This window comes from Tachysurus vachellii, chromosome 19 (genome assembly GCF_030014155.1).
Source record: "Tachysurus vachellii isolate PV-2020 chromosome 19, HZAU_Pvac_v1, whole genome shotgun sequence".
In the NCBI taxonomy this organism is placed as follows: Eukaryota; Metazoa; Chordata; class Actinopteri; order Siluriformes; family Bagridae; genus Tachysurus; species Tachysurus vachellii.
In genome coordinates, this window is record NC_083478.1 from 1,850,001 (window position 1) to 1,902,500 (window position 52,500).

The 52,500-nt window shown below is 41.5% G+C and overlaps 2 protein-coding genes across 4 annotated transcripts; one reads left to right on the forward strand and one right to left on the reverse strand.

Moving 5' to 3' along the window:
- The first annotated feature begins 13,696 nt into the window (after nucleotides 1-13,696).
- kcnk15 (potassium channel, subfamily K, member 15) lies at nucleotides 13,697-20,919 on the forward strand. Of its 3 annotated transcripts, none has more exons than XM_060894039.1 (4): nucleotides 13,697-13,758; nucleotides 13,936-14,146; nucleotides 15,572-15,863; nucleotides 16,445-20,919. In XM_060894039.1, the coding sequence occupies exons 2-4, from the start codon at nucleotides 14,126-14,128 to the stop codon at nucleotides 17,338-17,340; spliced, it is 1,209 nt and encodes a 402-aa protein (XP_060750022.1). In that variant the 5' UTR covers nucleotides 13,697-13,758; nucleotides 13,936-14,125; the 3' UTR covers nucleotides 17,341-20,919. The 3 variants fall into 3 exon arrangements, with proteins under 3 accessions (XP_060750022.1, XP_060750023.1, XP_060750024.1); XM_060894040.1 differs by having other exon boundaries at nucleotides 15,578-15,863; XM_060894041.1 differs by lacking the exon at nucleotides 13,697-13,758 and having other exon boundaries at nucleotides 14,012-14,146; nucleotides 14,470-15,863.
- Nucleotides 20,920-27,280: 6,361 nt separating this feature from the next.
- On the reverse strand, nucleotides 27,281-37,188 carry LOC132862308 (TLD domain-containing protein 2-like). Its single transcript, XM_060894270.1, has 6 exons — nucleotides 37,125-37,188; nucleotides 30,031-30,258; nucleotides 29,695-29,847; nucleotides 28,667-28,762; nucleotides 28,332-28,405; nucleotides 27,281-28,225 (listed from the first exon to the last, which is right to left on the reverse strand). The coding sequence occupies exons 2-6, from the start codon at nucleotides 30,256-30,258 to the stop codon at nucleotides 28,090-28,092; spliced, it is 687 nt and encodes a 228-aa protein (XP_060750253.1). The 5' UTR covers nucleotides 37,125-37,188; the 3' UTR covers nucleotides 27,281-28,089.
- Nucleotides 37,189-52,500: the final 15,312 nt, after the last annotated feature.

The following is a 52,500-nucleotide window of genomic DNA, read 5'->3' on the forward strand; positions in this document are numbered from 1 at the left end:
ATTCAATTTTTCAGTTATCCATCCATCCATCCATCCATCCATCCATCCATCCATCCATCCATCCACAGTTGATCCATCCATACTAGTCAGTAAATGTGTTAATCATTTTATTTAGTTAATCCATCCATCCATCCATCCATCCATCCATCCATCCATCCATCCAGTTAATTTTTTACGGTCTGTCTTACTGTTCTTTTCTCTAACCTGTCTTGTGTGTGTATGTGTGTGTGTAAGAGAGAGAGATAGAGAGAAAGAGAGTGTTTAATATTGGTTCCAAATTACAGACAGTAGAACGAATGCAGAGCTGCTGTTCTGCTACAGAAACGTTTTCTTCAGTCGAGGAGACGTAACGAATCAGAATCCACTCGAGGAGGAACGACTGAGGCAGGAGAGATTAAACAAAGACGTATAAATACATTTACAGTCTGTGTCATTGCTCTGCTCTAAATGTCAGCCGGCATTTGACCGAATTGGGCGCCGGACTGTTTCTGACCCTACCATTAAACGCCAACGAGAGTGCGTGAGGCCATTTCCATGACAACGAATGAACCAATCCAGTGAGAGTTGTATCATATGTCATTTGCTGAAGTGTCGGATCGCATCCTCGTCTCTCTCTCCTGCAGGGACGACACACACACTAACAGGACTGTTGTACAATTATGAATTAATTCACTTCACCCTCATATCTCTCCAGGTTCAGTCAGACCGTAATTAATTAGCTAGCTGTATTAGTTTTGGACCTGAGCTACGAGGCTAGTGTTGCTTAATAGCTAGCACTTTAGTTTTAGTATTGAGTTATATCTCCATTTTTACTTAATTAGTCCTCCTTCTAGCTAAAGATTTAAAAATCATTCTGTCTGCTTTCTCATTGGACATTATCCTATGAACTTATTTCCATTTAATTGGACGGTTTTGGTACAAAGGAATCTCCATTTCTTCTGCGCACACACACACACACACACACATGTCACCCTCATTGGATAAAAATAGCAGTGTGCATGAAGGGGAGTGTGAAGTTAAATGGCCCCCAGTATAGAGTTACTATTTTTGGATCCGGTTACTGTGGTAACTGCACAGGAATTGGTTTTTAACTCCACTGCAGCTGGGCATCTTCCAGCTCGTTTTCTCCTCAGAGCGACGGCAAGTTAACGAACGATCGCAGTCAAGATCATCATGTTCCTACAGGTCTGTGCTTTCAGGGAATAGGTTGAGGTTTGACCCTGCATACAAATTGCAGTTTAACACAGTGTGTGTGTGTGTGTGTGTGTGTGTGTTTGTGCGTGTGTGTGAATGTGATTTGATATTTATTGGTTCGAAATCTGTAGATGTTAAAAGCATAATATTCACTCCAGAGTTGTCAGATCATCGACAAGCGATCTCTCCTTAAGTTTCTGCCTTCTTTTGTTGCCATGGCGACAACCAGCATCGCTAGCGGTGATGTCATTATTGTTCTGTCTGTTGCTGTTTAAGTATCTCTCACCAGATAAGGAGAAATCCTTCACATTCTTAAAACACAATCCTGATTTCCGACTCATTTTTTTTAGACATCTAATAAAATTTTCCCAGATTGACTTTATTTTTCTTAGACTGATAGTATTTTCTTCATCAAATTATTACATTAATTTTTTCAAGAGGGGGGCACGGTGGCTTAGTGGTTAGCACGTTGGCCTCACACCTCCAGGGTTTGGTGTTCGATTCCCGCCTCCACCTTATGTGTGTGGAGTTTGCATGTTCTCCCCGTGCCTCGGGGTTTCCTCCGGGTACTCCGGTTTCCTCCCCCGGTCCAAAGACATGCATGGTAGGTTGATTGGCATCTCTGGAAAATTGTCCGTAGTGTGTGATTGCGTGAGTGAATGAGAGTGTGTGTGTGTGCCCTGTGATGGGTTGGAACTCCGTCCAGGGTGTATCCTGCCTTGATGCCCGATGACCCCGTGACCCGAGGTAGTTCGGATAAGCGGTAGAAAATGAATGAATGAATGAATGAACTGCAAAAAAAAAAGTTTTTTTCTGGAATGACTTGAGCAATTAACATTTTACCAGCTGAACTGATTTTTGTCCAGAACAAATGGAGTTTTATCCAAAACTATCTTTGTTCTAACATCTGTATATTATAATATATAATAAATGTAACCAGCGTATAGTGTATAGTCTGAGATGTGATGTCTTATATGATTGGTCACAAAAATAATTCCTACACGATCTAATCTGTATCATCTTATTAACTTACTATCATTATTAAATATTGTATACAACACATTTCTTCTCCCTCTTCACCTTTCAGATATTTTCTCCTCTGATAAAGAAACTCTTCATCCTATTAAAAGTCCTCCTCACGACTCCTAACACTTTCTGACCTTATGAGCTCTTTTAAGGGTTCAGATGCTTTGTGAAGATCTTTTATCTTTACTAGATCTCTTTAATTTTATAGGGACACGTCCACATTTCTAAGAATCTTCTTAGAATTACGTCTCTAGGAGAAACTCTTTACACTGAGAATTTTCATGAATACAATCCCTGAACTCTCCTTCAGTCTTACCCTGGATCAAGCATGTCCTACAGCTCTGTCTGCATAATCTTAGACAGAACATTTATCTCAGTCTGAAAACACAATCCTGATGTTTTGCCATTGCTAAAGAAGACCAAAGAAGCTTCCTAAAAAGAAACACAACATCTGAACATTCTGAGGGTTTAAATATAGTTTCAGCTGCTGATTTATTTGTTGCATGATACAGACTGGCCTTTAATTCAATGCTGGAGTTGAAATAGAATTAGTACTGATACAGATTCTCCATACTGTACAGCTACAGATATGAACAGAGGGATAGATGGATAGCACATTAACGATCCAGAGTTTGCAGTCAACGATCCAGTATGATGTGATTGTGAATCTTTCTTGTGAAATACAGCGTAATTCAATACATCAGTACATGGAAGAGCTTGGCCACACCTCACACCTTCCTCCTTCACTGATGCTAACAGGTACACAAGCTATACCTCCTTCCTACAACAATGATACGTTTACATTTCATTTACATTTCCAGCATTTAGCAGACACCCTTATCAAGAGTGGCTTACATTTTTATCTTATGATACAGACAGGTACACAAGCCACGCCTCCTGTCTCCAACACTGATACAGACAGGTACACAAGCCACGCCTCCTGTCTCCAACACTGATACAGACAGGTACACAAGCCACGCCTCCTGTCTCCAACACCGATACAGACAGGTACACAAGCCACGCCTCCTGTCTCCAACACTGATACAGACAGGTACACAAGCCACGCCTCCTGTCTCTAACACAGATACAGACAGGTACACAAGCCACGCCTCCTGTCTCTAACACCGATACAGACAGGTACACAAGCCACGCCTCCTGTCTCTAACACAGATACAGACAGGTACACAAGCCACGCCTCCTGTCTCTAACACAGATACAGACAGGTACACAAGCCACGCCTCCTGTCTCCAACACTGATACAGACAGGTACACAAGCCACGCCTCCTGTCTCCAACACTGATACAGACAGGTACACAAGCCACGCCTCCTGTCTCCAACACCGATACAGACAGGTACACAAGCCACGCCTCCTGTCTCCAACACCGATACAGACAGGTACACAAGCCACGCCTCCTGTCTCCAACACCGATACAGACAGGTACACAAGCCACGCCTCCTGTCTCCAACACCGATACAGACAGGTACACAAGCCACGCCTCCTGTCTCCAACACCGATACAGACAGGTACACAAGCCACGCCTCCTGTCTCCAACACTGATATAGACAGGTACACAAGCCACGCCTCCTGTCTCTAACACCGATACAGACAGGTACACAAGCCACGCCTCCTGTCTCCAACACCGATACAGACAGGTACACAAGCCACGCCTCCTGTCTCCAACACCGATACAGACAGGTACACAAGCCACGCCTCCTGTCTCCAACACTGATACAGACAGGTACACAAGCCACGCCTCCTGTCTCTAACACAGATACAGACAGGTACACAAGCCACGCCTCCTGTCTCCAACACTGATACAGACAGGTACACAAGCCACACCTCCTGTCTCTAACACTGATACAGACAGGTACACAAGCCACGCCTCCTGTCTCCAACACCGATACAGACAGGTACACAAGCCACGCCTCCTGTCTCCAACACCGATACAGACAGGTACACAAGCCACGCCTCCTGTCTCTAACACAGATACAGACAGGTACACAAGCCATGCCTCCTGTCTCTAACACAGATACAGACAGGTACACAAGCCACGCCTCCTGTCTCTAACACAGATACAGACAGGTACACAAGCCACGCCTCCTGTCTCCAACACTGATACAGACAGGTACACAAGCCACGCCTCCTGTCTCCAACACTGATACAGACAGGTACACAAACCACGCCTCCTGTCTCCAACACCGATACAGACAGGTACACAAGCCACGCCTCCTGTCTCCAACACTGATACAGACAGGTACACAAGCCACGCCTCCTGTCTCCAACACCGATACAGACAGGTACACAAGCCACGCCTCCTGTCTCCAACACCGATACAGACAGGTACACAAGCCACGCCTCCTGTCTCCAACACCGATACAGACAGGTACACAAGCCACGCCTCCTGTCTCCAACACTGATATAGACAGGTACACAAGCCACGCCTCCTGTCTCTAACACCGATACAGACAGGTACACAAGCCACGCCTCCTGTCTCCAACACCGATACAGACAGGTACACAAGCCACGCCTCCTGTCTCTAACACTGATACAGACAGGTACACAAGCCACGCCTCCTGTCTCCAACACTGATACAGACAGGTACACAAGCCACGCCTCCTGTCTCCAACACCGATACAGACAGGTACACAAGCCACGCCTCCTGTCTCTAACACTGATACAGACAGGTACACAAGCCACGCCTCCTGTCTCCAACACTGATACAGACAGGTACACAAGCCACGCCTCCTGTCTCCATCACTGATACAGACAGGTACACAAGCCACGCCTCCTGTCTCCAACACCGATACAGACAGGTACACAAGCCACGCCTCCTGTCTCTAACACTGATACTGACAGGTACACATGCTACGCCTCCTGTCTCTAACACCGATACAAACAGGTACACATGCTACGCCTCCTGTCTCCAACACCGATACAGACAGGTACACAAGCCACGCCTCCTGTCTCCAACACTGATACAGACAGGTACACATGCTACGCCTCCTGTCTCCAACACTGATACAGACAGGTACACATGCTACGCCAGGTACATTTACGTTTCAGCCCTTATTCAGAGCGACCTGCACACCTTAATTTCCAAGGCATACAGATACACAAGCCACACCCACTTCATCAAGGCAGACAGGTTCACAAGCCACACCTCTTTCACTGATACAGACAGGTACACAAGCCACGCCTCCTTTCTCCAACACTGATACAGACAGGTACATGCCTCCTTTACTGATGCCAAGTAGACAAGCAATGCCTTCTTACCTGGGACTTCTTAACTTAACTGCCTACTTAAATGAAACATACAGGGATACTAGACACACCTCATTCACAGGGATTGACAGGCACATAGCCACACCTCCTTTGCTTGCTCTGACACATTTGGAAACCACGTCTCCTTTATTATTTTTCCAACTTCTTATGAATATCTTGATGTAGTGTCTTTGCTCTCAATCCTAGCAGCTAACTCATTTATATAACTACATATTCAAAAATACTTAACAAAATGTTTTCCAGGAAATTTAATTTCTAGAATGTTTATTCTGTAATAAAAACAAAAACCAAAACAATGACGTCTAAAATTTAAGAGTTTTTAGTAGTGGAAGGAGCAGAACTGTCGAATGTTCAAGATGATGAATGAGTGTGAGTGTGTGTGAGTGTGTCTGTGTGTGTGGACACTTTTAGCACTGATGTAGTCTGACAGCTGATCACACACACACACAGACACACACACACACACACACACACACACACACACACAGACACACACACACACACACACACACACACAGACACACACACACAGACACACACACACACAGACACACACACACACACACAGACACACACACAAAAATTAAATTCAGGAATCAAATGTACACAGTGTTCCCCTCATCACAAACTCAGTCGACCGGCCAGAACATCCTTTCTGTCTCAAAATTAATATTAATTTCTGCATAAATAAATGTGATTACATCGGGTAATGTGATGTAAGATGCTAATGATGTACTGTAGGACTAAATGATGTAATGGACAAAGACAATCTTTAGAATTTTAGAATTTTCATTAAAAATGTTCAGACTAGAAATTTTGGGTTCTTTTTTTCTTCTAAAGAAATAAAAAAATAAACACACCCTGAAATAAGAAAAAATTAATCTGTCAATAGAAGCAGAAGAAAAGTAAAAATTCATTCAAATCTGTTTTTCTTCACACTAATACTAAATACTAAAAATTGCACAAACTAACTGTAAAACTGTAAAATAAACAAACAAACAAATAAATAAATAAGTTGATAAATGTAACAAATGGAACTGTATCATCAGTCTATCAGTAAAGTGGCGTATAAATACAAAGGGTTCTCAATATTTACATATAAACCTGCAGTAGACTTTATACCACCTCGTTTCCATGGCAACACACACACAGACACGGTATTTGTAGCGAGGAACAAAGAGAGAGAGAGAGAGAGAGAGAGAGAGAGAGAGAGAGAGAGAGAGAGAGAGAGAGAGAGAGAGAGAGAAAAAGAGAGACAGAAAGACAGAGAGAGAAAGAGACAGAGACAGAGCGACAGAGAGAGAGAAAAACAGAGAGAAAGAGAGAGAGAGAGAGAGAGAGAGAGAGACAGAGACAGAGCAACAGAGAGAGAGAGAGAGAGAGAGAGAGAGAGAGAGAGAGAAAGCGACAGAGAAAGACAGACAGAGAGAGAGAGAGAGAGAGAGAGAGAGAGAGAGACAGAGAGACAGAGAGAGAGAGACAGAGCGACAGAGAGAGAGAGAGAGAGAGAGATAGAGAGACAGAGAGAGAGAGACAGAGCGACAGAGAGAGAGAGAGAGAGACAGATAAAGACAGAGAGAGAGAGATAGAGAGAGAGACAGAGACAGAGAGACAGAGACAGAGCAACAGAGAGAGAGAGAGAGAGAGAGAGAGAGCGACACAGAGACACGGAGAGAGAGAGAGAGAGAGAGAGAGAGAGAGAGAGAGAGAGAGAGAGAGCGACACATAGAGACACTGAGAGAGAGAGAGAGAGAGAGAGAGAGAGAGCGAGCGACACATAGAGACACTGAGACAGAGAGAGAGAGAGAGAGAGAGAGAGAATTACTTTTTCACTTTGCTCATGTTGTCTGAGCTTTGATAACAGTGGACTTTAATTCAGTCTGATTTCGGATTTTGTCTGGACGTTTTTTTTCTTTTCTTTTCCTGAAAGTCCTCCTTTAAAGAATCTTATCCTTATTGAAAAGGCTGTGCTCTGTTTGCCCTAATGTGTTTAGCACCCAGCGCTAGGCATAAGTCACTGCTAGATTAAAGTCTGTGTGGTGGGAGGGACGAGAACACCGAGCTCCTTCTCTTCTCTCGGCCGTGAGCTTTAATATGGATGGTGAAGACTGATCTGAAATAAAACAAACAAAACACAGTTAAAGGAATTTGATTATATATTTATATAAACTTTTAGATCTTCTCCTACGCCTAAATGTAATGAAGAACAAACGAGATGCTTCAGGAGTTAGCATGTGACCATGTATGTGTAGAGGTATAGATATAATAAGAAGTGTTTCATGTCCATGTTCATGTCATGGTTAATGTGCCACAGCAGTCGTTACCTAAAGCTTGTTGAGTAACTGGGAGAGTTACATCATGGTGCAGAGCTCGATGCTACTGCAACTCAGACATCATAAGCATTGGGGAAGTTCAGCGCAAAGAGCCGGATTCACTATGACTAATATACTGAACTCTGAATTCTCTCCAGCACTTCCTCTTTTACTTCCCTTCTTCTAGGGCTCCTAGTTCCCACATCACACCTCAGCCTTACATCATCTCTCTCTCTGTGTCTCTGTCTCTCTCTGTGTCTCTCTCAGTGTCTTTCTCAGTCTCTCTGTGTCTCTGTGTATCTGTCTCTCTCATTGTCTCTCTCAATGTCTCTGTGCATATGTCTGTCAGTGTCTTTCTGTGTCTCTCTGGGTATGTCTCTCAGTGTCTCCTTGTGTTTCTGTCTCTCTCAGTCTCTCTCAGTGTCTCTGTGCATATGTCTCTCAGTGTCCTTCACAGTCTCTGTGTCTCTCTGTGTATCTGTCTCCCAGTGTCTCTGTGTATCTGTCTATATCATTGTCTCTCTCAGTGTCTCTGTGCATATGTCTCTCAGTGTCTTTCTGTGTGTCCCTGTGTTTCTGTCTCTCTCAGTCTCTTTCAGTCTCTCTCAGTGTCTCTGTGCATATGTCTCTCAGTGTCCTTCACAGTCTCTCTCTGTGTCTCTCCCTGTATCTGTCTCTCTGTGTCTCTGTCTCCAAGTGTCTCTCAGTGTCTCTGCGTATCTGTCTCCCAGTGTCTCTGTGTATCTGTCTCCCAGTGTCTCTCTTGGTCTCTCTGTGTTTCTCTCTCTCTCTCTCTCTCTCTCTCTTTCAGTAATTCTCTAATGAATCTGTCACTAAACACTTCCACAATGCTGCGTCTCCTCATTTCTTCCGTTCTTTAGGATTTCATGCCTCTGAAATGAGATTTCTGCTTTCATGTCTCGTCTGCTGAGCGTTTATAGACCTCTCTGGAGCTCAGAAGAGTCTGTGATCACTACACAACATAATGTTTGCTCTGACTCTTATTCACACGTCCTTTACTCTGATCTGAAAGCTCTGATCTTCTAAAGCAAATGTTCAGAGAACCGTTTTCTTCTGTAGCACAAAATGTAGTCAATTTACTTCTTAAGTCCCAATCGGTTTACTGTACTGTACTGTAGGTCTCAGTGCATTTAGAACTCTAATTAATCGTTTAAGGAAAAAATCTCAAAACTCAGACACACTCTCACACACTCAGACACACTCTCACACACTCCTAAACACTCTCACACACTCCTAAACACTCTCACACACTCCTAAACACTCTCACACACTCAGACACACTCTCACACACTCCTAAATACTCTCACACACTCAGACACACTCTCACACACTCCTAAATACTCTCACACACTCAGACACACTCTCACACACTCAGACACACTCTCACACACTCCTAAACACTCTCACACACTCCTAAACACTCTCACACACTCCTAAACACTCTCACACACTCCTAAACACTCTCACACACTCAGACACACTCTCACACACTCCTAAACACTCTCACACACTCAGACACACTCTCACACACTTCTAAACACTCTCACACACTCAGACACACTCTCACACACTCCTAAACACTCTCACACACTCCTAAACACTCTCACACACTCCTAAATACTCTCACACACTTGGACACACTCCCAAACACTCTCACACACTCAGACACACTCCTAAACACTCTCACACACTCAGACACACTCCTAGACACTCTCACACACTTGTACACACTCCTAAACACTCTCACACACTCAGACACACTCCTAAACACTCTCACACACTCAGACACACTCCTAAACACTCTCACACACTCGGACACACTCCTAAACACTCTCACACACTCAGACACACTCTCACACACTCCTAAACACTCTCACACACTCCTAAACACTCTCACACACTCCTAAACACTCTCACACACTCCTAAACACTCTCACACACTCAGACACACTCTCACACACTCCTAAACACTCTCACACACTCCTAAACACTCTCACACACTCCCAAACACTCTCACACACTCAGACACACTCCTAAACACTCTCACACACTCAGACACACTCCTAAACACTCTCACATATTCCTAAACACTCTCACACACTTGGACACACTCCCAAACACTCTCACACACTCCTAAACACTCTCACACACTTGGACACACTCCCAAACACTCTCACACACTCAGACACACTCCTAAACACTCTCACACACTCAGACACACTCCTAAACACTCTCACATATTCCTAAACACTCTCACACACTCCTAAACACTCTCACACTCTTGGACACACTCCCAAACACTCTCACACACTCAGACACACTCCCAAACACTCTCACACACTCAGACACACTCCTAAACACTCTCACACACTCAGACACACTCCTAAACACTCCCACACATTCAGACACACTCCTAAACACTCCCACACATTCAGACACACTCCTAAACACTCTCACACACTCAGATACACTCCAAAACTCCCACACACTCAGACACACTCCCAAACTCTCCCACACACTCAGACACACTCCCAAACACTCACACACATTCAGACACACTCCCAAACACTCCAACACACTCAGACACACTCCTAAACACTCTCACACATTCAGACACACTCCCAAATATTCTCACACACTCAGATACACTCCAAAACTCCCACACACTCAGACACACTCCCAAACACTCACACACATTCAGACACACTCCCAAACACTCCAACACACTCAGACACACTCCTAAACACTCTCACACACTCAGACACACTCCCAAACTCTCCCACACATTCAGACACACTCCCAAACTCTCCCACACACTCAGACACACTCCCAAACACTCACACACATTCAGACACACTCCTAAACACACACACACACATTCAGACACACTCCCAAACTCTCCCACACACTCAGACACACTCCCAAACACTCACACACATTCAGACACACTCCTAAACACACACACACACACACACACACATTCAGACACACTCCCAAATATTCTCACACACTCAGATACACTCCCAAACACTCTCACACACTCAGACACACTCCTAAACACTCTCACACACTCAGACACACTCCCAAACTCTCTCACACATTCAGACACACTCCCAATTATTCTCACACACTCAGACACACTCCCAAATATTCTCACACACATACACACTCCCAAACACTCCAACACACTCAGACACTCTCCCACACACTCAGACACACTCCCAATTATTCTCACACACTCAGACACACTCCCAAATATTCTCACACACATACACACTCCCAAACACTCAGACACACCCACAAACACTCCCACACACTCAGACACACCCCAAACACTCCCACACCCTCAGACACACTGTGATTACTAATTTGTGGGCGTTTTTTTTAGAAGAGGCTCAGTCACTGTGTGCTGGGTTTGATGGCTGTGTGCAGGTGGATGTCTTTTTGATGGATTGTTTGTGAGCTTTAATGACACTTTGATCTGCCTTGCTGTCTCCTTCTGAACACTGCTGGGAAATCGCATTTTCGCTGCTTTATTGCTCCATCTCTCTCTCAAGAGAAACTAAGCGACACAAATTGATGGATCGGCTCATTAGGTAGCGTTGTTTCTCTGTTAATGGCAGCGATTCATTTAGTAAGCTCAGAGCAGGACGCAATACAGACACAGGACCTGATATTATGATAAATAAGGAATAAACCACTTTATCCCAAGCTCTTAGCCTAAAATAATCAATGAAGAGATGGTCTGCTGAATCGGAGTTAACTGTTTTATTCCTCTTATACCACAGCACTTCACACCTCATACGCATTTACCTCGTTCAGTTATACTGTACACTCTCCGGCCACTTTATTAGGTACACCTGTCCAACTGCTCGTTAACGCAAATGTCTAATCAGCCAATCACATGGCAGCAACTCAATGCATTTAGGCATGTAGACATGGTCAAGACGATCTGCTGCAGTTCAAACCGGGCGTCAGAATGGGGAAGAAAGGTGATTTAAGTGACATTGAATGTGGCATGGTTGTTGGGGCTGGTCTGAGTATTTCAGAAGCTGCTGATCTACTGGGATTTTCACACACAACCATCTCTAGGGTTTACAGAGAATGGTCCGAAAAATAGAAAAAATCCAGTGAGGGCAGTTCTGTGGGCACAAATGCCTTGTTGATGCCAGAGGTCAGAGGAGAATGGCCAGACTGGTTCGAGCTGATAGAAAGGCAACAGTAACTCAAATAACCACTTGTTACAACCGAGGTATGCAGAAGAGCATCTCTGAACGCACAACACGTCGAACCTTGAGGTGGATGGGCTACAGCAGCAGAAGACCACACCGGTACTAGTAAGGTGTACCTAATAAAGTGGCCGGTGAGTGTATATAAGTTACATTTAACATCATGGAGCATCTGTAAAAACAAGTTTGTTTTTGTTCTCACTTATGCTATAGCAGCTATACAAAATATTTCCCTCACCAGACTCTGTTTTATTTTTTTCTCTATTGAAGTTAATGAGAGAAAAATATGCAGCTTGAGGCAGTGGGTCGATGCTCTGATCCAGAGCGACTTATAACAGACACATGACATTTTTATCAAAGAGTACATTGATACTGGTTCACTGGGTCATGAAGTAAGCATAATATCAGTCTAGAAAATGTTGGGAAAGAATATAGCAACAAGGAAGAGGAAGGTCAGGGTTTCCCGCAGCACTTTGCAGTTCGGGCGGCCCGCCTAAGCTGGGAAACCCTACCGCCTTAACTAGGTCGTCCAAAAAAAAAATAATTCCGCTGCACAAAAGGCCTCTCAGAGAATAGCGGGGACGCGCTTCACACCGCGAGCGGGCGAAATACGTGAGAGAAATACTGGTGATTTTGTTGTTTGAGTTCTTCATCTGCTAGCCAGGTTGCACGTGCCTGTTTTTAATAATTGTTAAACGTAGTACAGAGTCTGTAGTCTATCTCACAAAGAAGGCCCCCCCCCCCCCCCACACACACACACACACCAGAAACAGGTTGGTTGGAGTGTTTGTGAAAGTAAAAAGTGAAAGTGACGTGACATACGGCTAAGTACGATGACCCATACTCAGAATTTGTTCTCTGCGTTTAACCCATCCAAAGTGCACACACACACACCAGTGAACACCCACACACTGTGAACACACACCCGGAACACTGGGCACCCATTTATGCTGCGGCTCCCGGGGAGCAGTTGGGGTGGGTTCGGTGCCTTGCTCAAGGGTACCTCAGTCGTGGTATTGCCGGCCCGAGACTCGAACGCACAACCTTAGGGTTAGGAGTCAAACTCTCTAACCATTAGGCCATGACTTCCCAACTGCAAAATGAATGCATTGTTTGTAGCTCCATTGAATTCTGAGACTTTGAATCCAGCCTCTGCACCATTATATCTACACTCATTAATGTGATATGTAGATGTCCTGGCTGGAAAATGGCTAACGAGAAAAAAGGTTTGGTTTTCAGGTGTTTCAGGTAGAAACCTGAGCTGTCATGTCTGAGATCACTGAAAACCTATTAAAGGCCATTGGAGCTGTGGTATAAAAGTAATAGCGTCCTTCTGTGACATCAGAGCAACGCACATGACCCCTAACTTCACACTGGATATTGAGCCAACAATACATTCATAGTGTTATTAAATATTTCATATTTCTATAGATATAAATATATTCAATGTGTTACAGGGTGGAGCTTTGCTTTACATTCTGTCCCACCACATGAATTCGAATGAGACTGATTTTTATTATATAGGGAAATGACTCTGCGTCTTCTAAGTGAAATGGCTCATGTTCGTAAACACCCACAGAGATTGTGTCCTTCATTCCTGCTGGATTCTTTATGCAACATCAACCTGACCTAAAACAGTCACTCCACTCCTCCATCATGCATCCTTCCATCGCCTTCGTCTTTTTTTCTTACTGTAGGTGTTAATTCTTTAACACAATACAGCAAGAGTTAACTTTACACTGTAGTCTGTGTTTATTTTTAATTAGTTTGGAAGGAAATACTAACTAGAGATGCTGTTACTAAGCAACTTGTTTTGAATAAATCTCTCTCTCTCTCTCTCTCTCTCTCTCTCTCTCACACACACACACAGACACACACACACTTGAAAGAAGGAGGGAAGGAATGGATGTACGTACGTATGTGCGCGCGCGCGCGTGCGTGTGTGCAACACCTTAGCCTCTGCTACTACATCAGGATTTATTCCGCGTGAAGCTCTAACACTCCACGAACAACGTGTGATGCTTATTTTTCGTGCATTTCCGGTTTTCCGAGTTGGCTAAATGACATGCATTTGGAGAAAGGTAAGAGCAAGTCGTACATGTGTGTGAAGGTATCTCCAGTCTGTCATGCTCATGAGCGCGTGCACTTTTATTCTGATTATTTTTATTTCTACTCTCTCTCTCTCTCTCTCTCTCTCTCTCTCTCTCTCTCTCTCTGTCCCCCCCTCTTTCTCTCTCTCTTTCTGTCTCTCTGTCTCCCCCCTCTGTCTCTCTCCCCCCTCGCTCTCTCTCTTTCTCTCCCTCTCTCTGTCTCCCCCCCTCTCCCTCTTTCTCTCTCTCCCTCTCTCTCCCCTCTCTCTCCCTCTCTCTGTCCCCCCCCCCCCCCATGATACTGTAAAATCCAGATTTCTGTATTTTCTACGATATTTTTTACGCACAGCTCACACACACAGGTCACCGGTGCGCGCGCTGCGTTTGTAAACGTGTCCGACATCCTGAACGCATGTGATTTGATTTTCAGTATTTCGGTGGATGTTTCATAGAAACACCGTCATATTATTATGCCTGCAAAATCGAGCTTATTGTTCTTATTATTTTCTTCTCTGCAATTTTATTCCTGATTGCTTCAATACAACCCAAGGCACACATCATCTGTAATAAAGATAATATACATATATAATATAATCTGTATGATTACTGATGTGTTAAAAACTCACTAATTATTACTTGCTCACTTTGTTTGTCTGAGCTTGTAAAACCCTGAGCTTTTTTCCCCTATAATTTCCTTCTCTCTCCACTTTATTGGGCTTAATCCAGTTTCCCAAAGGCACAAAGATCCGATTATTCAAACAGAATCGATTCATATCTCGTGTTTTCTTCTTTTTAACTTAATTCCACACTCATTCAAAGCATCATATACCGTTAAGTTTAAAAGATAAGAAAAGGAGAAGAAAAAACACACATCACAGTGTTTCCTGTTGTGCACTGAAAACTGAAAACACAATTATTCACTATATTATATATTACTGCTGAAGCCTGTATATTATTTATATGTGTTATTTTCTCTTTATTGTCTTTACTTTTGTATTGTGTGCGTGTGTTTGTGTGTGTGCGTGTGTGTGTCTGTGTCTTTGTGTGTGTGTGTGTGTGAGTGAGTGTGAGTGTGTGTGTGAGTGAGTGTGTGTGTCTGTGTGTGGTGTGTGTTTGTGTGTGTCTGTGTGTCTGTGTGTGTGAGTGAGTGTGTGTGAGTGAGTGTGTGTGTGTGAGTGTGTGTTTGTGTGTGTCTGTGTGTGTGTTTGTGTGTGTGTCTTTTCTGGGTGCGTTGTGGAAGTGTCTATTAATTGATTATTCGATTAATTAAGACGGTTATAGATCGGTTTCCGTCCACGACTCTATTTCCGTCTCTCTCTCTCTCTCTCTCTCTCTCTCTCTCTCTCTCTCTCTCTCTCTCTCTCTCTCTCTCTCCTTCCCCTCTCTCTCCCTGTATCTCTCTCATTTCTTTCTGAGATGAAGAAGCTGAGGAAGCAGACGGTACGGACTCTCTCTCTGATCCTGTGCATGTTCTCCTACCTGCTTGTGGGCGCCGCGGTGTTTGACGCGCTCGAGTCGGAGTCGGAGAGCGCGAGACGGCGCGTGTCCGATCAGCGGCGCGCAGAGCTCAAGGCGCGTTATCGCTTCACGGACGACGACTACCGCGAGCTGGAGCGTGTAGTGCTGCGCGCGGAACCGCATAGAGCCGGGACGCAGTGGAAATTTGCCGGATCCTTTTACTTCGCCATCACGGTCATCACCACTATAGGTGCGCGCGCGCGCGCACACACACACACACACACACACACACACACAAAATAATCATACATCTCTTTTTTTCTTCTGCACTTTTTATAAAAGGAGTTTTCCATCTAGAACCCTGCTGATACAAATACCATCACAAGCCATCAGCTATTAACCATTAAAACCATTACCAATTGGTTTCCAGTATGTAGTGTGTTTTGTACCATGTTCCATTAATGTAATGAGTGTCTGCATTATTAAAATCATTATCATCAACATGGATAATGGAATATGGATGCTTAATGATGTTCTAATGGTCCCTATTGGTATCTGGTGGAAACCAGCATGTGATCTACAAGTTGCCAAAGACTAGTCTTTAATGGTATCCAGTAGACCTGACATGCCACCAATAAAAGGCAACAGATTATCCATAGAGACCTACAGGAATCATTCCGTTCCTGAAAAATGTGTTTATGTGAAACTATTTCTGCACAATTGATCAATGACACAAGCAGATGTAAGAAAGTCCATTTGTTTAATCGCAGAGTCAGAAACGGTTGACACAGGCTATGAGGTAATGTTTACTTCCTGTTTTTCCCGCTGCAGGTTATGGTCATGCAGCCCCAGGTACGGATGCTGGGAAAATCTTCTGCATGTTTTACGCTGTTCTCGGGATCCCTCTCACTCTGGTGATGTTCCAAAGCCTGGGTGAGCGAATGAACACTTTTGTGCGCTTCCTGCTACACCGGGGGAAAAGGTGTCTTGGTTTCCGTCGTACGAGCGTCTCCATGGAGAACATGGTCCTCGTGGGCTTCCTGTCCTGCCTGGGCACCCTGTGTTTGGGTGCGGCGGCTTTCTCACACTTTGAAGGCTGGACATTCTTCCACGCTTACTACTATTGCTTCATCACGCTCACGACCATCGGCTTTGGTGATTTTGTGGCTCTGCAGAAGACGGGCGATCTCCAGGAAAGAACGCCATACGTCGTCTTTAGCTTCGTGTACATCCTAGTGGGCTTGACGGTGATTGGAGCCTTCCTCAACCTGGTGGTGCTTCGGTTCCTCACCATGAACACAGAAGAAGAGCGGGAACGAGCATCGTTAAGAAGAAAAGAACGCAACTTGGGATCTCTCGCCAACCAGAACAGCCATAGCATGCTTTTTTTGCCATTGGAAGAGGGGACGAGTTGCACTAACCTCATCCCATCTCCGGCGAACGAATTCTACTGTCCACCAGCTCTTCCTCGACCTTCAAGTCCATCTCGTCGGCGGTCGCGTCTCAATTCTCTCTGCTCTTGCTGTTATCGCTTTGATTTATGCCCCAGCCTCATTCCATCTCGACCCGGCTGCAACGTCGATTCAGTTTACTACACTTCCATTTCTTATCGGATCCATGGAGGTTCCTTCACCAGGGAAAACACAGGATTTTCTTCACCGGGAAGCACGCTGTCTCCTGGACACAGTTTCAGAGAACTGCCCCGTTTAAGGAGGAAATCTCTTTGATTGCTCTCAAAAACGTTAAAAGACACGATTTACAGATATTAAATGCGTATATTTTTGTAGCACACACAACAATACAAAATCTTTCACGTGATGTAAAACAATCTGCATGTTTGAATGTTGGTACATGAGCTAATAATCTGAGGACAACACAGCAAACCACTCGTAGTATCTTCCTTCAATCTTATTAGCAACTTATAACCTCTCATATTCAAAGGAAAAATTAAACGCTGTTTGGATCATACAGGTCTTACGACGGAAAAGATGAGTGTCTGTACATTTTCAGGGTGGACGATCAGACTTTTTTATTACAGTACAAGACTTTAGTATGACAAATGTCTCAAAACAATGTGAGCTAGTTAGCTAATGTCATACGTCATATATTATAATTCCTAATTTTTCTTCATTGTTATGCAACTGGGGGGCACGGTGGCTTAGTGGTTAGCACGTTCGCCTCACACCTCCAGGGTTGGGGGTTTGCATGTTCTCCCCGTGCCTCGGGGGTTTCCTCCGGGTACTCTGGTTTCCTCCCCCGGTCCAAAGACATGCATGGTAGGTTGATTGGCATCTCTGGAAAATTGTCCGTAGTGTGTGATTGCGTGAGTGAATGAGAGTGTGTGTGTGTGCCCTGCGATGGGTTGGAACTCCGTCCAGGGTGTATCCTGCCTTGATGCCCGATGACGCCTGAGATAGGCACAGGCTCCCCGTGACCCGAGGTAGTTCGGATAAGCGGTAGAAGATGAGTGAGTCAGTGAGTGAGAGTGTGTTATGCAACTGGATAGTAGAAAGTGTTCAAATGGCTTGTAGGCTGTTTTGTTTCTCAACATCAAAACTTTATTTTATTTTCTCCTATGCTTCCAGAAAGTGTTTGCTCACTGCAAACTTCACATTTAACATCTTCCAGTTAATTTTGAGTCGAACCGACAGCCAGGCATGATGGTGAAGCGTTAGAGCGAGCTCGTTGCTGTAAATGACAACCTGACTGACTGAGTTTACGCACAATTATAAGTTAGACACAAAACGACTGTTTTCTTTGAAATGTTATGTCTTTTGTTTTCAAGGTCCATCTCGAGGTCACTACACGTGATATGGAACAATATTCCTTTTCTTTATTCGAACTCTGATACCTTGTGAATCAGATCATATCGAAACCCAGACCCTATTTTTTTTTTAGAAATCTAAAATCTATTTCATACAGAAAAAAACACATAAACAACAATCTGACTTGCTCCAAACCGCAGCTTTCACACAAAAATTGCAAAAAAACAAAAGCAAAACAAAATGTATCCGAACGTATGACGTATATATAATTAAAATCGATCCTATCTAAAATCTATACAAAAAAAAGACAAAAATAATAATAAATCTTTTAAACGTATTTTTTAATACATTTATTTTAAAAATAAAAATTTCCAAACTGAATTCCAATCTTTTTATTTATTTCAAGATCAGATTCGATGTCTGATATCCAGCCACCATTTTTGTCACACTAGCGCTTCGATTTGATTAATATAGTCGTTATAATCAGACCCCCGTTTTACACTTACACCGTGATTGTGAGCTTTATTAATGCAATGTGTTTAAATGAATGTTAATGCACATGATTATGAAAACAGCAGCATGTTCATAATAATTCTAAAACATTATCTTAGCACCCAGTTATGTAGTCATTTTGTAGTATAACACTGTTTACTTCTCCAGGTGTGTGTAAACACACTCTGTGGGGAGATCACACTGTTTCAACAATTTAATTGTAACAGCTCTGTGTGTGAGTTTTACACAACACCTGCAGTGTGGTTTAAAATTAGCTTTTGTTTTCCCACTTTGAGGGAATAAACATGTCACGTTAAATACGGGTTATTAGCTAGTGAATAGGCGGAGCTAATAGTCTGGCACACAGTGTGTTATTTCCTACTGAGAATTTAAACAAGGGCAAAAAGTGTGTGTGAATACTGAGGGGTGGTTATAGAGGACCGGTCGTTCAGAAAGAAGTGCGTTGAGATCCTTAACATCTAGACATCAATCACAGTGAAGGAGGTGTGGCCTCTATGCCTGTCAGTCACGGTGTTGGGGGTGTGGCCTCTATGCCTGTCAGTCACGGTGTTGGGGGTGTCTCCTCTGTGCCTGTCAGTCACAGTGTATGGCCTCTGTTCCTGTCAGTCACAGTGTTGGGGGTGGCCTCTGTACCTGTCAGTCACAGTGTTGGGGGTGTGGCCTCTGTGCCTGTCAGTCACAGTGAAGGAAGTGTGGCCTCTGTGCCTGTCAGTCACAGTGTTGGGGGTGTGGCCTCTGTGCCTGTCAGTCACAGTGAAGGAAGTGTGGCCTCTGTGCCAGTCAGTCACAGTGTTGGGGGTGTGGCCTCTGTGCCTGTCAGTCACAGTGAAGGAAGTGTGGCCTCTGTACCTGTCAGTCACAGTGTTAGTGGTGTGGCCTCTGTGCCTGTCAGTCACAGTGAAGGAAGTGTGGCCTCTGTGCCGGTCAGTCACAGTGTTGGGGGTGGCCTCTGTGCCTGTCAGTCACGGTGTTGGGGGTGTGGCCTCTGTGCCTGTCAGTCACAGTGAAGGAAGTGTGGCCTCTGTGCCTGTCAGTCACAGTGAAGGAAGTGTGGCCTCTGTGCCGGTCAGTCACAGTGTTGGGGGTGTGGCCTTTGTGCGTGTCAGTCACAGTGATGGGGGTGTGGCCTCTGTGCTTGTCAGTCACAGTGTTAGGGGTGTGGCCTTTGTGCGTGTCAGTCACAGTGATGGGGGTGTGGCCTCTGTGCCCGTCAGTCACAGTGTTGGGGTGTGTGGCCTCTGTGCCTGTCAGTCACACTGAAGTGGGTGTGGCCTCTGTTCCTGTCAGTCACAGTGTTGGGGGTGTGGCCTCTGTGCCTGTCATTCACAGTGAAGTAGGTGTGGCCTCTGTGCCTGTAAGTTGAGTGTTCCGGCCAGTTTTAATAAAGGTGTGTGTCTTGGTTTATGCGAGTTATAATAGAGAGGGTGTGGCTTAGTTCCTGTCAGTTATAATAAAGGGGGTGTGGCTTAATTCCTCTCAGTCTCAGTGGAGGAGGCGCCTCTCTGAATGTTCATCATCTTTCTACACTAGATATTTTAAAAATCTCAGTCATGACTGCTGCATTGTATATACAAAAACACCAGACATTACAAAATAATAATCTGTAAACTACAGAACATAAAGGAAAATATTCATGTTTAACTGAATGTTTAATTTTTTTGCATGGGATGCTTTGGAAATCTCGAAAAAGAAAATAATGTCCATTTTCTGCATGAAAATAATGAGAACGAGACGTTTTGAGACTACGTGTAAAATATGTAAAGAAAAATTCAGAATCTAACATACTCACAATATTTAAAAGTAGAAATTTAAAACTATATAAACAAAAAATATACACAATATTCCACATTCCAATGTCTCAATGTATTTTTTCTTCTTTTTTCCACTAATAATGTAGACAACACAAAATTTCCAAATCTTCGTGTAACTGATTAAAATGCTGTGATCTCATTTCAAAGAAACATTATTTTTAAATAGATGTATGAAATTATTATTTGCATCATATTTAAATAACATTTTAAACATATTTGAAATGCTTCTGTTGGGGCTCTGACTGCTTTATTTGCATAAAATATAAATAAATTCCTTTTGGGTCACTGACATTTGTGTGATTTTGTATAGTTTGCTTTTTTTTTGCTTTGCAAAAAATAGTTTTTGGTAAAAATTGAACTGTTTTACATATATTGATTTGGCAAATTTACACATGTGACACTGCACTGTTTCATGTCATCACGATAAAATTGCTTTTTTTAAAAAAAAAAACCTAAAATACAAATGGTTCGTACTTGAAGCATGAATCGATTGTACTTTATACACATTTTGAGAATTTAACACTTTACCAGTAGATTGTTTGCTTGATTCGGTTGTTGTTGGTCGCTTTTAAAACTTTTATTCAAATGTTGCACTTACGGTTAGCACGTTCGCCTCACACCTCCAGGGTTGGGGGTTCGATTCCCGCCTCCTCCTTGTGTGTCTGGAGTTTGCATGTTCTCCCCGTGCCTCGGGGGTTTCCTCCGGGTACTCCGGTTTCCTCCCCCGGTCCAAAGACATGCATGGTAGGTTGATTGGCATCTCTGGAAAATTGTCCGTAGTGTGTGATTGCGTGAGTGAATGAGAGTGTGTGTGTGTGCCCTGTGATGGGTTGGCACTCCGTCCAGGGTGTATCCTGCCTTGATGCCCGATGACGCCTGAGATACGTCATCGCACAGGCTCCCCGTGACCCGAGGTAGTTCGGATAAGCGGTAGAAAATGAGTGAGTGAGTGAGTGAGACTGTTGCACTTACGTGATAAACTATTTAATAACGTAGAAAATCCAGCAGACTTTTTGGGAGATTTTTAAAGGTAACCTTTTAAAAATTTGTAATTGAAATAGAGATGTGATTTGAGACACGGCGCTAGTTTGTTTAGTCGGTTATGGAGACATAGTGCAAACTGCCCTGAATGTTTACATTGGATTGTTGTGTTAATTACCGAGAATGTGCATAAGTAGCGTTCCAGAAAACTACAGGATAAGTGTGGCAGCCATCTGGTGTAGCTTTTCTGCGTAGCTTCTTCAATTGATACTTAATGGCTTTATGTATACAGTATGTCTACAACAGTGAGTCTAAAATCCCAGAAAAGTTAGTTAAATGTTAATCCCAAAGAGGTAAATGTTTATACACACTCTGACATACAATTAGGGTTTCAGAAGGATCTTGAAAGGTTTGTTGTAAAATTAAGCTTCCAAAAAAATAGAAGTTGTAGTGCTCCATCCATCCATCCATCCATCCATCCATCTATCCATCCATCCATCCATCCATCCATCCATCCATCCATCTTCTCTATAGCATAAAAATTAATGAGAAGTTCTCTCTCTGCACCGCTTTGGTGTTACTGACCTCAGGTCACTACCCGGTTCAAGATCCAGGAGTCGAGTTCTCTCCGTATCTGTGTGGGTTCCATCCAGGTTCTCCAGCTCTCTGTCCAAAAACATGGCAGCTTTTGAACAAGACAACTGAACACTTTCCTTAATACACTGAACTCCAGTGTAACTGTGCCAGTGATACAACATCTACATCCCTCTGTGACATCAGCAAAACAAACAACTGTTAACTTCTCACAGGAATAATGAAAATATCGCATTGAGTAACAAATTAACACCAGAATCATTAAACACATCACAAATATTTCCGCACGTTTCAGGGTGTTAATGAGCTCTGTTAAATGGTACAGTGTCAAATTTTCTCTGAACTTCAGCAGTTACTGTTTCTCCTACAAAAGCTGCTTATGGTTTAGCGAAGTCACTTTTTAAATGTTTTTAATACCACAAGAAGAAAAACATTTAATTTTTTAACCGAGATAAACAAAAGACATAAGCCCTATTCGGACGGGATTAGTTTTACGTGGGGACGTGGGGGTAAAGTAATTATTACCAGAGCTTCTCTGTGATTTTAGTCCCGTCCGAATGTGCCATCTCGGTAATCATTACGGACAATGTCAGTAAAGATTACGGCGACTTTTACCTTCTGTAAAAAGGTCCGGAAAAATTACCTCAGGTAAAACTAATCCCGTCCGAATAGACCTGCTGTAAATATGTACGGTAAAATTCCGTCATTTCCTGTTTAAAAGTAGTTTTGCAAGCATGGAGGTGCCATGTTGTCTGTTTGCGCACGTGATAACAGGAAGCAACATCATACGCACATGACGACAAGGAGGTTACTGTGGTGCGTAAAGTGAGTTACCCCTCCCACTTCTGCTAGTTTTACTGAGATGTCTTGTCCCGTGTGAATTGGCCAATTAATATTACAGACGTCCTGAGGTAAAATTGCATTACTCCACGTCCCCACGTGAAACTAATCCCGTCCGAATAGGGCTAAAGACTGTGAAACATGATGGAGAATCAAGAAGGCAAGACAACATCATGAACACGACAGAAATAAAGATAATTACCTGTGACACCAAAGAGAACAACATGATTCAGGTGATTGTGGTCACGTGGCATGGTCCGTGCCTTTTGGGGATTGTAGTCCAGTTCTTCCTTGATGCCTTCATTCTGTTTATAGGGAATAACATTGATTTTCTCGTTTAAAAGGCATGTGATATATATTTAACACCATGGGAACAGTCAGTTCTTAAAGTTGATGTGATGGAAGCAGAGAAATGGACGAACGTAAGGATCTGAGAGTCTTTGATTTGACTTGAGACAGACTGTGATGGTTAGATGACTGGGAGCATCAGAACATCTCCAAACCAGCAGGTCTTGTAAGGTGTTCTCAGGATCTAGTGGTTAGTAGCTTCCAAAGGTGCTCCACTAAAGGATAAGTGGTGAAGTGTAGACAGGGTCACGGACACTCAGGGATCACTGATGTGTGTGAGGAGTGAAAGCTAGAACGTCTGGTCCGATCCTACAGATGAACTGCTGTAGCACAGATGTGAATGCTGGCTCTGATAGAAAGGAGTCAGAAGACACCATGTGTATGGAGCTGTGTAGCTGCAGAGCGGTCAGGTGACCATGCTGACTCCTGTACATCACCGAAAGCTCCTACAGTACAATAGGCATCAGAACTGGACCATGAAGCAGTGGAAGAAGGAGGTCTGGTCTGGTCTGATGAATCAGACTTTCCATGGATGTGCTATGGAAAGGAGATGAGGTGGTGGAGGCGGTGTGATGTTCTGGACAATGTTCTGAGGGAAACCTTGAGTCCTGCATTCATGTGGATTTTACTTTGGCACCACTTTAGGTACCAGCTACCTAACCTTTGCTTCAGACCAAGGTACAGCCCTTGATGGCAACAGTTTTTCTCTAATGGCAGTGCCGTCTTTCAGCAGGATGATGCTTCCTGCCATGTGACCAGCACTGCTCAGGAACGCTTTGAGGAGTTTAAAGAGTTCTTCAAAAAAAGTGCAATGTGATGGATCTTGTGAAGGAAAACTGTATGAACACATAACCAAAGAGCTCAACAAAATAATCCTAAATGGCTCTTCATTTCTAAAGAGTGCCCTCCAGCCATCGGTCCATCATACCATCCATCCATCCATCCATCCATCCATCCATCCATCCACACTGCAAACATTACACAGAGATGCTTTAAGAAATATAAAGAGTTCAGTGTGTTGACTTGGTCTCAAAATTCTCCACAATCCTATTGAGCATCTCTGGGATGTGCTGGACAAACAAATCTGATCCTTGGAGTATCTACTTACTTACAGGATTTAAAGGATCTGCTGCTAACGTCTTGGTGCCAGACACTACAGCACCTTCAGAGGTCTGGTGGAGTCAATTCAATTCAATTCAATTCAAGTTTATTTGTATAGCGCTTTTTACAATGGACATTGTCACAAAGCAGCTTTACAGAACATAAACATAGAACAAAAGATAAACATAAGGAGAAGTATAAAGAATTAATATAATAAAAATTCAAGATATATACAGTTCACAGTGTGTATGTATGTATGTATGTATGTGTGTATGTGTATTTGTCCCCAATGAGCAAGTCTGAGGGCTCAGGCAACAGTGGCAAGGAAAAACTCCCTTAGATTGGTAAAGGAAGAAACCTTGAGAGGAACCAGACTCAAGGGGAACCCATCCTCATATGGGTGACACTAGATGGTGTGGTTACAAATATACAAGTATCACAGAGTCCAACTGGAGTCCATGCTTTGACGGGTCAGGGCTGTTTTAGCAAAAAGAACTCCGAAATATCAGGCAGGTTTTAATGTTATGTAGCCGTGGTTATACAGATAAATATAAACTTTACCTCAACATAGAGGGGTCCGAGATATAAATCAGCAAAACCTACACACACGTACAGTATAATAAGAGCTAAACTCCGATCATGATTAAGGATCCATGCAGAGAAGTGAAAGACGATTATGGCACGACTGCAAATGACTCCGTCTCACTGGAACACTTATTATAGCCTTCAGAATCATTTCTGCACTAATTTATGCAAACCATCTGCTGTGATGTGACACACAAGTGAACAGAAAAATACACCCTTATTTTCTCAGTCTGGGAGAAGGAGAGACAAAAAGAAAAGAATGAACAAAGGAAAGAATTGTTTGTGTACATTATGATCTTGTATTAGTTAAAAAGTGACCTAAAGCACAGCTGATACTCATCATCACTGGATGATGATGATGATGATGATGATGATGATGATGATGGTGCATCATTCTTTCCTACTATCCCCCTATCAGTGTGATCGTCTTATCGCTTTTGGCAAGAAAATAAACTCTGCTTGAGGAACATGAAGGTAATCGGAGAGCCTTGGAGCCTCGGAGAGCCTTGGAGAGCCTTGGAGAGCCTTGGAGCCTTGGAGAGCCTTGGAGAGCCTTGGAGAGCCTGGAACAAACAACCACAAACACAACAAAAAACAAAACAAAACAAAAATTAAACAAAAACAAAAGACACATCCACAGATTTCTAAAGCAGCAGTTTTCCTTCAAGTAGAATTTATTCAAGAACGACAGCGTACGTTTAATAGTTACATACGTTTGATGTTGCTCTTTTTTTTCTCTTTCTCTTAAATTCATTCATTCATCTTCTACCGCTTATCCGAACTACCTCGGGTCACGGGGAGCCTGTGCCTATCTCAAGCGTCATCGGACATCAAGGCAGGATTCACCCTGGACGGAGTGCCAACCCATCGCAGGGCACACACACACACACACACTCATTCACTCACGCAATCACACACTAGGGACAATTTTCCAGAGATGCCAATCAACCTACCATGCATGTCTTTGGACCGGGGGAGGAAACCGGAGTACCCGGAGGAAACCCCGAGGCACGGGGAGAACATGCAAACTCCACACACACAAGGCGGAGGCGGGAATCGAACCCCCAACCCTGGAGGTGTGAGGCCAACGTGCTAACCACTAAGCCACCGTGCCCCCCTTTCTCTTAAATTAAATAATAAAAAAAATAATAAAGTAAGAAAGTTTTAAAGAGGAAAAAACACTTGTCACGTTCCCGAGAAACTACAGAAAAATGTCGACACTGGAGACTCGTTCCAAAAATGTTACCTTACTCTTCGTCCTTAATGCCAGCTTCATCGTATCAACAGTTACACACATTTTATGTTGTTTATTCTGTTACAATAGAAATGATAATTTAGTAGAACCAATCAAAATTGAGCACTGAACAACAGGAGATCTAATGCTAGATGTGTTTCATGGTTCCTTTCTGGTTCCACTTGTCTATAGAGTCCTCTTGAAACATTCATTCATTCACTCATTCATCTTCTACCGCTTATCTGAACTACCTCGGGTCACGGGGAGCCTGTGCCTATCTCAGGCGTCATCGGTGCCAATCAACCTACCATGCATGTCTTTGGACCGGGGGAGGAAACCGGAGTACCCGGAGGAAACCCCCGAGGCACGGGGAGAACATGCAAACTCCACACACACAAGGCGGAGGCGGGATTTGAACCCCCAACCTTGGAGGTGTGAGGCGAACGTGCTAAACACTAAGCCTAAACCCCCCCTAAACGTGCTAAAACCCCCCCCCCCCTTCTTGAAACATATTTTGGGTTAATGGTGATTTTATAGACTTTATTATTATTATTTTTGACATTTGGACATCAGAAACCGCTGATTTATTCACATAGCATCAATGTTAGCGAACACAGATGAATATTTTATTAATACCTTCACTTTCAGACTTAAACAATACAGAATTTACATTTTGACCTCCAGAGCATGTGTGCAAAAGTTTGCATCCCCTCCAAAGCAAATAAAGACAAAGAAATGTCATTTATAGGCACAACATATATTTATTAAATCTTTCTTTGCATTACATATAAACGCAAGAATAGTTTACGGTTTGTTAGAATATTTAATAATGAGAGACGAGAATCCAAGTTATAACATAGAACCAAATAAATTTCAATTCTGAAAGCATGTGGGTATAAATTTTGGCACTCAACAGTAAAGTCTCATTGCTTTTATTTAATAAATTCATAATTTTTTGTGTAAACTAAAAACAAACAAACCAAAAAAAATCTTAATATTAATCAAAATGACGCAAAGAAAATTCTCATTTTTACAGAATGTTTTTTTTTTTTTTTTAATTTTAGAGCAACTACAGAATAAAAGTAATAACTAAACACTAACGAGTACTTCACAGATATCTATCATATAGGCTTTAATAAACCATATAGAGTTTAAATTAGTACTGGAAACCATTAAAACCATTAGTGTGTTATGGGAAGATCATTTCAACTCTCATTAGGAAGTTTCAGCTCACTGGGTGTCACGTGACCTTGAATTTGTGACGTCATCAGATTATTAATCTGTTAATTAATCAGATACAGATTGAATTTCTGTTGTGAGTGTTTAAGATACTGATTCTTACTGCTTCCTCTATGACTTGGATTTAACATGAGTTAAGAGAGACGCTCAGTGTTTATAATGTCTCTTCTCATCATCTCTTTAAGGCTCTAGCGCCCTCTAGTGGCGAATCACGCTGATCCTCAGAGATCAGTATTCAAGACGCATTCAATTTCTCAAATGTGATTTAAGATCTCGACCACGTGGTGATGTGAAAGCTCATCATCGACGATTCCATAAGGGTAAAAGGTGCTCCTGTGCCTCGATCAGGTCGAGGCGAGGCTCATGCCCATGCCGATGCCGATGCTGACGCCCAAGCCGACACTGAGGTGGGCTTGATTCTTGATTCTTATTTCAGGTTAGAACTTTGCAAAATTAATTGTACAGTCAAACTAGAGCCCAAACCTCGAGCTCACTGATTATAAAATCTTCCTCTGAAGACAACACGTCGTTATTGAAGGTCTCACATCGCTGGCTGCGTCCTCGGACCAGGTCACTGTGCAGCCACAGACCGAATTGGCCTCTGTGAGGAAACACAGGAAACACAGAAGAACGTTACACACACTGTATCGTGTATTGTTGTGTATTATTGTGTATTTAAATGATGACGTGAAAATCATTTTCCTTACAGTCCTCCTCCGAACAGCAGAGAGTCCACGCTTCCTTTAATGAAGTAGGAGTTAAGGCCTGTCCATTTGTACACCTAAACACACACACACACACACACACACACACACACACACACACACACACACACACACACACATTTATCCTATGCACACCATTGTGAGGATGTTAATGCATTTACACGGTTCTCAAAACTAAAAAATAAGTAGAAGAATAGAAACTTAAATAATTAATAATGAATTACTGATATACTATTATACATTAGCAGTAATGCTAGAGAGAGAGAGAGAGAGAGAGAGAGAGAGAGAGAGAGAGAGAGAGAGAACATGAAACACACCTGTAGATGTGGAGAAAAGGAGAACAGAAAGGTTTGTCCTGTGCCATAGTAGGTGGAGCTAACTCTGAGAGGGGCGGAGCAAACAGCACCAAATACCTGCAATAGACAGTAAATATAAATAAATATTACAATTACAAAAGCTAATAATAATAATAACAATAATAATAACAATAATAATAACAACAACAACAATAATAATAATAATAATAATAATAATAATAATAATAATAATAATAATAATAATAACAATAATAAGGGGGGCACGGTGGCTTAGTGGTTAGCACGTCCGTCTCACACCTCCAGGGTTGGGGGTTCGATTCCCACCTCCACCTTGTGTGTGTGGAGTTTGCATGTTCTCCCCGTGCCTCGGGGGTTTCCTCCAGGTACTCCGGTTTCCTCCCCCGGTCAAAAGACATGCATGGTAGGTTGATTGGCATCTCTGGAAAATTGTCCGTAGTGTGTGATTGTGTGAGTGAATGAGAGAGTGTGTGTGTGTGTGCCCTGTGATAGGTTGGCACTCCGTCCAGGGTGTATCCTGCCTTGATGCCCGATGACGCCTGAGATAGGCACAGGCTCCCCGTGACCCGAGGTAGTTCGGATAAGCAGTAGAAGATGAATGAATAACAATAATAAGTTTTTGTTTATTAACAAATAAAAATGTGTTTCTATGCAGTTGAAAGATGAAACTGTAAATTGAGCATGTTGTGCAAAAATATGTTTTTTTTATATCTTATTCATAAAAGGAGATATTTGATATTTACTATCAAATGTATAAAAATAGAAAAAAAACCATCAAAAACAAAAAGATCAGTTCAGTTCTGTGACTTGTGGCAATAAAGAAACCTCTGCCAAGCTTAAGGGATTCAATAGGTTTAGTTGTAAGGGTGTGCAAACTTTTGCACCCAGCTGTAGAATTGTGTTCAGATGTGAGTTAAGCTGTTTTTTTGTTTCTCATTGTGTGAATATTTTGTCAGTGTGTGTGTGTGTGTGTGTGTGTGTGTGTGTGTGTGTGTGTGTGTTAGGCTCACCTGTCCGTAGGTGTCTTTAACGAGGACGATCATGCAGGTGTCCAGCTGGTTGGTGGTTCTGTACAATGTCCTCAAACTGCTGCCGTGGCTCTGAGTACGATACGCTAACATCCACTCACACAACCTTAATCTAGCGGGGAATGAGCAGGACAACTACACACACACACACACACACACGTTTCATTCCTCTTATATGACAACAATTTTCCAGTTGGTCAATAACATCTGACCAATCACAAGCCAGAATTAATCGTTTTAATTAATTAATTAATTAATTAATATAATAATAATAATAATAATAATAATAATAATAATAATAATAATAATAAGAATAACCTGCTGTATCTGTGTGACACTCAGCACTTTGCTCTCCTCAGACATGTTGTTTGAGTTGATTCCATCGAGTCCGAACAGACAGGGGACGTCCCAGGTGGCGCACTTATCTTCCAGCATCTGTCCGTCCTGCGCCTCCACCATATGGAAATCTTCATCATCATCCTCCTCATCTTCAACGCTTCCTTCAAACCAGGTGGAGGACAAGTGACGCTTACTGAGACGACTCATCTGTGACACGTGACGAGACGAGAGAGTGAATTAATCATTTGTTTATTCTCTCTTTCTCCTCATCTTCATCTTTCTTTTTGCATCTCTCTCTCTCTTTCTCTCTCTCCCTCTCTCTTTCTGTCCATCATCACACAATCTTTTCTCCCAATTTATACTGTCACTACTCTCTCCATGGCTCTGTTTTATACCTCTCTCTATTTCTTTCGCTCTATCATCCCTCTCATTCTCGCCTCTCTGTCTATCATTCCACACTGTTCTTTAGTCTTTATTCAGTATCCCTCTGTCCATCATCCCACACATTTTCCATCATTTCCATCACTTTTATCTTTTCTCTATATCCATTTTTCTTTGTCTTTTTCATATTTTTTCCATCGTCTCACTTTTCTCTTTTTCCTTTTTCACCACTTCTCCTTCTTTTGTCCTCTAGCCATAATTTTTTTCTCTTTCTATCCATCCACTGGTCTCTCCAGAACATCCAGAACATACAGCACATCCCAAACATCATACAGTAGCATGTCCAGAACATCCAGAACATCCAGGACATTCAACATATCCAACATATCCTGTACATCCAGAACATCCAGCACATCCGGAACACCCAGAACATCCAGGACATTCAACATATCCAACATATCCTGTACATCCAGAACATCCAGCACATCCGGAACACCCAGCATGTCTACAACCTCCAGAACATCCAGCACTTCCAGAACATCCAGGACATTCAACATATCCAACATATCCTGTACATCCAGAACATCCAGCACATCCGGAACACCCAGCATGTCTACAACCTCCAGAACATCCAGCACATCCAGAACATCCAGCACATCCAGAACATCCAGCACATCCAGAACATCCAGCACATCCGGAACACCCAGCATGTCTACAACCTCCAGAACATCCAGCACATCCAGAACATCCAGAACATCCAGCACATCCAGAACATCCAGCACGTCCAGAACATCCAGCACATCCGGAACACCCAGCATGTCTACAACCTCCAGAACATCCAGCACATCCAGAACATCCAGAACATCCAGAAAATCCTAAACATCAATGAAATATGGATCTGAACATCTAGAAGATTCAGAACATCCAGCCGTGTTTCAGTACACATATTATCAGCTCAACGTGTAAGTTGGTGAAGGAGCTGAAGAGAAACTTTGATTAGACGAGTTTAGGTCATGTTTATAGAAGACAGGAAGTGTCACTGTGTCCTAAAGCCCTGCTGCACTGAACAACTGTTCATGATTCTACATTACTGTACATTAGCATCAGCGCTAAAGAGCAAAAACTAGCAAAACTACTCTTCAAGATCGACGTATCGTCACGTTCTGACATCAAACACTGGCGATTTTCACTGATAGGTTATGTAACGTTATCTTAAAGTCGATACTGCTGCATGTAGAGATACACGGAGACAAAGGTCAAAGGACAAAGATTATGTATATTCTGGGTCGTGATTGGTCAGAAGGTTACGATGTTGATATGATACGTGATGCTTCGATGGTTTCTATAGTAACCGCTCATTCCCAGTGACTTCCGCGTCCTGTTCAATGTTGTTATCTTTGCACTACAATAAAAGTTCAAGGAAGCATTACAGAGCTGTGGCTGTGGCATTTAAAGGTGACGTAGCGGTCAGTAAACATCCTACGTCACTACGTTACTAGTCATTCTGTGCCTCACGATGCGCTTCTTTTAACGTTGCACTTCTATTGATCTCACATATCTACTCCAAACGCTTATGTAACGTCTAAATCAACGGTCAGCTATTTTCATGACGATATCTGGCTTTAAATTGTTGATTAGCATCAAAGAACAAGGACAAGATGGGCTCTGACTTCGTTTACACAACAACGCGCCTCTGATAATGACAAAGACTTTAAGATAATTCATCATCTGTGCTCAAGCTCTCATTAGCATCTGAAAAAGCACTGTTAGCCACGCTAATTAGCATCACAGAGACAGATGCTTTAATGCGAGATGATGTTTAGTCTCTCAGATAAGACTGAAACGTTTCAGTGCCAAAAAGTAAAACGAGTCTGAAAGAATCTCTGAGACGAGACATGAGACATGTTTAACACGAGACATGTTTAACAGCCTTAACATTTTTTATTTTTAGACGATTATGTCACCTGGATGGAGAATTCATTTTTAGCCAATTGCTAACTGCTAATATCTTCGTTAATTTGATGTAGCGTCTTGTTTGCATGTGTTACACATCCGCTGTAGCTCAGGGTTAAATTACAATGAAAACAACACAAGGTGGGTTAAATATTGATGAGTAAAACAAAAAATGCATAAAAAATTTTAATGGTTTTAAAAAAAAAAAAAAGAAAAAAAAAGAAAAATGAACTGCTGTAAAATCTGGAGGCAGAGATAAAATGCATGAACAAAAATTGATTAAAAATATTTCTTAAAAATTATTTTGTTCCAAAAAAAAATTTTTTTAATAAAAATAAAGTTACTAGAAAAATATACAAATCATGAAAAAATAAAAAATGATAAAAAAAAAAAATCTAAAAAAATCTAAAAAAAAAAAAAATAATAAATGGATGTGTCTGGATGGATATGTAATAATGCCATCATTAGAAATCAATAAAATATTAAGTACTATAAAATAAAAAACACTAACCACTAAAGATCTTTATTTATTTAGATCTTAAATTTATTTATTTATTCTTTCAGTCTTGAGAGAATTATTGCTTTTCTCACCTTCAACTGGTAACGCAGAGATTTGAGCATCTTTCAGCACTTGAGTCTGGAGTGGAGCGAAGATCTGATATGCTTCAGGCTCAGGAAGGTAAGTGTGTGTGTGTGTAAGTGTGTGTGTGTGTGTGAAAGAGAATTTATGTGTTCACAACCTCATGGTCAGCAAAGGAAATCCCTAATATTAGGTAATCCTGGCCCCGCCCACTGTCAATCACACACCTGTGTGTGTGTGTGTGTGTGTGTTTGTGTGTGATAATGATAGCTTTGAACAGAATTTTGAAACTCTAGAGAAAACTAGATTTTTCCTGACATACAAAAGTTTTCTGACAGAAAAAAGTGAAATAAAAAGTAGTGGGAAAAAAATAAGAAATAAGAAATTTCTGTTTGTCAACAATTTAAAAAATAAAAAAAACACTTTGACCTAATCCTAAAAGCTTTGGACATTATTGCAAAATGCTACAGTAATGACAATAAATAGAATAAATTATTATAATATAATATAATATAAAGAATAATTATTATAAGAAATAATAAAATAATAAATAAATAATAAATAAATAAATAAATAAGAAGTTTTAATAAATAAAAAAAAAACAAAAGAAAGAAAGAAGTACAAGGAGAACATGTAGATGGAAGAAAGAAAAACAGACGCATGTTGTTTGAACAGACACACACACACACACACACACATTCATACATACATACACACACACACATTCATATATACATACATACACACACACACAATCATACATACATACATACATACATACATACACACACACACACACACACACAAAAACACACAAACACATACACACACACACACACACACACACAGTGAGAAGAACGCCGGAGGACCCTTTAGTAAGGATTACCATCCAGTAAGGATTACAGACACTAAGTGTGTGTATGAGTGTGTGTGTATAAGGGTGTGTTTGTGTAGGAATGAGTTTGATTCAGAGATTTAATTGTAGTAAATTACTAAGTGGGAATCAATGTCAGTGTGTGTCTGCATGTGTGAGTGTGTGTACACTGTATATTGATGTTCTTAATAATGCTCCTGATGTGTTTTCTGCCCTGTAAGCTCCGTTACACACTGCAGTGTTTATTGATCTGACAGATCTACAGCAGCGATGCTGTGTGTGTGTATGTGTGTGTGTGTGTGTGTTTGTAATCTAAAGATAAATCTGATACCAAGTTGCTCTGTCTGCATGTACCTGTAGTGTGTATGTGACTAAGCAAGCGTCTCTATGTGTGTGTGTGTGTGTGTGTGTGTGTGTGTGTGTGTCTGTGTTACACGTAATGACTCAACATATTCTTTTACAATTATTCTTGTATTAAGATTTAGTCGTTCTTTTTTAAGCATACTTGGAAAAATATTGGCACCCAGGAGACATTTAAAATAGTGAAATAATGAAGCTTTGTAAAAGAAAGTCAGTTTCCAGTTCTCAGGAGTCAGTTCCTCTTCTCAGGAGTCAGTTCCTCTTCTCAGGAGTCAGTTCCTATTCTCAGGAGTCAGTTCCTCTTCTCAGGAGTCAGTTCCTCTTCTCAGGAGTCAGTTCCTCTTCTCAGGAGTCAGTTCCTATTCTCAGGAGTCAGTTCCTCTTCTCAGGAGTCAGTTCCTCTTCTCAGGAGTCAGTTCCTCTTCTCAGGAGTCAGTTCCTCTTCTCAGGAGTCAGTTTGTCTTCTCAGGAGTCAGTTTGTCTTCTCAGGAGTCAGTTCCTCTTCTCAGGAGTCAGTTCCTATTCTCAGGAGTCAGTTCCTCTTCTCACGAGTCAGTTCCTCTTCTCACGAGTCAGTTCCTCTTCTCAGGAGTCAGTTCCTCTTCTCAGGAGTCAGTTCCTCTTCTCAGGAGTCAGTTCCTATTCTCAGGAGTCAGTTCCTCTTCTCAGGAGTCAGTTCCTCTTCTCACGAGTCAGTTCCTATTCTCAGGAGTCAGTTCCTCTTCTCAGGAGTCAGTTCCTCTTCTCACGAGTCAGTTCCTCTTCTCAGGATTCAGTTCCTCTTCTCAGGATTCAGTTCCTCTTCTCAGGAGTCAGTTTGTCTTCTCAGGAGTCAGTTCCTCTTCTCAGGAGTCAGTTCCTCTTCTCAGGAGTCAGTTCCTCTTCTCAGGAGTCAGTTCCTCTTCTCAGGAGTCAGTTCCTCTTTTCAGGAGTCAGTTCTTCTTCTCAGGAGTCAGTTCCTATTCTCAGGAGTCAGTTCCTCTTCTCAGGAGTCAGTTCCTCTTCTCACGAGTCAGTTCCTCTTCTCAGGATTCAGTTCGTCTTCTCAGGAGTCAGTTCCTCTTCTCAGGAGTCAGTTCCTCTTCTCAGGAGTCAGTTCCTTTACCCAGGACTCATTTCCTGTTCTTTTCTGTCATTTTCTGTTTTTGGGAGACAGTTCCTGTTCACGGGAGTCAGTTCTTGTTCTCAGGACTTTGTTCTCAGGAGTCAATTCATCTTTAAAGGAGTCATATCCTGTTCTCAGGAGTCAATTCTTGTTCTGAGTAGTCAGTTCCCTTTCTCAGGAGTCAGTTTTTGTTCTCAGGAGTCAGTTCCCTTTCTCAGGAGTCAGTTCCTCTTCTCAGGAGTCAGTTCCTATTCTCAGGAGTCAGTTCCTATTCTCAGGAGTAAGTTCCTATTCTCAGGAGTCAGTTCCTCTTCTCAGGAGTCAGTTCCTCTTCTCAGGAGTCAGTTCCTCTTCTCACGAGTCAGTTCCTCTTCTCAGGATTCAGTTGCTCTTCTCAGAAGTCAGTTCCTCTTCTCAGGAGTCAGTTCCTCTTCTCAGGAGTCAGTTCCTATTCTCAGGAGTCAGTTCTTCTTCTCAGGAGTCAGTTCCTATTCTCAGGAGTCAGTTCCTCTTCTCAGGAGTCAGTTCCTCTTCTCACGAGTCAGTTCCTCTTCACAGGATTCAGTTCCTTTACCCAGGACTCATTTCCTGTTCTTTTCTGTCATTTTCTGTTTTTGGGAGACAGTTCCTGTTCACGGGAGTCAGTTCTTGTTCTCAGGACTTTGTTCTCAGGAGTCAATTCATCTTTAAAGGAGTCATATCCTGTTCTCAGGAGTCAATTCTTGTTCTGAGTAGTCAGTTCCCTTTCTCAGGAGTCAGTTTTTGTTCTCAGGAGTCAGTTCCTGTTCTCAGGAGTCAGTTCCTGTTCTCAGGAGTTAGCTCCTGTATAATATTGTCTTGGTATGTTATATCTTCATGGTTGTTAGAAACAATATGACTTTGCTCGGTATTAAAATAGCTACGTTTTTGCACTGTAACACCAGGTTCTCTTTGCAGAACTCATTTACATTTACATTTAAATTTACAGAATTTGGCAGACGCCGTTATCCAGAGCGACGTACATAAGTGCTTAACTAAGTGGCTCACTAAGTTACATACTTAAGATACCATGAGTTTAAAACATTTGTTCAGAGTTACAATAAAAAAGTGTCAAAGGTTGTGTATTTTTTTTTATTTTTTTTTTTAAATAAATGCAGAAGATAAGGAAAGAAGTGCTAGTTGAAGTGTTTCCTGAATAAGTAGGTCTTCAACCGCCGCTTGAAGATATCCAGTGACTCAGCTGTCCGGACCTCTAGGGGACGTTCATTCCACCACCTTGGTGCCAGTACAGAGAAGAGTCTTGTAGTAAACTTACCTCTTACCCTGAGAGATGGTGGGACCAGTGGAGCAGTGCTGTAGATCTGAGGGTGTGAGGTGCAGTGTGAGGAGTGATGAGGGCTTTGAGGTAAGAGGGAGATGGTCTGTTTGTGGCTTTGTAGGCCAGCATCAGTGTAATGAATCTGATGCGTTCAGCTACAGGAAGCCAGTGGAGGGATCACAGCAGCGAGGTGGTGTGGAGAACTTTGGCAGGTTGAAAACAAGCCGTGCAGCTGCATTTTGGATCATTTGCAGAGGACGGATTGCGTTTATAGGTACTGTAGACCTGCCAACAGTGAGGTGCAGTAATCCAGTCTAGAAACTCATGTATCTCCGTCACCACCCCAATCATTACCCTGACCAAACAGTTTCTCTTATTTCTCTTTTTTAGTTTCAGTACAAAATCCTGACACACAGTCCCTAATAGACGGCTCTCACGGTTGTCTAATGAGTGTGAACACTGAAGAAAGTGAACACTAAAGAAAGGGTAAAAAAAAGGTCAGCAATTCTGAGACGTGACTCACGTGTAAGAAGATGCTGCATTTGACCGGAGACACGACCTTGTGTGTCCCAGAGCATGCTCCGGTGTTTACTTTTGCGTCTAAAAGACATGACATGACCAACTGCCCTGATAACAAACGATTCAATATGAGATCAATGATTGATGGAGGTGCATTGATAAGATGGCCTTGTGTGAGTGTGTGTGAGTGTGTATGAGTGTGTGTGTGCACAGCGCTGATCCCTGATGACCTTTGCTTTGTCCTATTGATTCTGTTCAGATTATACAAGATAAGTCTATGTGTCACTGAAACACAGCGTTTTTGTCCTTTTGTCTATCTGCTTTTTTCTCCCGGAGGAACATTTTATATAATCAAAAACACACCGTTCTAGTGTTAGTTTGGGGATTTAGGAGAGTTTATGGTGTGTTTAAAGATGTTTTTTTTTGTCAGATAAAAAAATTCAAATAAGAATGGTGAAAAAATGAATTTGCACTCGTTAAATAAATTTGTATAAATATGACTACAAATTGTGAACAAAATAATAAAATACAAAAAAATAAAACATGAAATGGCTTTTTAAAATTGGCGTCTTCGCTAGATTTAAGAACAAAATAAAACAATACAAAAATGATATAAAAAAAATCTAAAAACATAAATTATTTGATTGTAGGTATTTTATAATATTTGAATAATATTCTTGTGTCTGTTTTCAGCTCTAAAACATTACAATTTACTGGATTTCTTACTTTATTTACTTCTTTTTCTTCTTCTTTTTATCTTTTTTCTTTTCTACAAAAAAAAAGAAATGCCACAATTTTTTTTTCTTTAATTTACATAAATATCATATACAAATGTTATTTTTTCATTCACTCTCTTTCTTTCCTTTTCTTCTCCCAGTTGTTTTTTTCTTCCTTTTCATAATAACAAAAAGCTGATTAATGTAGTGTGTTTAATTGATTATTAACAAATTATTCACTCTCTCATCTTCTACCGCTTATCCGAACTACCTCGGGTCACGGGGAGCCTGTGCCTATCTCAGGCGTCATCGGGCATCAAGGCAGGATACACCCTGGACGGAGTGCCAACCCATCACAGGGCACACACACACACACTCTCATTCACTCACGCAATCACACACTACGGACAATTTTCCAGAGATGCCAATCAACCTACCATGCATGTCTTTGGACCGGGGGAGGAAAGCGGAGTACCCGGAGGAAACCCCCGAGGCACGGGGAGAACATGCAAACTCCACACACACAAGGCGGAGGCGGGAATCGAACCCCCAACCCTGGAGGTGTGAGGCGAACGTGCTAACCACTAAGCCACCGTGCCCCCTTAGCAAATTTTTTTTTAATGTTAATTAGCTAATATTCTGTGAAATCGAAAGTACAGTAATGCATGCAAAAAAGAAAAGAAACCTGATTTTGTGTGTGTGTGTGTGTGTGTGTGTGTGTGTGTTTGTGTGTGAAAGAGAGAAATTGGGGAATTGTGAGGCTTTAACTTAACCTCATTGACGTGTGTGTGTGTGTGTGTGTGTGTGTGTGTGTGTGTGTGTGTGTGTGTGTGTGTGCGCGCGCGCACGTGCAATGCAGAATATTACCTGAGGGACTCGGACACCTGTTATCCCTGTATTTAGAATCGTATCTGATGAAACCTTTCGCAAGTTTTACACCATCCTCTCAGGAGAACGGCGACGGCGAGACGAGAGAGATGATGAAACGTATCCTCGCACCTACACAAAGAGAGAGAGAGAGAGAGAGAGAGAGAAAGAGAGAGAGAGAGAGAGAGAGAGAGAGAGAGAGAGAGAATAAATTCTGTCATTAAACACAGCTGATGCTCAGTCAGTGATTGATGGAGACACGTCACGTTTATTCTCGTCTTCTGTGAAACACCTCGTTGCTCTTAGGACCTCCACTTTACAGAACGTATAAACAAAGCAAAGAAAGACTCGTTCACGCCTTTTCACTAGAGTGATAATGACACGTTTGTTTTTTACAGGATTAGGAGAAAAGGAAAACAAAGGCTTCACCAATCTCTAATTAATTACATGTGACAGAAGATGAAAAGATCTGTAAGGCAAAAGGTGTCCAGGCACAAATTTGCACAAATCTCTCTGTCTCTTTTTATTAGACCGTCGATATCATACAAGTAATCAACAACAGAGTGGTGCTTATTTCCCTGGAACAGCATGACAACGTGACGACATGACGACGTGACGTGAGTCACTTTAGCAGCATGAAGTAATCGTTTTCTGTATGGTTTCATCAGTCACTTTTTTAACCATATAATATTTATGTAGTATATAAAAGGCTCTTCTCCAAAACACTGTTGTTAAAAAAAAGCCAGAATAATCTCACAGAGCTGCTGACCATCATCTTGCTGGATGATCACTATGAGCAGAGCCTCTGACCGAGACTTTACTCACTCACTCATTCATCTTCTACCGCTTATCCGAACTACCTCGGGTCATGGCGAGCCTGTGCCTATCTCAGGCGTCATCGGGCATCAAGGCAGGATACACCCTGGACGGAGTGCCAACCCATCGCAGGGCACACACACACACACACACTCTCATTCACTCACACAATCACACACTACAGACAATTTTCCAGAGACGCCAATCAACCTACCATGCATGTCTTTGGACCGGGGGAGGAAACCGGAGTACCCGGAGGAAACCCCCGAGGCACGGGGAGAACATGCAAACTCCACACACACAAGGCGGAGGCGGGAATCGAACCCCCAACCCTGGAGGTGTGAGGCAAACATGCTAACCACTAAGACACCGTGCCCCCTACTTTACTCACATCTGTGAGAATATGTGTAATATTGTCCAATTTAAGTCTCCGTCTTGGAAAGAACCACAGATCCACAAAAAATGACCAACAAACAAAAAACACAGCTTGTTACAGTATGTTGCTGAGAAACAGCAAAAAGTAAACTCGCTGCTTTCCATAAACTTAAGGTAAATATCTAGTAACAAAAAATCAAAGAAAAAATCTGATCAGGTTGAACGTCCATAAGTCGTCACCATAGAAACAACAGCGTATTAGAACGAGCGCATACAGGAAACCTGTGATATGTCATCTTCTGACCAATCAGAATGCAGTATTCAACCGTGTATGGTATAATGTAAGCTCTGTGGTGGTTGAAGTGGTTAAGGCTCCGGGTTGTTTTCATGAAGGTTGGGGTTTAAGCTGCCACTGTTGGGCCCTTGAGCAAGGCCCTTAACCTCCCTACTTCAGGAGAGCTGTATCATAGCTGCTCCTGCGCTCCGACCCCGACCGACTCAGCCGGGATGTGTGAAGAAAGAAATTCCACTGTGCTGTAATATTTGCGATAATAACGGCTTCTACGCCCCAATTTAATTTTCATATCATCTGTTTTCCATTTACGATTAGTTCCAGTATCTAGTAAAGCTTTGGTTCTCAATAATGAGCCTTCATCAGAATCATTTCGTCTTCCTCAGTCCTGGGGTTTCGGATGAAGGCCATTAAATCCTCCCAGAAGAGAAGATCTTCACAAGTATGAATAGTTGGTGAAATACTGGCTGGTTTCTGTTAATCTAATTACTCTGGAAAACTTTTCATTAGCAACAGTGTCTGGCATCGGCGGCGTCCGCCGTCTCCGAAAAGTTGTCTGAGATGCAACACATAGTGATAAAATAAGCACAGATGCTGTCAGTGTGTCTGAGACAAACTCACCATCTGTGACAATTTAACAGAAGAAGCGCTGCGCTTTGAAGACATTTTTTTTTTCACTCTATAAACACTCTTTTATACTTTGAACTGTGCCAAGCTGTGCTAAATCTTTGAGGAGTTTTACTCAGGATTGTGACTTTGAAGTGATCACGATTGAAAATTCCATATGCAATCTTTATGCATCTTTAATTCGTTGCCGCCGTCGACGCTCTTCGTTTCGCAGGTATCTGTGTGTGTTAATTAGAATTGCGAGATGTGGATGAAGAGTGGGAGATATCGGCTGTGGCTTTATCAGCTCCTGTGAATGTGTGTATGTGTGTGTTTAAAATTCTGTAGACATGGTGCAATTCTGTACTATAGTGGAGGCACTCAACCTAAAACATCAGGCCACAGATTAGCATCCGATTCATCCGAGTAATGCACCAGAATCTGATCAAATCAACAGTCTGTGGGTCAGAACTATGAAAACACTGACTACTTTTATTAGAGACACCACTGTTTGCTCTGTGAACAACCGCAAATCTTCCTGCAAACCTGTTCTTATTCTCAGGAGTCAGTTTCTGTTCTCAGGAGTCAGTTCCTGTTCTCAGGAGACAGTTTATGTTCTCATGAGTCAGTTCTTGTTCTCAGGAGTCAGTTCCTGTTCTTGGAAGTCAGTTCCTGTTCCCAGGAGTCAGTTCCTGTTCTCAAGAGTCAGTTCCTGTTCTCAGGAGACAGTTTCTGTTCTCAGGAGTCAGTTCCTGTTCTCAGGAGACAGTTTATGTTCTCATGAGTCAGTTGTTGTTCTCAGGAGTCAGTTTCTGTTCTCATGAGTCAATTGTTGTTCTCAGGAGTCAGTTTCTGTTCTCATGAGTCAGTTCTTGTTCTCAGGAGTCAGTTTCTGTTCTCAGGAGACAGTTTCTGTTCTCAGGAGTCAGTTTCTGTTCTCATGAGTCAGTTCCTGTTCTCAGGAGACAGTTTCTGTTCTCATGAGTCAGTTCTTGTTCTCAGGAGTCAGTTCCTGTTCTCAGGAGACAGTTTATGTTCTCATGAGTCAGTTCTTGTTCTCAGGAGTCAGTTCCTGTTCTTGGAAGTCAGTTCTTGTTCTCAGGAGTCAGTTCCTGTTCTCAAGAGTCAGTTCCTGTTCTCAGGAGTCAGTTCTTGTTCTCAGAGTGTCAGTAGCACAGTTAGTCAAACTGTGCTAAATCTTTGAGGAGTTTTACTCATGATTGTGACTTTGAAGTGGATGTTCTTGCCTGACAAGGGTGAAACCCAGTGTGATTTCCTGCTGGTTTTTGTTTAGAGACTCTAAGACGTTTCTGCTCATCACATCTCCAAGTGGTTTGGCCATAGCACCTTGTCCTCTCATTAACAAGGGGTTTCTGACCACAGAAATACACCAATGTTTGTTGCTTTTTACCACAATTATTGTAAATTCTAGTGACACGAACTGTGACTCCCAGGACATCAGTAGATTCAGTAGATCAGGAGTTTCAGGAAATACAAAAACTGGCACCAAGAACTATCGAACCATCAAAACTTTTCACCCATTAAGTTCTTAACGGGCATCTAAAGCTCAGATAATCCACTATATATAAATATTTTACACTCCTGTTCCTTCATGTGTATTGGATCTGAATCTGATCCTAATTAACCCCAACAAGTTTATATTGTTGGTGCAATGTGACCCCATTTAACAAGAAATCTGGTTGTAATACACACTTCCTGTATTCCTTGTTTACAGATGTTCTGTGTAAAATCTGTTGTTGTTTTTGTCGTTTGTGTAATTGTACACAGCTGCATCCGGAGCAAACTCGAGTACACGCTCCACAGATCAATCTGTTCGCTCCGCTAACAAGGTTAGCCAATGGGTTACTTATGTACACAGAATACACGCTTTTCTCTTGACAAGCGCTCTGTGTTTTTGCCCCATTGGATTTGTTTGCCTTGTTGACTCCTTGCCTTCTGACCTTGCTTGCTATTGTCTACGTTTTGGCTTTGTATGTCACGGACACGTGATTTTAATAAAACTCATATGGATTGTAACCCAAGAAACTGTCTTGAAGATGCCGGAAAGCTGAGTTACAGCTTTACCTCTAACTGTTAGCGCTGACACTGGAGACTCCTTCCACTAACTTTTAAGCAATGTTTTTTTATCAATGTTAATATATGCGAAGGACTGTACCAGTCCCTGTGAACGAGCTGTTACTATAGAATCAGATTGTATTAGAATGAGATCTGAGTTCCAGATGCTGTTTTAGGAAATTACTAGACACTTTCTGACCAATCAGAATCCAGAGTTCAACAGTGCTGTGGTGTAATATGACTTAAACCCAAGCACTAGTACAAAATTCCTCAGCCGAAATGACTTGAATATCTCAAACCTATAATTTATCTACAAATTCTTCTTCTTCTTCTTCTTCTTCTTCTTCTTCTTCTTCTTCTTCTTATTATTATTATTATGGCTTAGTGGTTAGCACGTTCGCCTCACACCTCCAGGGTTGGGGGTTCGATTCCCGCCTCCGCCTTGTGTGTGTGGAGTTTGCATGTTCTCCCCGTGCCTCGGGGGTTTCCTCCGGGTACTCCGGTTTCCTCCCCCAGTCCAAAGACATGCATGGTAGGTTGATTGGCATCTCTGGAAAATTGTCCGTAGTGTGTGATTGTGTGAGTGAATGAGAGTGTGTGTGTGTGTCCTGCGATGGGTTGGCACTCCGTCCAGGGTGTATCCTGCCTTGATGCCCGATGACGCCTGAGATAGGCACAGGCTCCCCGTGACCCGAGGTAGTTCGGATAAGCGGTAGAAAATGAATGAATGAATGAATGAATGAATGCATGAATTATTATTGTTATTATTATTATTATTATTATTATTATTATTATTATTATTATTATTATTATTATCATCAAAGAACTGATAAATCCAGTTATAAATTTTAATTAAAAATCAATTGTGACTTTAATCATCAAGAAACTTCAATATCAGTGTTCAGTAATTTACAGTTCTAATCATATTATTAATGTTATAGAAGCTAAGACACGTTATAAGCTCACCATTAGTTTAGACACAAGCTGCTTAAGTTTTTCTATTTCATCTCTCTCTCTTTTTTTTTTGGTTTAGTTAAAAATCTATCTTAATATCATCGACTGGAAGAGAAATGTGCGTTTCGTCCTAAAGGGGGCGCTCATGCACTTTCTTTTGAAACGACATCCCACAATAAAAAAAAACGTCAAACTCACTCCGGTCTCTCTGTCTGTATGTCTCTCTGTCTGTCTTACACACACACACACACACACACACACACACACACACACACACACACACACACACACACAATTGTATCCACATTTTCTCTTTTGTTCAAAAACATCACTTATTCACTCTATTTTGAATTAGATCTTTATAAAGACCATCTCCATGAAACTGAACAGAAACTGACTCCAAAATCCATCTCTCTCTCTCTCTCTCTCTCTCTCTCTCTCTCTCTCTCTCTCTTTCTCCACACACACACACACACACACACACACACACACACACACACACACACACACACACACACAAAGTATACAGAAATCAACAAGCTAATCCTTTTCATGCTAACCCATAACCGCCCCTAAATACACAGTGTTTATTTGAGTAATAAATGGACGTGTACACATTCACACCCACCATTGTGTCTACGCACTAAACCGACACACACACACGTATAAACATTTAAACACACAGGAACACCACATCTAATACCATATGTATTAATAATCTCACCAAATACTGCAGGAATGAATACCGTACGTTATGCCTAATTCATCTGTAGCCTGTGTGTGTATGTGTGTGTGTGTATGTGTGTGTGTTTGTGTGTGTGTGTTTGTAAATGTCACTAAACTTCAAATCATATAATCGTTTTGATCTGGAATATATATTCGAGTTTAAATATACTGTCAAGCTTTGGTGTTTCCATCAAAAACACTGTTATTATTAATATTTTAATATACAAATAAATATTTATTAACAGAGAAAAAACGCCGTACCTTATCTGCAGTGCACAGGGTTTAGTCCACGTTGCAGTGGATTGTCTTGCGCTAAAATCCTGTTCTCAGACGAGCACCAGAACTAGCGGGGGTCAAGATTTTTTTTCTTTGAGCCCAGTGTTTTGAAGACATTTACCTCAGAAGACGTGTTGATTCGTTGCGACTCAAGAGTCAGTTTCTGTTCTCATGAGTCAGTTGTTGTTCTCAGGAGTCAGTTTCTGTTCTCATGAGTCCCTGTTCTCAGGAGTCAGTTCTTATTCTCAGGAGTCAGTTTCTGTTCTCATGAGTCAGTCCCTGTTCTCAGGAGTCAGTTTCTGTTCTCAGGGGTCAGTTCTTGCTCTCGTGAGTCAGTTCCTGTTCTCAGGGGTCAGTTCTTGCTCTCGTGAGTCAGTTCCTGTTCTCAGGGGTCAGTTCTTGCTCTCAGGAGTCAGTTGTTGTTCTCAGGAGTCAGTTTCTAGTCTTAGGAGTCAGTTCCTGTTCTTGGAAGTCAGTTTATGTTCCTCTTATTAAGGAGAAATATGCCGTGAAGCTCTCCCGCGGAGTGAGGAAGAGGTGGACAGTTGAAGTGTCCAATGGAGTTATGAGATTTGCGCTCAAGCTATTTTCAAGACTTTAGATTGGTCAATAACTTGTAAAAATAACAGACCCATGTGGGGACTGACCAATAGCATCGATATGTGAAAAAATATGAAACTGACCAAATTTGGACATACGAGGTTTCCTCCCGACAGCGACGATATACGTTTTTGTCAATTTGGCAATAAAAAGGTTTTACTTTTCTCTCTTGAGGGACAAAGAATGCCCTGGTTCATGTTTTTTGGTGATTTTTGCGGCCAAAATTCTTTTGTTTTTGAAGCTGCTTTTTAAAAAAAAATTCTTAAATTCGCCAAATTCGAGATTTTGTTCTTTTTTTTGCAGTAAACTATATGAATTGGTGAAATCTCAAGCACAAGATTCTTCATGATATACATTTTTTTTTAAATATCAAAACAAAAGGGAAAATAAGAGCTAGTGTAAGTGTGTCAGGAAGCTGTAGGTCTTCACTCGTCAGTGATTCAGCTGTTCAGACATCTAGAGAAAGTTTATTCCAACACCTCGGTGCCAGAAACAGAGAGGAGCCTTGATGTGAACCTCCCTTGTACCCTGAGAGATGGTGGGACCAGTCCAGCAGTGCTGGTAGACCTGAGGGGGTTTTGAAAAATGGAGATTCTCAGAATATCACAGAGTTTGTGTAATTTTATGTTAATTCCTGTGATAAAAAAATCAAACACTCCTGTTAAGACTGATTAATACATAGCATTCATTCATTCATTCATTCATTCATTCATTCATCAATTCATCCTTCTATCCACCCTTCCTTCCTTCCTTCCATCCTTACTTTCTTCCATACTTCCATCCTTCCTACCTTCCGTTCTTTCTTTCTTTCTTTCTTCCTTCCATCCATCCATCCATCCATCCATCCATACTTCTTTCTTTCTTTCTTTCTTTCTTTCTTTCTTTCTTTCTTTCTTTCTTTCTTTCTTTCTTCCTTCCATCCATCCATCAATCTATCCATCCATACATCCATCTATACTTCCTTCCTTCCTTCCTTCTTTCCATCCTTCCTTCCAACCTTTCTTTCTTTCTTTCTTTCTTTCTTTCTTTCTTTCTTTCTTTCTTTCTTTCTTTCTTTTTCTTCCTTCCATCCATCCATACATCCATCTATACTTCCTTCCTTCTATCCCCCTTCCTTCCTTACATCCATCCTTCCTTCCATCCTTCATACCTTTCTTTCTTTCTTCCTTCCATCCTTCCATCCATCTATCCATCCATCCATCCATCCATTCATCCATCCATCCATCTAAACTTCCTTCATTTTTTCCTTCCTTCCTTCCTTCCTTCCTTCCTTCCTTCCTTCCTTCCTTCCTTCCTTAGTAACTGCCCCTTCAGTGGTGCAGTGGGTTAAAATAGGTTTATACATCCTAGTTGAGACCAGTTATGACCTGCAGTGATGTTGCAGAGGTTGAGGAACAGTCAAAACCTGCTGAAAAGTCTAGATTGTTCCTCAGTATTTTCCAGTAGGACTAAAGGCCACACCCACTTTAGGATTAAATCCAAATGCAGACAGAGACACAGACCCTCGCTGCAGTAAACTGAAACGATCCCGATGTGTTACAGCTTTAATATACAGTATAGGGATTAGATGTCATGCTGGTGACCCAGAGTTGAGTTTCCTGCTGTGATGCCTGAGTGAAAATGCAGCAGCTCACTCAGAAACACTCGACAACTGCAGGAACCTCTGAACCTGAGGCCGTGTGTGTGTGTGTGTGTGTGACAGAGAGTATAGTATATAATATAAACACCACAGGAGTTGGTGTGTGGTAAAATTAAAAACACTCAGATGTCCAGCTGTTCTTCTCTTATCGCTTTTTTCCAGCGCAAATACACTCACTCACTCATCTTCTACCGCTTATCCGAACTACCTCGGGTCACGGGGAGCCTGTGCCTATCTCAGGCGTCATCGGGCATCAAGGCAGGATACACCCTGGATGGAGTGCCAACCCATCGCAGGGCACACACACACTCTCATTCACTCACACAATCACACACTACGGACAATTTTCCAGAGATGCCAATCAACCTACCATGCATGTCTTTGGACCGGGGGAGGAAACCGGAGTACCCGGAGGAAACCCCCGAGGCACGGGGAGAACATGCAAACTCCACACACACAAGGCGGAGGTGGGAATCGAACCCCCAACCCTGGAGGTGTGAGGCGAACGTGCTAACCACTAAGCCACCGTGCCCCCCCCAGCGCAAATACAGCTTTCATCAAATTAGTTCTTATTTAGCCACAAAAACCGAAAGCACGCAGACGAACACTAAAATGACTTCCTTATAATCGGACATCTGACTGTTTAGCACAGAAATGCTGCCTTTATCATCACCTTCAGTTATAATGGTGAGATTTATTTATCTTTGCTGAGATTTAACCTCGAAAATGTGCCCAGAATTTCACAACGAAGGATCTCAAGCTGACTAAAAAGAAATTAAACGTCTTCCAGAGATCAGGGTAAGATAACGTTAGCACACATTAGCACTGACAGAACAGGAAGTAGATCTGTAGTTAACTAGATCATTTATCCATCCATCCTTCCATTAATTTCAGTCATTTTTGTCTTTCTTGTTACTATCTTTATCCACCCATCCATCCATCCATCCATCCATCCATTTATTGGCTTTATTATTTCTCTACTTTCTCACGATTTCTATCTTTTTGTGTATCTTCAATACAATGTTGTCTCTTCATTATTCATTCATTCATTCATTCATTCATTCATTCATTCATTCATTCTCCCTCTTGATCTGGTGTCTTTCAGCTGCAGTCCTAGTGACTGGTGTTGATATTGATATTGAAGGCATCTGGTGTGAAATGAAGTCACATGAGCACGAGCTGTGATTGATGCTGATGCTTGATATCTTGTGAAGGTCGTAGATAAATCCTTCAGATGAAGATGTTTTGAATTAAAAATGCTAATCTGCATTGTTTTAGCACTGCGTGGTGTTAACGGTGGCGTGTGAGCGACAGTCGCAGCCGCGTAACGTAACGTATTATCAGAGTAATTAACAGCAATCAGGAGAGATGAGGAAGTTCAACACACACTGAATGGCAGCTTACATTCACACTTAATTACACATTAATGCCATGTTCTTCAATACACACACACACACACACACAGTCACCAAGTTCATTAAAAACTTCAGTCTGCCTTATTCACCCTGTTCTCTCTCTCTGAAAGAAAGAAAGAAAGAAAGAAAGAAAGAAAAATGCATAAATGAATGAATAAAAAAGAAAGAAAGAAAGAAAGAAAGAAAGAAAAAAAGAAAAAAGTGGCCATGTATTTTGTCTGTTTCAATGAATGAATGAAGGAATGAATGAATGAGTGAGTGAGTGAATGAATGAATGAATGAATGAATGAAAACATAGTGCTCACACTACACATCACACTAGATTAGTCTGCTATCCATCACTCAAGACAGACAAATACAGACGTCTCTCTCTCTCCCTCTCTCTCTCCTTCACACACTCATCATTTAGTACCGTGCAGTTTCATAACAGCTGAATTCTAACACACAACAGGTTCCACCAACACTCACAACATGGCACCGTGATGTTAAGAAAATCAACACAGCTGTCTGGTGTATTTAATATCATCTCTATTACAGAGACACAAACACAACTTCACCAGCTGAAGCAATCCCATTAATCCACCCAAAAGCCTCGGTCCTTCTGCAGCCGCTTCAGAAACCACGGAGGGTTCGGAAATCTTTAAAATCTTTCGCTTTCATGATCAGTTTCTGTCGAGCTTCCTGATCAACATCTACACCGTAATAAAGTCGAGCTACATCACTGGATCAGACTGTTCCAGGAAAATAATCAGCATCGTACATCACAATGTTTTATTCCTCGCTTCTATCCCACTGAATTTACCAACAGTTTGTTAAAGTACAAAAACTTTATTTCTTGTCCATTTATAGATGCAGAGATCAAGTTTGGTACAAGTTTAAAAGATAAACGAATGGCATTTTATTACTGTATGCACATAGTTACATGAAAGAAAAGAAAGAAAGAAAGAAAGAAAGAAAGAAAGAAAGAAAGAAAGAAAGAAAGAATACAATTAATGAACAATAACGAAGAAAGAGTGGAAAAATAAAGAAAAAAGAAAGGGTACAAATAATGACGTAAGAATAGAATATTATAATTATTAATTATAATAATATTATTAATAATTTAATTAAGATAATATTAGATCTTAATGGATTAAAGAAAGAAAGAAAGAAAGAAAGAAAGAAAGAAAGAAAGAAAGAAAGAAAGAAACATGCATTTTGTACATGTAAAAAAAAATAAAAGTGAAGAATGAATGAATGAATGAATGAATGAATGAATGGTGAAATGAAAAAAGAATGAAAAAAGAAAGAAAGAAAAAGAAAGGCTACAAAAAATGAAGTGAGAACTGAATGAATGAATGAATTAATATTAACATAAAAAAGAAAAAGAAAGAAAGAAAGAAAGAAAAAAGAAAAAAGAAAGAAAGAAAGAAAGAAAACAATAAATAAATAATAACATGAAGAAAGAGTGAAAAAAGAAAGAAAAAAGAAAGGGTACAAATAATGAAGTAAGAATAGAATATTATAATTATTAATTATATTAATATTATTGTTGGCTTGGAGATAATATTAGATCTTAATGGATTAATTAGTGAATGAATAGTAACATGAAAGAAAGAAAGAAAGAAAGAAAGAAAGAAAGAAAGAAAGAAAGAAAGAAAGAAAGAAAGAAACATGCATTTTGTACATGTCAAAAAAAAGTGAAGAATGACAATGAATGAATGAATGAATGAATGAATGAATGAATGAATGAATGAATGCTGAAATGAAAAAAGAATAAAAAATGAAAGAAAGAAAAAGAAAGGCTACAAAAAATTAAGTGACAACTGAATGAATGAATGAATTAATATTAACATAAAAATAGAAAGAAAGAAAGAAAGAAAGAGTAAAAGAATGAGTGAGTGAATGAATGAATAAGTAGGTGAATGAAGAACCCAGAATGAATGAACGAAGAACCCAGAGGAACCCCTGAGACACAGAGTTTCCTCACCATCACTATTCACACAGCTTTAAAAATAAAACCTTCACAACTTCTGCCTACTTTAAACCCTTCTCTGCTGACAGATGAGTGTTTTTCAGAACAGGTTTGATAATTCCTCATACTTCACATTCACAATGATGACAAAAATCAATAGCACTGCAAAAAAAATGGAAAGCTTGACATTTCAAGCCACTTAACAAGCTACAGCCAAGTCTATCTTTAATCTAATAAATCTGTCTGAAAAACTCAACACACAACCAGATGCTTGTTCTTCAGATATAGTCAGAGTTTAATGGTGCTTTTATTGGAACAAAATCATCTAGCTGTTTTAATCGCCGACCTGCACGAACCTTGTTGTAGGGTCTAAGTGAATAAAATCCATTTAGACACACTTATAGTTAATAAATTAAATCAGTTAAACTATGTCATTTGTTGCCTAAAGCTGATTGGATGTTTTTTCGGTGAGCGGGTGTGGAATGATCCAGAAGAGCGTTCCAGCTCTGCGATGGAGTGTATCATGTAGTGGAGACTGAGACAGATATAAGTGTAGCTTAAGAGGTGTTTTATTACAGACAAATAAAAAAAATACAAAACAAACAAACAAACAAAAAACAAACGTAAAACTTAAACTTTAAAGATGAGGTCTCCGTTGTTTGAGAGTGGAATGCTGAATGCTTCAGAAAACTGAGTCGAGCCGACAACTAAACAAAAATCAAAACAAACGTGTAGCCAATGAGCAGAAAGGGGCGTGTCTTGTCGATATGAGCGGAGAGATTGTTCAGTGCGCATGTGTGACGTTAGCAGAAAGCGGTTTTAACATTGACATGGAGGATAAAAACAAAGAAAGAAAGCGAAGAAAGACTTACGATAAGGTAAGAAGTAGGACGTGTTAATATAGGATCAGCTTTCCAGCGCTGGAGAGAACTGAAGGAGCAGGAAGTTGGTCACATATTCACAGATTGGAGTTTCCCGCAATCGTATTGTTCTTCCCTTCAGCTATGATAAAGACACATTTCTTTCCAGTAGTTGCCTATGTATGTGTGGGCGGAGCTTCAATACAGGGGTGGGACCCATTTGGGTTAGGGGCGTGTTTGTTTTGGTGATTTCAAATGTCAACATTGGCTTTCAAAAATCGGAGACCCCACCTTTAATCTCCTTCTTTTTTCGGGCTTTCCCTTCAGGGGTCGCCACAGCGAATCATCTCTCTCCACTTATCCCTATCTTCTGCATCCTCAACACTTGTTCGTACTGACGATTCGCATAGTTAGATTTGGCAAAGTTTTACGCCGGGTGCTCTTCCTGACGCAACCCTCTCTATTTATCCGGGCTTGGGACCAGCACAGAAGTCACTGGACTGTGACCCCCATGGCTAAATTACCCTACCTTTAATCTCCAAACAGCTAAAAAACAGCAAGGACACATGTAGCGAGCTTGTTGGCTTGGAGATTATTTTAGCTTATCTGAATTTGAGATTTTTATTGCTAGACATGTGAAAAACTCTAAACGATCACAAACAGTATTCGACTGCAGTGTTTCATGTCATTCAGATTGAATCTCAACTGATTTGATTTGGGATCTGATTAAAGACGAAGACCTTTATTCATTCTCACAGTTCTGGCATCTTCCACGTCTGCTGCTCACGATCCCAACGTCTTATCTCTTATCAATAATATTAGCGTTAGTATTAGCATTAGTGTAGAAAACGTTTTTGTTCATACCAGGATCTGGTAAGTGTGAAAGCTCAGCAGTCCCAGGAACACCTCGACGTTCTAATCTTCAACCCGAAGCACCTGAACTTCCTCTTTCAAGTTTCACAATCCGATGGAAAGCCGTGCTGCCAAAGAAAAATATGGATCGCCTTTGGCTCTGTGCACAAAGTGACACAAAGTATGATTTTTCTTCTTCTTAATTCATTTTTCCTTCTTTTATGTACTTTGCCCTGCAGCCAAACTGCCACCCAGCGCACACACAGTATATGACAATATAATAAAACCAATAAACACCAATATACTATAAGTATATTCAGCATCTTTCTGGATCTTTCTGACCTCCACAACCTATA

Excerpts from the sequence above, each read along its gene's own strand:
- kcnk15 (XM_060894039.1), top strand. The coding sequence starts at position 14,126 with ATGACATGCATTTGGAGAAAG. Across the intron at positions 14,147-15,571 it reads TGACATGCATTTGGAGAAAG|ATGAAGAAGCTGAGGAAGCA; the intron begins GTAAGAGCAAGT and ends TTTCTTTCTGAG. Across the intron at positions 15,864-16,444 it reads CACGGTCATCACCACTATAG|GTTATGGTCATGCAGCCCCA; the intron begins GTGCGCGCGCGC and ends TTCCCGCTGCAG.
- LOC132862308 (XM_060894270.1), bottom strand. The coding sequence starts at position 30,258 with ATGAGTCGTCTCAGTAAGCGTCACTTGTCCTCCACCTGGTTTGAAGGA. Across the intron at positions 28,763-29,694 it reads TTAAAGACACCTACGGACAG|GTATTTGGTGCTGTTTGCTC; the intron begins GTGAGCCTAACA and ends TGTCTATTGCAG. Across the intron at positions 28,226-28,331 it reads CTGCTGTTCGGAGGAGGACT|AGGCCAATTCGGTCTGTGGC; the intron begins GTAAGGAAAATG and ends GTTTCCTCACAG.